The sequence below is a fragment of the Gossypium hirsutum genome, chromosome A03 (genome assembly GCF_007990345.1).
Source record: "Gossypium hirsutum isolate 1008001.06 chromosome A03, Gossypium_hirsutum_v2.1, whole genome shotgun sequence".
Classification (NCBI taxonomy): Eukaryota; Viridiplantae; Streptophyta; class Magnoliopsida; order Malvales; family Malvaceae; genus Gossypium; species Gossypium hirsutum.
Window position 1 is genome coordinate 11,081,694 of NC_053426.1, and position 68,046 is coordinate 11,149,739.

A 68,046-nucleotide genomic window follows, 5' to 3' on the forward strand; every position below is an offset into this window, starting at 1 on the left:
TTTTGAATGTGTTTGGCATATTCGGTTATGATATATATGTGTGTGTGTGTGTGTGTGTGTGTGTGTGTATGTGTATTGTTAGATGTGATTATTGCTTGTAATGGTTGGTGAAAGATGAATGGCTTTTGAATTTGATTATGAGATGTGGTATAAATATTGTTTGTCTTGAGTGATGTTTATATATATATATGATATTTGAGATGTGAATTGGACTTATAAATGTATATGATTTGATATGTTTGGAAAGGTGTATCACTTATTGTGGTTAACACTTGTATATAGATTGGTGATTCGGTTTGCTTATTGAAATGGAATAGATTTTGATAAATATTTAGTTAACTTGTGTCAATGAATTATACATTTAAAATTTAATTTGGTCAAGTTATGTGCAATGTTATAAATATATATATCATGAATGTTGGTATTCGACAATTAGTATGGAAATTTGATTATTATTTATTAGGTGATATTTGCTAATTGAATAATAAAAATTTGTTTAGTAAAGAAATGGTTATTGAATGAAACACACGTATTAGGCATGATTATATTTGGCTAATGCTTATAAAAGTGACCAAATGAATAGTGATTTTAGTATTATAAGATGTTAATGGTTTGCATGCTAATTTGGTTTTTGTGCTCTTTGATATTTCATGCTTATAATAATTTATACAAATTATTTTCTAAGGATTTTGATATGCGCATATGTTTTGTGTCAAAAAAGTTATAGTCGACATTATTTGTTTACGATTTAATTTTAGATACAAGTTTATTAATATGTTATAAATTGTTTCTTAAAAGCTTAAATTGATTATTTAAGTTTATTAATGATTTGAATTTGAATTACATGTTTGAGTATGTTTGTGATTGCCTAAAAGTTATGTCTCTTCTAGTAATATCTTGTAACCCATTCTAGCGACGGATACGGGTTAGGGTGTTACATTTGATTGGTATCAGAGCCAGGTTTAGTCGATTCTAGGACTAACGTAGCGCGTGTGAGTCTAGCTATACATGCCATATTATATACTGCGATAATGTGATGCCTTCTGACATTTGAAAATGTGCTTTCATATAGTAAATGGATCCCGACAGAGCTGTAGCTGATGATAATGAAAGTGTAGTGCCTGCTCTCGTGCAAGGGACAGTGCCGGTTGAGTTTTGACCGACCTCGAGTAACCAAGAGGGAGAGGCTAAGCAAGCCTTTTACCAAATAATGAACGAATGGTTTACTCAATATATCCGGACTAACCCAGCTGCACAACAACCTCCACCCCCGACTAATCCATATTCGATACCTGTTATACCTCAAGTGAGTGATCCGTTGAGATTGCTTAAGCCACCTGTTGATAAAATCAGAAAACATGGGGCCGAAGAATTCAAAGCTACTGATGATAATGATGTTGAGCGAGCTGAATCCTGTCTTGATAATACTATCCGTGTGTTTGATAAGTTGTCTTGTACCCCAGATGAGTGTTTAAAATGTGCCAAATCTTTACTACGAGACACTGCATATCATAGGTGGACTACACTAGTATTAGTGGTTCCGAAAGAACGGGTGACCTGGGACTTCTTTCAGACTGAGTTCCATAAGAGATATATCAGTTAGAGATTCATTGATCAGAAGTGCAAGGAATTTTTTGAATTAAAATAGGGTCGCATGACTGTGACATGAGCGAAAATTTGTAAGACTTATTCGATATGCCCGTGAATGTGTTTCAACCGAAACTATCATGTGTAAAAGATTTGAAGACGATTTGAATGAAGACATTAAACTTTTTGCTGGCATACTTGAGATAAAAGAGTTTGTGTGCTGGTTGAGAGAGCATGCAAAGCTGAAGAGCTTAGGAAAAAGAAAAGAAAAGCTGACTTTGAAGCTAGAGATGCACGAAAGAGATCATCGAGTAAGTCATATCAGTCGGCACCAAAGAAGTTCCGAGATGAATCTAGCCATTCTAAGGTTACTTCAGGTTATTCACGACGAGATCGGATAGACCACCTGTGAGCTTGAGAGCTACCTCAGTAGCTAGTGTGGGTAATGTCAGATCAAATCAACCCAAATGTAAACATTGGGTAAACGACATCCCAGCAGTTGCAGATTGCATGATTGGGTTTGTTTTAAATACGGATCAACGAATCATTTTGTTCGTGAATGCCCTCAATTAGCTGAACAAAATCTAGTACAAAATACGAGATTGGGTAACACTGAGCACGAGGTAGACCACCCCGAAATACAGGTAGGTAATGTGAGTGGTAGTCAGAGAGGGACAAAAGATACATCAGTTAAATCCGAGGCTCGTGCACCTGCCAGAGCCTATGCTATTCGCGCACGTGAGGAGGCCTCATCTTCAGATGTTATTACTAGTACGTCCACTCTCTACGATACTAGTGCAATTGTATTAATTGATCCTAGTTCGGCTCATTCATATGTGTGTAAGACTTTAGTATTCAGTAAGACTTTATCTGTTGAGCCTATTGAGTTTGTGATTAGAGTATTGAACCTCTTGGGTCGGTGCGTTATGGTTGATAAAATGTGTAAGAATTGCCCCCTGATGATTCGAGATTTGTGCTTTTCGGCTGATCTGATGTTGTTGTCATTTGATGAGTTTGACATAATTTTGGGTATAGATTGGTTAACTTTACATGATACTGTTGTAAACTGCAAGAGAAAGACTATTGATTTATGGTGCTAGAATGATGAGATTATTCAAATTGAATCTAATGATCTGAATGGTTTATCGGCAGTGATTTTCTCGATGTTAGCTCAAAAATATGTAAGAAAAGGCTGTGAAGCTTACTTTGCATATGTGCTTGACAGTAAAGTATCTGAAAGAAAGATTGAATCAGTACCTGTTGTGTGTGAGTATTCGGATGTGTTTCCTGAAGAATTATCGGGTTTGCCACCTATTCGAGAGGTTGAGTTCAGTATTGAATTAGTTCAGGGAACTACTCCGATATTAATAGCTCCATACAGAATAGCACCTATTGAATTAAAAGAATTGAAAGCTCAGTTGTAAGAGTTGACAGATAGAGGTTTTGCGCGACTGAGTTTCTCTCCTTGGAGTGCACCAGTTTTATTTGTGAAAAAGAAAGATGGAACTATGAGAATGTGCATCGATTATAGATAGTTCAAAAATGTGACTATAAAGAATAAGTATCCGTTGCCACGGATTGATGATTTGTTTGATAAGCTGAAAAGGGCTAAAGTGTTTTCGAAGATAGATTTGAAATCAGGCTATTATCAATTGCGAGTTTAAGATTCTGATGAGCCAAAGACTGCTTTCCGAATGAGGTACGGACACTGTGAGTTTTTAGTCATGCCTTTTAGACTTACTAATGCACATGCTGTTTTTATGGATTTGATGAATTGGATTTTCAGACAGTATTTGGATCAGTTTGTAGTTGTGTACATAGATGACATTTTGATTTACTCCTATAATGAAACGGAACAAGCCGAACATTTGAGACTTGTGTTACAGACTTTGCGAGATAAGAAATTGTATGCGAAGTTCAGTAAATGTGAGTTCTGGTTGAGCGAAGTCAATTTTCTAGGCGATGTTGTATCAGCATCGGGTATTTGGGTAGATCCGAGCAAAATTTTAGCCATACTTGATTGGAAATCTCCGATAAACGTTTCTAAAGTCTGAAGTTTTCTGGGACTTGATGGTTACTATAGATGGTTCGTGAAAGGTTTCTCTATGATTGCAACCCCAATGACAAAGCTAGTACAGAAAGATGTTAAATTCGAATGGTTAGAAAAGTGCCAGAAAAGTTTTGGTCAGTTGAAAGCCCTTTTGACAGAAGCTACAGTGCTAGTTCAGCCAGAATTGGGTAAAGAATTTGTTATTTATAATGATGCTTCTTTAAATGGTTTGGGCTGTGTTTTGATGCAGGAAGGAAAAATTATAGCTTGTGCCTCGAGACAGTTGAAGCCACATGAAAAGAACTACCTGACACATGACTTAGAATTGACAGCTATCGTGTTTGCATTAAAAATTTGGCGTCACTATCTGTTCGGTGAAAAATGTCATGTTTATTTTGATCACAAAATCCTGAAATACTTGATGACTCAAAAAGACCTGAATTTGAGACAATGTCGTTGGTTAGAATTGCTAAAAGACTACGAGCTTGTGATTGATTATCATCCAAGAAAGGCTAATGTAGTTGCTGATGCTCTAAGTCAAAAATCATTGTTTTCTTTGCGTGTAATGAATGCACATATGGCTATGTTTGATGATGGTTCGATAATAACCGATTTAAAAGCAATACCGTTATTTATTCAGCAGATTTGTGAAGCTCAGAAGGTCGATAATGATTTGATAGTAAAGCGAGCTCAATGTGATTCGAATGTTGATTCAAAATTTCAAGTGGATGCCTAGGGATGTTTGCAATTCAGAAATCGAATATATGTTCTGAGAAATACAGGGTTGATTCAGATAATTTTGAACGAAGCTCATAATAGTCGGTTATCTGTTCACCCGGGTAGTACGAAGATGTATAATGATCTTAAACAGCTTTACTGGTGGCACGGTATGAAACAAGACATTTCTGACTATGTTTCAAAATGTTTAGTTTGTCAGCAAGTAAAAGCCGAGCATCAGGTACCTTCTGGATTGCTTCAGCCGATTATGATACTTGAATGGAAATGGAACAGAGTCACGATAGATTTTATATCCAGTTTACCGTTGACACCGAGTAAGAAAGATGCAATCTGGGTTATTGTAGATAGATTGACTAAATCTGCTCACTTTGTTCCGATTCGTACAGATTACTCACTTGATAAGCTGGCTGAATTGTATGTTTCTCAGATTGTGAGGTTACATGGTGTGCCTATATCTATTGTTTCGGATAGAGATCCGAGGTTTACGTCGCGGTTTTGGAAGAAACTGCAACATGCACTAAATACGAAATTACATTTCAGCACTGTTTTCCATCCGCAAATAGACGGTCAGTCAGAATGAATCATTCAGATACTTAAAGATATGTTAAGATGCTGCATTCTCGAGTTTAAAGGTACGTGGGAATGATACCTATCTCTGATTGAATTTGCATATAATAATAGTTTTCAGTCGAGTATCAAAATGGCACCTTATGAGGCTTTGTATGGTCGTAAATGTCGTACACCATTGTATTAGACTAAGCTCAGTGAAAATAAGATACACGGGGTCGATTTGATCAGAGAAGCTGAACAGAAAGTGAAAGTGATCCGTTAAAGTCTGAAAGCAGCATCAGATCGTCAGAAATCATATGCGGACTTGAAACGTAAAGATATAGAGTTTCAGATAGGAGATAAAGTCTTCTTGAAAGTCTCACTGTGGAAGAAAATACTCAGATTTGGTTGTAAAGGCAAACTAAGTCCGAGATTCATTGGGCCGTATGAGATTATAGAACGTATTGGATCGGTTGCTATCCACAATGTATTTCATGTTTTGATGCTTCGTAGATATCAATTTGATCTCTCACATGTGATTAGTCTTATCTATTTGAACTCAGCCTTTTACTTGCAAAAATGCCTTTATTTGATATAATGTGAGTTACCTTCAATTTCTAATGAGTATATCTTCTTAAACATAATGTAAATATTCATAAATCAGTAAAGGTCCTAAGGAATAAGGGAAGGCAGTAGGATCAAAGAATCATAACCTTTTGTGAGGAAGCTGGACGTAATCTTTTAAGTCATTTCTTTCCCCTTTGGGGAGGTGATGACAACTATGATGCTAAAGGGAATTTCTCGTTAATTCAGCTTATATTCTACCATGGAAGTTGGATTCAAATGAGAATTTTACAGGAAACCCATAAAGCAAAGCCTGAGTTAATTTTGAAGATTTAAATTGACGTATAAGCTTATTATTTTCCTAAGAAATGTGTGTCATAGGAGCATCCTGATTAAATAGGAATTGGCAAGAAGATTCTTAGATGTGACAACTAGATGTCCTCTTTATGATGGCAAAATTGAATCCTTTTAAGCATTTATTTGTTAAATGTGATTTTGCCTAAGTAACCTGATTTGGAGTACCAATGTGGTTGAGAATTCAAGCTTTTAGCTTGTAATGGAGCTTTCAATAGCCGTAAAGAAACGATTTAAAAGGAAAAGCTGCTACTTAAACTTTGTGGGAATTTTTTTTTTTGAATTAACTGTGTGGAATTTGGAAAGTAAGGAATTGCATTCGAGTTGTAAGTAAGTTGGGCTGTTTCTCTAAATTAGAAGATATCCTCGTAGGAAAACAGTAAAGCTTTAAGGAAACCTTTTATCCAGCAATACAACTAAAAATAGAAAGCAAGGTTACATATCCTAAATCATTTATGGGATGTTGATGTTTATTCTTCACCTAAACTGACTTCTTATTACAATTTTGTTTTTCTTACTGACATACATCAAAATTAACTATTCCTGCCACTTCAACCTCAAATAATTGCATGTCAAATTAGACCAGCTTAGAGATCTATATATATGCGTGTGTGATTGTGTGTGTGTGTGTGTGTCTCAAATGTTGCCTTTTACCTAGCACTCAAAGACAGCTTGTGTATCGGACACTATACTGGTTTGTAATAAGTTGAATGCATATCCAACTACTACATTCGATTTATGTTAAATGTAGCTAACAAAGCCTGTGTTTTTTTTCTACCTCTATATGTCTTCGGAACTAAGTCTATGTCGATGCGAAAAAGCTCATGCAGATTGGAGGACGAACCTTAAACAAAGCAAGAATAGATGAAGGAAGAAGCCACAAGCCATCTCCGCAAATCAAGCCGGATGCAACAGCAGGAACCATCAAATCAGCCTTCTTGCCATTCAGCTTGTACCATCCAAACACGACCAAACTCCCCACACACATATCAATAGCAAAATAAGCACCGACGAGGAAAGGCACGGCCATTGCCATTGGAAGTGGAACCCATTTCCCAATGTTTTTAGGGCTAAAATCTCTCAACAAGTTGGCTGCTATGGCAAAGGCAAAAAACCCATAGCAGAGCTGCAAACAGTGGTGGGGTAGTGCCGAGAAGCCTTGCACACCTAGAATTGCCATATTTCGATAAATGAGAGCATATGGTGCTTTATATTCACCATCAGGGTTCCCCACATCGAAAGCTTTATAGAAGAGAAAGAATGTAAGAGGAGCTACAACGCAGCCAATGGCAGTTCCGATTGCCTGACTGACAAGCATGGATCTTGGAGAAGTGAGAGTTAAATGACCAGTCTTAAAATCATGCATCAAATCGGAAGAGATAGAAACAATGGACTTAATCAGTCCACAACCAACAAGTCCAGCAACCACACCATTTTCCTTTCCGGACATGGCAGCTAGCACAAAGAGGGCTACTTTTCCATAATTATAGGCCATGTTCATGTCAGTTAGACCAGCACCATAAGCGTTGCAGAAACTTAGAGAGGGTGCGAGAATGTAAGCAACAACTATATAGTACCATTTCAGCTCAGGGAACATTAGAGGGATTACAACGATGGAAAGGATTGAAAAAATGGTGTACCCTGCACATGCTACCCAAATTGGAATGTTCTCTCTTACAAATAGTTCATTCCGTTGAAGATGGATCTGTTGCTGCTTCTGATCATGGGAAACTGAATAACAAGCAAAGGAAGTTAGTAATATTGTGCAGCGTGTCAAATCATGACGTTAGCCACATTTTATGAAGTTGATGGCTTACATGTTTTAAGGCTTCTAACTTTCACATTGGTATGAATGCCTCTAGCAATCAAAAATAGTATCTTCAGAAAATTGTAGAGCCCGTCGCCTAGGATTAAAGCAATAGAAATGAAAACCTGCATGATATATGGAAACTAGTGTGAAATGAGTACAAATATTGGTGCCAAGATATAATTAAGGGAAAGCTCCATGGACCTTGTAACCATTTAGACTCTTCATGCTGCTTTCTGGTAAAGTTGCAGGGAACCACTCTCCCTTGAGCCCACCTATGAGTGGCCACATTACTCCCCAAGAAAGCACTGCCCCAAGAAGCAAAGATAAATTTACAAGATGTGAACATATCATTCCTGCTCCTATGTAAGTCATGCTGAAATCAAAGTAAAACCTGCAAATTTGAATTGTTCCAATCAATCATTATGGAAACATGATCACATCACATGGAGAAGATAATAAAACTAGAGAACGCACGAATTTTTCCATGCTTTCAAACCAAATGTAGGAAACTGAGCAAATCCGCATTTATCTCCACCTGCATAAAACCACTGGAAGAAGGCCCAGAGGAAACTAAGTGAAAAGAAATTCACAAACCCATGAACCTGTTTCCTGCAAGATGAATCATTACGTAATTGAGTTCTCCCACACTCACAAGCTGCCAAATGGATATGGATTCAGAATTTATTTTCATACTTAGCTATCTTGTCTCCTTTAGGAGTATGAAATCCATTAATGAGAACAGAAGTAGCAGTTCCACTTGGATAAGACAACTTGTAGTCAATTATCATGATCTGAGAGAACAGGAAAAAAAAATGGAAATCATGCTTAACCATTGGGATTATTATATGTTATGATCAAAAGAAAATCAATCAATACACGTGCCTTTCTTAGTGGAACTAATGCCAGAAGACCAACAAAGCAGCTCACAAAGAGAAAACCAACCATCCAACCAATCCCAGGTTCCTTGATGCTCCAAGGATTATTGCCTTCTGTACCAATGCCTGCTTGGTCATATGTCTTCCTGTTTAAACCCAATAGATAAGACCCAAAACCACCTGCATCCAATAATCAATAAAATTTACCAAACAGGAAGAAAAAATGAATTGCATATAACAAATAAAAGAAGGCATATACCTCCAACAGCAATACTATAACAAGCAACCGCACAGGTCTGAATTATGGTATTCTCTTGTCGGGTAAATGGAGTTGAAACAATTCCAGCCTTTTGAAGCAGCTTCGTCCAAGACCTAATAAATACAAAGGCAAGAAGAGCAGCCGAGACGTTGAGGTTGGGTACTAGCCCTGTTGTGAGGTTGAGTTTCATCACTATCACACTGTATATGATCCCAATGAGAAGGCTAGCAACCAGTCCTCGAATGGTTATCTGTTTCATCCAAGGAGCAATCCTCTTCAACTCCTCTTGTTCATTGTTCATCTCTTCTGAATCTTGTCTCTCAACTCTCTCAATCTCCTTCATCTCTTCCATGTTCATGTTCCCAATGGCAGTGGGATAAAATCTGGTCCAATTCATCACAAAAACCTCACTTTCATGTCCTGATCAAAGTTATATATATAAAAAGAAAAGTGCAATGAAACTACATCGACAGCCTTTGCAGACCAGGGATTTAAATTGCGGTCGCGGTCGCGTTTTCGGTCGCGTCGCGTTTGTCGCGGACATAACGGACGCTATTGCGGTCACTGCGGGTATCGCGGTCGTGAATTTTACATTACTTATTGTGTATTGCGGGTATAGCGGGTTTCGGCAGTAACGGTTTCGGACGATGCCGTTACCGCTATATAACGGCCGCTATTTCGGTAACGGACCGCTATTTAAATCCCTGTTGCAGACATGAAAATGCTTACCTCAGCAAAGACCAGACCTTGGAAAAAAATCTTGCACACAGCCTCAAATCTGGTTCTTCAAACTCTTCACCGTTATGTGACAAGTAGAATTCATTAAACAACGTCAAGTTGGGCTTTGCTTTTCTGGTTTTCTTAGCGTAATTTTAGAACATACCATATGAACAACACAATAATGAGCTCATTTCTGACCTTTGATAGTTGACCCGCAAAAAGCTGCAAATACAACAAGATATCCCAAACATCCAAATATAGTGTAAAAAACCCAAAGGACAATGAACAAGCCACGAGCCCCAGAACAAGGGAAAAGCCAAAATTCTCAATTGAATGTAATAAAACAGGGCATTCAATTCAAAATCTGAACCAAGATGACCCCCAAAATCAGCGATTCAAAGAATTCGCAGTTTGGGAAACAATTGCTTAGTTTCTATATAAAGCAAGCAGGGGTTACCAAACCCAACCGAAGGATTTAGTGGCAAGATTTTCATGTACTGTAAATGTAGTACAAATATGGTTTGCAGTACATTGATTAACCATCTAACAGTGGACGTCCCAATACATTTAAACAAATGTTTGGCCATAAATTTCGATCCTTTGCGTTGACTCCCAACAAAAATGCAAGAAATGGTGTGTGGGGCTTTTTATGATGGGACATTCAACAGAACGCCAAAATACAAAGGCTTCAGTCAAATCAATCAGAAAATCCAGAGTTTGAGACAGTGGGGGCTATTGTTGTTGTTCACCCAATAGTGCTCTGATCAAAGCTTGGCCTTAGATGTCGCTGTCCTTTGTGATTCCGATGCTGTGTTGTTTTTCGAGCGTGCTTCTGACGCGCTCTCCAAACAGCTGGGCTTTGCCATTCAACAATTCTAAGTTGTACTGTGTTGTTGTGTACTGCAATGTTGGTTGTTTTTGTGGAATTTTGGTTTTAAATGGTAAAAATAGTAAAATAATAACAATCACATCGTAGATGGGATAGATTATAGTAACCATTCCCTTTTCCTATTTATTACAAACAACTCACCATTTTATGAATTAAATATAAAATTTATAATAAAAATTAGTATACCCACCCACCCACTTCACGTTTAAATAATATTTAATACTCAAATATTCTTACTATATTTAAAATTTAATATTTATATTTTTACTTTTAGGAAATTAGTTCATCTATTTTTAAAATTTAAAAATTTAAATTTAATTGTTAACATCGTTAAAAATTTTCTATTAAATTTCTAAATGTGACATTTTGAAACTAAAAATATTTATTGGGTAACCATGTAATAAGAAAATTATATTATAATGAGCTTGATTTTAACAATAAACTTTAACCATATTAATAATTCTTAAAAATTTACGTTAGCATTTTAATTAGAATAAGATATTTAAACTAAGTAAGATTGAGTTACTAAATTATGTCAAGCATTAAAATACAAAAATTAAATCCTAAATTTGAGCATAATATAGATACCAAAACTCAAATTTAATTATTTTTATATATTTTTTGAAAAAAAAAGTTATGCATTTAGACAAGTGTCAATGCATGAGCAGTTTTATATATATATATATAAAGAGAAAATTCTCATATCTTAAAAAACTAAAATTATATAACAAGTATATTTATAAAAATTTGATATAAATGCAAATAAGATTTTGGTTTAAATGATATTTTATGTTTAAATTTAATTATGCATGTGTTTTTTTATATATAAAAGATATAAAAAATTATATAATTTACTTTGTAAAGAAATGATGTTTTAGTCAATACTCGTTAATGCTCAATTGACTTGTGGCACCAATTCAATCAATGATATACCTAAAGTAATATCACGAGTCAATTGAACACCAGCTTAATTAAAAAATAAATAAAAATATCTTTCTATATACAAAGTAAATTATATTATTACGAGAATATTTCTTATCTTTTCAATTTTTATATAGAATCAACAAAAGTAAATCATTGTAAGTTTTGAACCAACGGCATAATAAAATTTACTAACATTTTTTATTTGATGGAATGGAATAATAATGTAATAACTATTAAATTATTTGGTTGAATAAAATAATATAGATGAATAAGTAAGAAATAGACTAAAATAAAAATTTTACATTTAGATTAAAAATAATATTTTATTTATATTATTGATATCTTAAAAAAAATTTAAATGCATTATATTTATTAATGAAATAAAACATTATTATAAAAATAAATAATTTAAAACATAATAATATTTTTAATGTAAAATAACATTATCATTATTTATAATATATATAAAAATATCCTTTGACCAACATTATTATGTGATAATTATAAAAGTAATATTGATTGATTTTTTTTTTGTTACAGAAAGAGTACTTAAAGTAATAAAATAGTCTAAACCGTCCCCCCTAGCAGGGAGACCTTATACAAGTATAAATCATATGTTCTATGTTGAGCTAGTTTAACCAGCTTATCAACATCCTGGTTGTCCTCTCTAGAGATGTGTCAAATGTGCCTGTAACCAATCCGTGTCAGCAGTTTATGGATTCTCCTGATCAAATCAAAATTATAGCCATTTAAAGGCCTCTCCTGAATAACTTTAACTGCCTCAATATTATCAGTTTGAATGAAAATGTTGTTATAGCCACAATCAATTAAGAGAACCAAGCCATCTAAGATGCCCCAAAACTCATCAAAAAAGCGGAACAGTTCCCCAAATATATATTAAATCCCAAAATCCACTCCCCATCTTGGTTTCTCGCTATTCCCCCCACTGCAGCAAATCCAACTTCACTCCTGATAGACCCATCCCTATTTAAACATGCCCAATTACCGTATAAATGAGGACATGATGACATACCTTGTGACGTAATCAATGTGTTCTTATTAAGAGAGACATATTGCCTTGCCCAACTGTATGACACCTTGATAATTTCAGTAGCGTTCCAAGTAACCCCTTGAAAAATGAAGAGATTATGATTCTTCCTGTAACACCCTAACCTGTATCCGTCGCTAGACTAGGGTTAAAGGCATTTCCAGATAATTCAGAACATTTAACATTTGTTTCATAAACATTATAGCATCGGAGATCAAACATCAATGTAGAGTCCTTTATATGGGTTATTAAGACCTTAAACATGCATTATAAAAAGGTCGGGACTAAACCGATCACATACAAAAAATTTTCAGAACTTAAACATTTTTCAAACAAGTACAGGTCACACGCCCGTGTAAGCAGGCCATGTGCCTCACACGGCATTAGACACGCCCGTGTGTCTAGGTCGTGTCCAAACAGGGCATACATACTGTCTTATTCACACAGCCACAAGACATGCCCATATGTCTTGGCCGTGGTCGACACTGACTTGGGTCACACGGCTAGCCACACGCCCGTGTGCCTTAGCTGTGGTCGGCATTGACTTGGGTCACACGGCTAGCCACACGCCCGTGTGCCTTGACCTTGGTCGAGCCTGACTTACAAATGTAGGGTACCCCAGGGGACACACGGTCATGTTGCATGACCGTGTTTCACACACGACTGAGACACACGCCCGTGTCTTTGCCCATGTGGACAAAAATAGGCCATTTGAATAGCCAATTTGCCACTTTATTTGGGTCAAACCTACAAGCACCAAACCAAGCATATTTCTAACACAATTTCAGCTAATTTCCATTCTCAACTCATCAACCAAATCATACTAAATCTAAACTAAAATCATATCACAACATATGTTCCATAAATTCCAAATATACAAACACATCTCATGCCAAAACCTTGTCAAATTGACCATTTCCTTTGGCCAACCAAATGCACATCATAATGGCATATTTGTATCACATAACATATATCAATATCAACCATAAGTTTTAACTCAAACTAGCCATATCACATGGCATAATATATACACTACAAAACATATCTAAATACTCCTAGCCTATACATGTCATATACCATATATACTACCAAAATACATGTTCGATAGTGTGAGTGAGTAACTGATGATTCCTGAATTCAAGCTAGCTTTATAACACTGTAAGACAGAGAACATTTCACACAGTAAGCTTAGAGCTTAGTAAGTTCGTGGTATAATACATTTAACTCAATATTTGAAAGCTATAAGACATATTAGCTAACACATAGTTCAATTCATATCACTACTCAACCTCATTCATTACCATTTCTCATTTCATACTATTTTCTTAGTTCACATATCCTTGCATATAACTCATACACTATTATCGACCACATAGGTTCATCTATCTCATACACCATATCGTTCACCATAAATATTCATTACATACCTATACAAACTCGTACTTAACTATTACATTATCACTTCAATGCTTGATAAACTATTTCGTTAGATCATCTTTCCATGTACAAGAACATCGCACACTTAGTACCAATAATCTAGCTGAAGCTATAAAATATCGCACACATAGTGCCATCATATTAAACTGAAACTATCTCAATATTGCACACTTAGTGGCACATATAGCCGAAGCTATTCCAATTCACACACTTAGTGCTATTTATAGCCGAAGCTATTTCAAACCGCACACTTAGTGCCGAACATAGTCTATTTATCATCGTACTCACACCATAGTCAAATATATATAATTTGAGCATTATCAAAGCACTAAAATATAAATTGTAACATCATTTATCCCGTACGAACTTACCTTGTACTCAGTATTGTCGATTCAGATTGTTTACTCTATTACATTTGGCTTGGCCTTTTTCTTTCTTTTTCTTTTTTTATTTTCGATTAAGATGATGATAAAATGGCCACCAACTTGTTTGTTTTAATTAATATTAACATTAATTCACAATTTACCATTTTATCATTAATTATAAACCATCAAATTTCATGATATTAAGCCTATTTATGTCCATTCTCAATATTAATAGCATAATAACATCATAAGGACCTTTGGTTTAATAAAGCATAACAAATATGCACATTTAACATATAAAATGACTTTTACATTTTATGCGATTAGGTCCTTTTTGAAAATTAAGCATACAAATGATTAAATTTTAATACGAAACTTTCACACATGCTAATTCGCACATCATCATCAATACGAAAATAATATTTAAATATTTTTTTACTCGGATTTGTGGTCCTGAAACCACTATTCTGACTAGGGTCTAAATCAAACTGTTACAATTCTCCTCCCTTAGGGATTTTCGTCTCCAAAAATCTTACCGTTAAACAGATTCGAATATTTTCGTCTCATAGTATCTTCAGGCTCCCACGTGGCCTCTTTAATACTGTGTTGATGCCACATCACTTTTACTAATGGAATTTTCTTATTTTGCAGCTCTTTAACCTCTCGATCTAAGATACGGATCGACTTTTCTTTATAAGTCATATCAAACTAAATTTCAATCTCAGACGGAGGAATCACATGCAAAGGATCAGATCTGTATCGTCGAAACATCGATACGTGAAACACATTATGAATCTTTTCTAACTCTAGTGGCAACAACAATCTATATGCTAACGCTCGGTAATCTCATACAGCCCAATAAATTTCAGACTCAATTTGCCTTTTCTACCGAACCAAAGTACTTTCTTCCAAGGAGATACTTTTAAAAATACTTTGTCGCCGATTTCAAATTCAATATCTTTCCTTTTTAAATTAGCATAAGACTTCTGACGATCAGAAGTTGTTTTTAAGCTATCTCGGATCACTTTTACTTTCTGTTCAGTTTCTTTTATCAAATTAACCCTGTGAATCTTATTTTCATTAAGCTCAGTCCAATACAAAGGTGTACAACATTTGCGACCATATAAAGCTTCGTACGGTGCCATTTTAATGCTCGACTGGAAACTGTTATTATAAGCAAATTTAATTAAAGTTAGATATTGTTCCCACGTACATTCAAACTCAAGAATGCAACATATCAACATATCCTCGAGTATCTGAATAATCCGCTCGGATTGACCATCCGTTTGTGGATGAAAAGCAGCACTGAAATGCAATTTAGTACCCAGAGCATCTTGCAACTTCTTCCAGAATCGTGATGTGAATCTCAGATCTATGTCTGACACAATAAATAATGGCACAATGTGCAATCTTAGAATATCGGAAATGTATAACTCAGCCAACTTATCTAGAGAGTAATCAGATCGCATCGGAATAAAATGAGCTGATTTCATCAATCAATCAACTACAACCCAGATTGTATTTTTCTTTCTTGGAGACAGAGGTAAACCCGAAGCAAAGTCCATTGTCACTCGATCCCATTTCCATTCCGGAACAATAATCGGTTGTAACAAACCAGATGGCACCTGATGTTCAACTTTAACTTGCTGACAGATCAAACATTTAGAAACAAATTCAGAGATATCTCTTTTTATTCTAGACCACCAGTAATGCTGTTTCAGATCATTATACATTTTCGTAATACCTGGATGCATAGATAACCGACTACTGTGAGCTTCATTCAAAATTCTCTGAATTAACTCTGAATTTCTTGGAACACAAATTCGATCTCAGAATCTCAAACAATTATCTTTATCAACTCTGAATTCTGAATCAGACTCTACATCACACTGAGCTCTTTTAGTTAAAATCTCATTATCAATCTTTTGAGCTTCGATAATCTACTGTAAGAACAAAGTCTTGCTTTCAATTCAGTTAGAACTGAACCATCACCAGACAGAACCAAATGAGCATTCATTACACTCAAAATAAACAACAATTTTCAACTCAAGGCATCCGCAACAACATTTGCTTTTCCTGAATGATAATCAATCACGAGTTTGTAGTCTTTTAGCAACTCTAACCATCTTCTTTGTTGCAGATTCAGATCTTTCTGAGTCATCAAATACTTCAAACTCTTATGATCAGAATACACATGACATGTCTCACCAAATAAATAGTGGCGCCAAATCTTCAAAGCAAACACAATTGTAGCCAACTTAAGATCGTGCGTCGGATAATTCTTTTCGTGCAACTTCAACTGTCTTAAAGCATAAGCAATGACTTTGCCTTATTGTATCAAAACACATCCCAATCTATCAACGAAGCATCACTGTAGATTACAAATTCTTTATTCGAATCGAGTTGTATTAATACCGGAGCTTCAGTCAACAAAGTTTTTAACTGATCAAAGCTATCCTCACACTTTTTGGACTATTCAAACTTTACATCTTTCTGAAGTAGCTTCGTTAACGGATTTGCAATCATAGAAAAGTCTTTTACACACCTTCTATAATAACTGGAAAGTCCCAAAAAACTGCAGACTTCAGATACGTTCCTCGGAGGTTTCCAATCCAAAATAGCTGAAATCTTATTCGGATCAACTCGAATACCAGATGCTAATACAATATGACCCAAAAAATTGACCTCTCGCAACCAGGATTCACATTTACTTACTGAACTTTACATATAACTGCTTATCTCGCAAAGTCTGTAGCACTATTCTCAGATGCTCGGCATGTTCAGTTTCATCTCATGAATAAATCAATATGTCATCAATGAATACGACAACAAATCGATCTAAATACAGTCTGAAAATTTTATTCATCAAATCCATAAAAATACTAGGTGCGTTAGTCAAACTGAAAGGCATAACTAAGAATTTATAGTGGTCGTACCTCTAACTAAAAGCAGTTTTTGGAATATCTGAATCTTTTACTCGCAATTGATAATAGCCCGATCTCAAATCTTTTTTCGAAAACACAGCAGATCCTTTCAACTAATCAAACAAATCATCAATACGGGCAGATGATACTTATTCTTAATAGTCGCTTTGTTCAACTGACGATAATCGATACACATTCTCATCGTACCGTCTTTCTTTTTCACAAATAGAACCGGAGCACCCTAAGGTAAAAAACTCAGTCTAGCGAACCCTCTATTTGTTAAATCTTGCAACTGAGACTTTAATTCTTTTAGTTCAGTCAGAGCCATTCTATACGGAGCTATCAAAATCGAAGTAGTTCTAGGTACTAATTCAATGCCGAATTCAACTTCTCGTATCGGAGGTAAACCCGAAAGTTTTTCAGGAAACACATCAGGAAACTCACATACCACAGGTAATGATACAACTTTCTTTTCTGACACTTTCGAATCGATTACATAAGCAAAGTAGACTTCACAACCCTTTCTTACAATACTCAAAGCTTTCATCAAAGATATCACGGCAGGCAATTCATTCAAATCACTAGATTCAATTCGGACTATTTCATCACTCTTGCATCTCAAATCAATAGTTTTCTGTTTGCAGTTCATAACAGCATCATGCAAAGTTAACCAATCCATACCTAGAATTATATCAAATTCATCAAAAGGTAACAGCATCAGATTAGCTAGAAAACAAATGTCTCGAAACATTAACAGACAATTTTTACAGACTTTATCAACTAAAACACATCTTCCTAAGGGGTTTGAAACTCTAATTACAAATTCAGTAGACTCTACAGGCAAAGTCTTACTGTTCACTAAATTCATGCATATATATGAATGTGTTGATCCAGGAGATAAGTATCATAAAGTGTGAAAATACCCGTAATCACATTTGGAGATGAAGCTTCCTAACGAGCTCGGATGGCATAGGCTCTAGCAGGTGCTCTAGCATTAGATTTTGTTGTAGTGTCTCGTGTCACACCTCTACCACAACTCACATTTACCGTGTTTCTTAGTGGTCTACCTCTAGCTGCAGTATTACTCGACCTCGTATTTTGAACATTATCTTTTTCAGCTAACTTTGGGCAATCTTTTATAAAGTGATCTCGGGAACCACAACTGTAACAAACACGGTTATTACTTTTTCCCCAGTATTCTCCAAAATAACGTCTTCCACATTGATTACACTCAGGCTTTCCATCCTTTACATTACCAACACTCGATACTAAGGTAGTTTGAGCTTTAGGATTGGTATATTGTTTTCCACGATCTCTATTCTAATGTCCCGTTGAAACTATTGATCGATCATTAAAATCTCTAAATTTCTTTGACAAGGAATAATAAGTTTTATTCATTGGTCTCTTCCTCGAATCTCTTGCCTCTGAAATAGATTTTCTTTTTTTTTTTACTGAGATCTTCGGCTTTACAGACCCTCTCAACCAGTACTACGAATTCTTTCAGTTCAAGTATCTCAACTAACAGTTTTATCTCTTCATTCAATCCATCAACAAATCTTTTACACATGATCTCTTCAGCAGAAAAGTATTCTCGGGCATACTTACTCAAACGTACAAATTCTCTTTCATATTCTGTTATAGTCATTCATCCCTGCTTCAATTCTAGAAACTTTTTATGTTTCTGATCAAGGAATCTCTGGCTTATGTACTTTTTTCGAAACTCAGTCTGAAAGAATTCCCAGGTAACCCATTCCTTAGGAACCACCGATATCAATGCCTTCCACCAGTGATATGCACTGTCTCTAAGCAAGGATACCACACATTTGATACATTCATCTGGAGTACAAGATAGTTCATCAAATACTCGGATAGTATTCTTAAGCCAAAACTCAGCCCTCTCGGCATAATCATCAACCGTAGCTCGAAATTCTTCAACACCATGTTTACGAATCTTATCGACAGGTGGCTTGTTCAATTGAATCGAATTTATTACTTGTGGCATAATCGGAACTTGTTGAGGAACAGGTGGGGGTGGAAGTTGTTGAGTAGCCAGATTCATTCGTACGAATTTTGTAAACCACTCAGTCATCATTTGGAAGAAGGCTTGCTTAGCCTCTCCTCCTTGAGTGCTAAACATCAGCCTAGACTCAGCCAGTGCTGTCCCTTGAGCAGGAGCAGGCGTATTACTTTCTACATCATCAGCTATTGCTCGTTCAGGATCTATTTGCTAAATGAAAAACATATTTTTACTGTCAAGAATCATCACACTATCGAAATTCATATATATAGCATGTATAGCTAGACTCACATACGCTATGGAAGTCCTAGAACCGACTAAACCATAACTTTGATACCAATAAAATGTAACAACCCTAACCCGTATCCGTCACCGGACTAGGGTTAAAGGAATTTCTAGACAATTCAGAACATTTAACATTCGTTTCATAAACATTATAGCATCGAAGATCAAACATCAATGTAGAGTCCCTTATATGGGTCATCGAGACCTTAAACATGTATTATAATAGGGTCGAGACTCAACTGAACACATACAAAATTTTTCCAAAACTTAAACACTTTTCAAACAAGTACAGGTCACACGCCCGTGTGAGCAGGCCGTGTGTCTAAATAGGGCATACATATTGTCTTATTCACACGGCCACAATACATGCCCGTGTGTCTTGGCCGTGGTCGACACTGACTTGGGTCACACAACTAGCCACACGCCCGTGTGCCTTGGCCGTGGTCGGCAATGAATTGGGTCACACAGCTAGCCACATGTCCGTGTGCCTTGGCCATGATCGAGCCTGACTTGGGTCACACAGCTAGCCACACGCCCATGTGCCTTGGCCGTGGTCAAGCCTGACTTACAAATGTAAGGTACACCAGAGGACACACGGTCGTGCAACATGACTGTGTGTCGTACACGACTGAGACACACGCCCGTGTCTCTGCCCGTGTGGACAAAAATAGGTCATTTGCATAGCCAATTTGCCACTTCATTTGGGTCAAACCTACAAGCACCAAGCCAAGCATATTTCCAACACAATTTCAGCCAATTTTCATTCTCAACTCATCAACCAAATCATACTAAATCTAAACTAAAATCATACCACAACATATGTTCCATAAATTCCAAATATACAAACACATCTCATGCCAAAACCTTGTCAAATTGACAATTTCCTTTGGCCAACCAAATGCACATCATAATGGCATATTTGTATCACATAACATATATCAATATCAACCATAAGTTTTAACTCAAACTAGCCATATCATATGGCATAATATATACACTACAAAATATATCTAAATACTCCTAGCCTATACATGCCATATACCATATATACAACTCTCAAAATAGTACCAAAATAGATGTCCAATAGTGCGAGTGAGTCACTGATGATTCCCGAATCCGAGCTAGCTTTATAACACTATAAGACAAAGGACATTTCACACAGTAAGCTTAGAGCTTAGTAAGTTCGTGGTATAATACATTTAACTCAACATTTAGAAGCTATAAGACATATTAGCTAACATATAGTTCAATTCATATCACTATTCAACCTCATTCATTACCATTTCTCATTTCATACTATTTGCTTAGTTCACATATCCTTGCACATAACTCATACACAATATTATCGACCACATAGGTTCATCTATCTCATACACCATATCGTTAACTATAAATATTCATTACATACCTGCACAAACTCGTACTTAACTATTACATTATCACTTAACTATTATATTATCACTTCAATGCTCGATACACTATTTCATTAGATCATTTTTCCACGTACAAGAACATCGTATACTTAGTACTAATAATCTAGCCGAAGTTATAAAATATTGCACACTTAGTGCCATCATAACTGAAGCTATTCTAATTCGCACACTTAGTGCTATTTATAGCCGAAGCTATTTCAAATCGCACACTTAGTGCCGAAAATAGTCTATATCATCATACTCACACCATAGTTAAATATATACAATTTAAACATTATCAAAGCATTAAAATATAAATTGTAACATTATTTATCCCGTACGAACTTACCTTGTACTCAGCATTGTCGATTCAGATTGTCTACTCTATAACTTTTGACTTTCCTCGTTCTAAGTCCAACTTCCTCTTTTCTTGACCTTAATTGAGCAAAATGAGTGTTGAACCCTAGCTTGGGCTTTTTCTTTCTTTTTCTTTTGTATTTTCGATTAAGATGATGATAAAATGGCCACCAATTTGTTTGTTTTAATTAATATTAACATTAATTCACAATTTACCATTTTATCCTTAATTATAAACCATTAAATTTCTTGATATTAAGCTCATTTATGTCCATTCTTAATATTAATAGCATAATAACATTATAAAGACCTTTGGTTTAATAAACCATAATAAATAGGCACATTTAACATATAGAATGCCACTTTTACATTTTATGCGATTAGGTCCTTTTTGCAAATTAAGCACACAAACGATTAAATTTTAATACGAAACTTTCACACATGCTAATTCGCACATCATCATCAGCACGAAAAATAATATTTAAATATTTTTATAACTTGGATTTGTGGTCCCGAAACTACTGTTCCAACTAGGGTCTAAACCGGAGTGTTACACTCCCAAATATGCCACGGAATAATCCCAAAGAGACATTTCTAGTCCACATTTTCCAAGCACCAATCCTATTGAATCTGCAAGTTTAAAACAAGTTATTCTTGCAAACTACTTGAATAGAACCTATTATACCATTCAACTGGAATTAAAAGATCCCAAATATTCATTGATGTAGTATAATCCCTAAGAACATGGAGAACATCTTCAGAAACATAACCTCCAACCCCACAAGTCAAATTATGACTTAAGCCCCTGCGAACCATTTCCTCCTTAGTAAGCAATTGGTATTTAAAAATAAGCTATATGAAGAACTAAACCATTAGGGCCTTTGAAATTTCTAAGGAATATGCCACCTTAGATCTTTTGAGTTACACGATCTTTCCCGTAATCTCCCTTGGGCACTCTTGAGTGAAAAACAACTAGTCGAGTTACCCCCCCAAAATGATCCTATCAACCCCTACTATCAAATGAGAAGGTGGAATCCCTACAATCTTTCAGATTATATCTTTTGGCAACCAAAATCAGAAGACATCAATGTTCCACTCACCATTACCTATAACCATATCACTCAGCAGGCAATCCATATCAAAAGTATAGTGACAGAGAATTAAGTTAGCTAAATGCCTCACATTTGGAATCCATGGGACGTACTAACATTTGATTTTATTCCCATCTCCTACTAACCAAAGTAAGTTTTCTCTAATAAGTTTCCAGGTCCTTGTTAGGGCTTCCAACAAAAATGCACATCTTCCCCGCGAAAGCATTTCTGATAATTCATTTGGAATTCCATACTTGCTCTGTAAGGCCTAAACCCAAAAAGCTTACGAATCGACTATAATACTGAAACCCAAATTCATCATAAAGGATGTGTTGTGATCTTACAACTTTTGAAATCCTAGTCCATCATGGTTTCACAGTTGACAAGCATTATCCCAGTCAACCAAAGCCAACTTTTTTCCACCACTAAAAGCCTCTCAAATGAACTGTCTCACCATTCGTTCGATTTCCTCACAAAGTCCTTTAAGAATCATCATTGACTGCATGAAGTATCTAGGAATCAACATCAATACTGACTAAGCCAGAGTGGCCCTCCTTGCTAACAACAACTTCTTAACATCCCAGCTTTGCAATCTATTCTGAGCCTTATCTACAACAAAACGTAAAGTGTTGAGAGTTACTCTATTATGAAAGAGAAGTATTCTCAAATATTTTCTCAGATTCTGAACTTTTTGAAACCCAAGGATATTACATAGGCTCTCCGGAAAACCGCCGTCAACTCCATTTGAGAAGTAAATATTAGTCTTATGAGCGTTGATCCTATGACCAAGTAATTATAGAAATTGTTTAACACTTCTTTCAATATTCTAGCTTGAATTTCCTTAGCTTGAAAGAAAATAATAAGATCGTCTAAAAATAATAGATGAGAAAGTGAGGGACCTGAGTGAGACATTCAAATAGGAGCCCATTGTCCGGAATTAATTTTCGAGAGGATACTATGTCTGGGCCAATTCATGCACAAAACTGTAACAGCCTAAATTTCAATAGAGTCAGGAATAGTGATTCGAGATCACTAAATTCGACAAGTAAGATTGAATATTTAGTAAATTGAAATTAATGAGTCAAGTGTGAATTTAGAAACATTTTTTTTAGAGAATTATGTGAATTAAAAGAATTTGTTAGGTCAAATAGGTCAAACACGAGGTATCGAGACCTTGAATCTATAAACCGAGTCATAAATATTTTTAAAAATATTTATAGAGTGTTATTGAGTTAGTATCAAAGTTTTGTTAGAAAATTTTAATGTTTTGGTAGTTAATTAATTAAAAAGGACTAAATTGAAAAGGTGCAAAATTTGTTATATAGTGATTAAATATCTTAAGTGATTAATAAGGAGGGATTTAAAGGCAATTAGACCCAAATTATATGGGTTGGACAGTTTGGGCAAGAAAATCATCAAGAAAATAAGGTGAAATAAGGGCAAAATTGGAAACTTTACAAATTAACTAAATAAAAAAAGACTAAATTGAAAAATCTAGAGAAATCACCATTTATCTTTAGCAAAAACACCATAGGAGGTCTGGAATAAGCTATTTTTTTTATATTTTTTCACCATGTGAGTTCAATTCTTGCTTTTTCTTTGAAATTTTTTATGCTTTTGTGACTTTTATAATTAGATCCAACTATAGAATTCATTAGTTTTTTATTCTATAAGTGAAATTAAAAGTTTCCATAGATAAGTGTTGTATGTTTAAGATAAATTATCATGGATTTGAAGATTTTAATTCATTATATGATGAATTTATTAAGAGATTTTAGTAGAAATTGATTTTTAGGACTTAATTGTGAAAATGTTGAGAATTAGGGGTTGATGTTGAAATTATGAATTTCAAAGGCTATTTAGTATCTTAAAATAGTTAGATAAAGTGTAAATTAAGAAGAATTAGCTCAATTGATGGGTTAATTAAGCAGGGACTAATTTGTAAAAATTATAAAATTTAGGGTAAAAATATAAATTTGAAAATTTAAGGCCAGAAATTGTGAAGTGAGTTAGAATTGAATTATATGCTAATGAATGAAAAATTCTACATTATAGATCGAGAGCCCAAAGACAAACGTGGAAAAGAGAAAATTACCGATTAGTCTTTAAATTTCCATAATTTTACAAATTGGTCCAGGTAAGTTCATATGGCTGAAATTTTTATGTTCAAATGTAAATTTTGCGAATAATACAACCTTTATAATTTGTATTTTTGCTATTGAATTATAATAATTGTAATGATGTGAAAATCGAATTGAAAGTTTGAATTAAGGGAAATGCAAGACTGAGTACGTTCATTCAGTGATCAGTGTTGAATTGATAGATAAGACCATGGTTAAACCATTGCAAAGTGTGAAATGTGAGATCATAGCGGAGCTATGGCACTGTGAATTTGAACGTAAGACCATGATTGAATCATGGCAGTTATATATGTATGCAAGTGTAAGACTATAGCTAGGTTATGGCAATGTGATAAAGTGTGTGATCATGGCAAAGCCATGGTAAAATGTGTGCAAAACCAAAGTGGAATGTGGCATTATGCTAATGACGTACTCAATTCTATAATACATTCTCTAATTTGAAAAGTAATGGTAAGTGTTACTCAAAATTAAGTGTTGAGATTTAATTAGTTATTAATATTGAGCTTAATCCAGTGAATTCATCATTTAAAATTGTGTATGACAGGAAAATTTAGTGAAAAACTTGTTATTGAATTGTTATTGTAATTTGGTAAGTTTTATGTTTTGAGCCGATGAGCTTACTAAGCTTTCATAAGCTTACTTTTGTATGTTAGTGTTCTTTGTAAATTAATAAGAGTTCAGAGGATCAGATCATCACATCGAGTCACACTATCCAGATTTCATCGGTAGATTTTGTATTGCAACTTAAGGTTTATATGGCATGTAAGGATGGAATTAAATAAAGTAAACTTGAAATATGGTTATGAATGACTTTAATACATATAAATTAGTTTAAGTGTTTGTATTTATTAGTATATAATGATGGTTAATGAATGAAATAACATAGTAAGTTTACATAAATAAGTAGTGTAGTTATAAATTTGGCTTACTATATGAGTTATTGACTTGAATTGGTTGTTGATTTGGAGTATATTGGTATATGAAAGCATTGAATCCAGGTTGAATGTGTAAAGGGTGAGAAAAGTGGCCATAAAATGGCCTATTTTCGTCCACACGGGTAGATACACGGGCGTGTGCCTTGACCGTGTGTGACACACAGCCTGGCATATGAGCATGTGTTTGGGCTGTGTGTCCCCTGCACCTTAAAAATGAGAAATAGAATGCTTAGAATTGAGCACACGGGCAGAGAGACGGGTGTGTGTCTCAACCGTGTGGGTGACACGGCCAGACACTGGCGTGTTACATGGCCATGTGAAAACTGCACCTACTTTATGAAAATTAAATTAACCACACGGCCTAGCACATGGGCATGTGACTTGGCCGTGTGACCTAAATTTTTTCATGCCTTATAAGTCAGAGAGTTACACGGGTTAAATACAAGGACGTGTATAGCCACACAGCCTAATACATGGGCATGTTTCATGGTCGTGTAAGCCACACTGTAACAGCCCAATTTAGACCCTAATGGGAATGGTGGTTTCGAGACCACGAATTCGAGTTATAAAAATATTTAAAAAATTATTTTCTGTGTTTATTTTGTGTGATTTTATATTCGTGAAATTTTCGTGATTTAATTTTATCATTTAGGTGCTCAATTAAATAAAAAGACTTAATCGCGTAAAGTGAAAATTTAATGGTTTAATGTGTAAAGGCTGAAATGTGTTTGTCTTTGTAAATGGAGGTATTTATGTGGTAATTAGCCCATGATAACATGCAATGGACGGTAATGGCCTTATTATAATATGATTTTATATTTTAAATCGAAGGTTAATTAGGTAAATTAGTTAATAAGTTATTATATTATAAACATATCATAAAAAAAGCCATATATTAGTGTTTATATTTGTTCTTGCTGAAAATAAAAGAGAAGAAAGACAAGTTAGGTATTCGGCCATTGTTGATTCAAATTCAATGTTAGTTTGGTTTCGGTTTTTGATAATTTTTATGTTTTTGAGATCGTTGTTTCGAATACTATCCGACCCATGCTAGAATTTCTGATTTTGATGAATATTTTGAGTTATGCCATTGATGAATATTTGTGTTTTGTGATGTTTGATGATGAATTTTGGAAGATATGTTTTGGATTAATATGTTTTGTATTGGATTTTTTAATGAATTTAAGTAATTAAGGTTAAATTGCAAAAATAATAATTTGAGGGAATAAAATGTGAAATAAATGAAACATAAGGACTTGTATGTATATAAGGAAGGTTCGGCCTAACTATGTTGTGAGATTTTGCATATTTTGTGTTTTTTGTAATAGAGACTAAATTGTGAAAATGTGAAATATCAGGGGTAAAAGTGTAATTTTCCCATTTGTGTGTTTTTGGATGAATTTGATTGAATAATTGATTTAATAAGTTTAATTTATATTAATTTAGATAAAGAAAAGAGAAAATCGGATTTAGATCGAGGGAAAACTAAAGTTGTCGACTAGCCGATCCGTACTGATTTTTTATTGTTCGAGGTAAGTTTATAAGAAAATAGATGTACTTAATTTTAATTAAATGCAAATTATATATGTGAAATGAAATGTGAGAATATTTAATTGCAAATTTTGAATGTATATAAGCTTGGTAACCATGTTCACGTGTTCGTTTCGATCGAGTTACGATGTCTGAAAGCCCCGTATGAACCTTAGGAATAGTTAGGATACATATGTTATGACATAGGATTCCGACTTATGTGTGCGAGTAAGACCATGGCATCGATATGTGATTCCAATATATGTGTGCGGTAAGACCCTGTCTGGGACAGTGGCATCGATATGTGATTACATGTAAGACTATGTCTGGGACGTTGGCATTGTACGATATGTGTGATTATCCGAGTGTCCTATCCAATTCCGAATGGTTCATCGGGCAACTATAATTATGATCGAATGTGTAAAACGAGCTAATTGGCCAGGTATGAGCTAGCTTGTTACTTATTTGATTTAAGGTAAGTGAATAACTTGATTATTTCTTATAAATTACATTTGATGCAAATGAAAGACATATGTGATTATAGTATATATATTCAGCCAAATAAGTAATATATGTATAAGATGTTATATATTGATCCTTGAGTTTGTGTATTTGAGCATATGTATATTTGGTCATTTAATGACATTTTGACTATGAAAATTGAATAACATTTGGTAAATTTGATTACTTGAGCAGCCGGTCAAGGTGGAAAATTGAGTATGAAACATATTATATATGAAATTTGTAGTTTGAATTTAATGAATGATAATGTTATTATAATTTGGTTAGTTTAAAATAAATTGATTATATATTTTGGATTGTTTATTTGCTTATGACTTACTAAGCTATAAAAGCTTACTCTGTGTATATGTGTGTTTCCGTTTTATAGATTTTGGATCAAGTTACGAGCTCGAGGATCGTCAGCAAAGTTCATCACACTATCCACCGTTTCGGTAATTATATAGTTAAACCTGAACTATGGCATGTATAGGCTAAAACATATTTTTGAAATGTTGATTTTGATTTTGTATAAAGGCCATGCGAAAATGGCTTAATTTCTATGTTTGATTTCAGTTATGTTTGGATGTGCTTGAAACCGTTTTGGTTAAGTGATGTTGTTCATGATAGGTATTTTTATGTTTTGGAAATGGTTAATGATTTTGAATGAATGTATGGGTGACTCGGCTAAGGTATTCATAGAATAGGTTATATGTGATTGAGGTGGTTGTATTAAGTCAATGAATTATATTTGTTTCGGCAAATACAGGTTGACTATTATGTTCGAACATGAAATAATCTTGTCATGATATGGTAACTATTTGATATGACAATATTTACACTATTAATATAAGTATATATGTTAGTCAAATTAATGTAAATGAATTAAGGCCATTTGGTTATGAGATAGGAGATATGAATATTTATTTTTGAGCTATTTATGGTTCGGCATTTGTGATTAGGCATGTATTGAAGTTGTTTAATGTATCATTTGAATTATAATGCTTATAAGATAAAATAATTTAAAATATGGTTATTGGAAATTCGGTTAAGATTAATGTTCTTTGATAAGTATGAAGTTTATATATATAGTTGTGAATATTCGATCACTAAGATAAAACATTCATTAAGTTTTAAAGATTAGTTTCATAAATGATCTATTTCATGGTATTAACATGCTGAAATGTTTAGCAGAACTATGTGACTTATGTGATTGTTTTCTTTGTAATTAAATATTCAATACAAATTGGATTAGTCATGCTGCAATTATTTATTAGGATATTTATTTCTATAATGTGTTGTCATTGATATTAAGTATAAATTCATTTGATATTACATATTTGAATGATATTTGAGTTTGGGTTGAGTAATGATATCATTAGCAGTTAATTTGGAAAGTCAGTGTATACTCATGTATTTATAATAGTTGGATAATCATTTAGGTTATACCATACTCGCTTGTTGAAGTCTATAAATATTTTTAGTATTTGAATGTTATAATACATTTTATTGCATGTGAATGATATGACTGTATGAATAAGTATGATATGAAATGTTTCAAATATATAAGTGTTATGTCAGTTTATGAAATAAATTTTAACTGATTTTAGGAACTTGTTCATGTGTATATGTCAATGTTTGGAATTCTGTTTTTGATCGGTAATGCCTCATAACCCTAATCTAGCGACGAATACGGGTAGGGGTGTTACACACACGGCATGATCACACGGGTGTGCTCGTAGACCACATGGGCGTGTGGGCACTGTACATAAGGAAAATTTTGTAAATTCGTGAAAAATTCTTAGGGTTTTCGATTTAGTCCCAAATCGTTTCTACTGTTCATATTGGGCCTCGAGGGTCCATTAAAGGGACTATATAGTTATTGTCGAATGTGAATAGTATTTTTGGCTTGATTTATCTATAAACTCTAGTAATACTCTAAAACCCTATTCCAGCATCAAATACGGGTTATGGGTGTTACAAAAACAAATAGGTAAGGAGAAAATGGGCATATCTGTTAAACGCCTCTAATCGGGTGAAACTTCTGGTTGGAGTTCTATTCCACAAAATCTGTATGGAAAAAGTTGTATTGGAGGACATAATAACATTACGAAGTAAGTTAGGAATACCAGCAGCCTTGAGGAAGGTATCAATGAATTCCTATCACACTTGATCATAGATTTTCTCAAGATCAATTTTAACAGCCAACCATTTTCTATTTTTCTGTTTAATTTTCATAGAGTGAATTACTTCCTGTGTAACGATAATATTGTTTATGGTAGTTCTGCTTGCAATAAACCCTATCTGCTCTTGGCCAATAATTCTTAGGAAGATAACTTTAAACATATTAGCTATAACTTTTTTAATTAACTTGTAAAGAATCGAAAACAAACTTATAGGCCAAAATTTTTAAGCTGTTATTCAGATCCAAATCAACACTCCCCTTCAAAAATCTTCTTAACCCATGAGTAAACTAAAGCACCAACTCAATCTCATTGACTTTGAAAGAAAAGAGCATAAAAGTCATCACTACCCAGAGTCTTTAAAGGGCCATGTCAAACAAAGTAGTCTTTATTTTCTCATCAGAGACTGGTTTACTTAAGAACTGAATCTCCCCACCTTCAAGTTTCAGAAACGAACTAGAAGGTAGGTTCCTCATCAGCCCCATTTTCTCTCCATACAAGTTCTGAAAAAAACTTAACTGCTTCATTCTATAATTCATCTTCATCAAGAATCCATTCCTTTGCATTATTCTTCAATGTCGTAATTGGATTCTGTTTTCTCATTTGAATCGTTTAGCAATGGAAAAATCTAGTATTCCTGTCTCCCAACAAAAGCCAATCACATCTCGTATTTTGTTTCCAAAGTAATTCCTCATGATGAAGAACATTTTCCAACTCTGTACGCATCGCCATTTCTAACTCATATAGATAATCAGTGGATAATCTAGAACCTTCTGAATCTTAGTGAGTTCCTGAATCAACCTTTTCTTACGATGCCCGATGTGCACATAAACATTCTTATATCAACTTTTGATTTGATTCGTAAAATAAGAAAGTGAATTTACCATACAACTATTAAAACTCCACTTTTACTTAACAAACTAAGAGAAATCCGGGTGCTTAACCCATCCTGCTAAAAAATAAAACAACAACCCATTCATCATTTCCAATAGCTCTATCAAGACATTCAAAAACTCCACCTCGATTCCATGTAAAAGGAGAACCCTTAAATCCCAAATCATTCAACTCAGCATACTCCAAAATATCCCAAAAAATGGAGCATTTACTACCACTAACTTGGCCACCTTTTTTTTCATAAGAAGATAAAAGAGCATTAAAATCCCCTATTGCCATCTATGGAGACCCATTACCTGGAATGGCCATCTTCAATTTTCCTCAAAGATATCTTCGTTTCTGACTATCAGGAGTACCATAAACAAACGCAACAAAAAAATTTCGTTGAAAGGAGCTGTCAGAAACCTGAAAAAAATAAATTGGGGATGGCTCTGGAGTATCTGAACACAAATTGACTCTTTCCATTCAATCCATATACCCCTAGAAAATCCAATTGCCTCCGTACAATGAGAGAAATAGAACCCGAGCCTAGCAATAATCGAACCAGCTTTCCCATCACTAACTCTCGTTTTTAAAAGACCCACAATATCTGGTTTAAATTCCCTATTTTACTTACAAAAGATACAATGAAACCTGCTACTAGCACACCCCTAGCAATTCCATGAAAAATATAGTTAAATTCATAATATAAAAGAAAAAAAATATCTGACCTTTAATGCTCAGATAAGTTGGGTTTCTATTGACGGTTTTCAACATTATGCAATGCCTCTTTCTCGGTTTTGTTCTCGACTTAGGAGCGTATAAGCTTGACCATGGAATTCATTGAGTTTGACAAAAGGGCTCTCGTATTGCTAGAATTTTCAAGCTGACCTCCGCAATCTTGAATAATTTTACTAAAAGGCTTGCCATTACAGACAGCAACACCTTTCCCCTCCCCCTAAGCCCCGTCTTTTAGAAATCGGATGACCTCAACCCCATTTGTAACATTTTCCAAATCCTTACGAGAATTGGGAAGAACATTTTTTTTAAAGGAGATAACTGAATGTCTTCTGGGATCAAGAATACTTGGATTAATTTTCATCGTCGATTCAATCGGGCCTTCAAAGGTCAGATTAAAATGTGAGCTAAAGACCATCGACTTCACTATCTCCTTACCATTTACCGATATTATTGGTGTATTTAATTCAATAAAAATTGGAGAAGTCACTAAATTTCCATTTTCCACATTTAATTCTATAAAGTTAATCGGTGATGTGAGATCCACCATCGCACAATCTTTCAACAGACTAGAAGGACCTCCTACATTAGATTTTGAAGATGACCCAAGTTTCAGCCTAGAATTATTGCCAGAGGCCCTAAGGCCCATATGACAACCTTCCAATCCTGGCCTAATACTAGCCGTCAACTTTGCCCCATGAACTTTCCTAGGTCTAATATCAACTACCTAGCCCACTTTGCTTGGAAATGATAGACCCTGCATTGCCAACCCAATATTGTGAGGGTTATCCCTAATTGTTTTTACCTGTTCCTTCCTCTTCAAAAACTCACCCTTTTGAAAATTGATCCCCGAAAAATTTGTATATATTACACCATTTTCGGCTCTATCTGAATCTAAAGAAGATAAGGCATTCAATCAGGAACATCATCCTCTTTGGCCTGATTTTTTGCAGTTTTATTGTCGTTTGATATTGAATTACGTCGAGATTTCCTTTCGACGAGCATCTATGGTCTGAAAGATTCTGACGCCTCCACGGATTTCTCCTTCTCAGGTAAAGCCACCGTTATTTCCTCCTTGTCCCCGTCGCAACCCATCACAGATCCATCAAAATGGAAAAGATCTCACACATGCCCATACTAGCCATATGAAAAGCACACTACCGGCAAGGATTCATATTCAATCCTCTTCTATCGTGTCATTCACAAGAATTTGAGAGACTAGCGGTTTTTCCAAGTTGATGAATACTATCATTTGGGCAAACCGCCCCTCGACCCACTATCTGTTTTGAAATCAAGCTTCACAACTTTGCATACTAATCCTCCTATATCTTCCAAGATTTAGCGTTTGTAAAGGACCCCTAGTAGTCCAGGTAGTCAAATCTAAGCCATAACAGTACTAGGGAACAGTTGAAGGGGATTAAAGTCCGAAGTCCATGGCTGAACCTTGAGGTACTGGCCGAAAACAATTCATGGACCCTGAGTGAGAACCTTCTCGTCGCCTTCTCTGGAATTTGACCAGAAATTGGTTATTTTCAACATCCATAAGTTGAAACGAACGTGATGATTTCTATAGACTAAAGATCCTGTTATGAATAGTAGAACACACTAAATTCCTTCCCAATAATTTCACCACCACCGTGGTCGCCATATCCCTTACCAGAATTTGCTTTATCCTTTCAGAAAAGTTTATTACTAATATCCCATTAACCATAGTTCTCGTGATATCACCCTCCTAAAATTCAATCTCCTCTTTACATATAGAACCAGATGATCCTTTCTGTAACACTTTATCCCTCCAAAACATCATCGGCGCAGGGGATAAGTCTACGGCCATCTCACTACTCATATTCGTATCCACATCCTTGAACCTAACCATTTTGGTGGTTTTATCCTCATTCGAAGTATTGCTACTATCACCATCAGTCAAAGTTTTCCAACATCCTTAGAATACCATTAATATTGATTGAATATTAATAAATATGATAGTATATTAATATAAAATTAATTAATTTGGTCATATCTTTTAAAAATTCTAGTTAAAAATAACAAAATATATTATTAATTAATAAATTTATAAATCTATAAAATCATTAAATATAATTGGATAAATTAAAAATAATAAATATCCAAGTTTTTTTAATTAAATAAATATAATTTTTATATGTGATAATAATTAATAATGTTAAAATTAATTTTTAATAATTAATAAAAATTAGGCTAAAGGGTATATAAGCCCAAAAATTTCGTGAAAAAAATCAATTAAGTCCTTCTATGAAAACGCATTCAATTAAGCCCTCAAACTTTCAAACTGCATCAATTAAGCTCTTTGACCACCATTTTTCGTCTTTGATCGTTATAGCGGTGACGTGGCCGCTAACGATGCTAACATGGTTCTCCATGTCAACAATAGTTACTGATGAAACAATGTCACTTCAGCTACCACATCAGCAAAAAATGTAAAAATTAAAAAAATTAAAAAAATTAAGAAACATATATATTTTTATTTTTTTATAGGAACGAACTTGGACAAATTGGTGTCTAGGTTCATTCATTTCAAAACGTAAATCTTTTAAAATTTAAAAAAAAAGTAATTTTTTTTAAATTTTATATATTTGTAAAAACATTATTAAAATTAATCAAAACTTGGACAACAATATGTTCAGATTCATTGAAGATAATTTTTCTAAATTATATAAAATTTAAAAGATGTTAAAAATTTGTTTTCTTAAAAATATATTATATGTGTGTCAATGTTTTAATTCTAATGGTTACTTTTAGACTTTTTACGTACATAGTATAAAATATATATATATATAAATATTTAAAATAGTACACCACCCTGATTAATTTAAAGAATGGTGTAATGGAGGGTGATGTATAGGTAGCACCACCTCTAAATTCTGACACAACCAACTGACAATTTAAAAAAATAATTTTTTAATGGTATAACTTTTTTGATAGGCCGGACCAAAATATTTTTCCATACAAGTTTGGATGGTAGTGCCCAGGGGAAAGAAGGCACTAATTGTCCTATTGGATCCATGTTTCTTGAATGCACTGCTAAAACAAGAGTAAACGTGGAGCAACGCTTTGAGGAGCTTGCATTGAAGGTAATTTGTTTCTATATGTACATAAACAACAATTTTGTTCTTCAAATTTCCAGTAATATGTACAACAGTATTGTATGCTATTTGCGTATGGGTCAGTTAAAAAACTTTAAATATGCAGTGGGGTTATGTTATATATAATTAGTTTCTTAACTTTTAAACAAACACAATGGTTCTTCATGAATCATTATGATATCAATAAGGTAATTATATAAATTTGGATGATTGATTACTATGTGACTTTATTCAATTCTTTCTAAACAATAGGATAATAATTGGTGCCGCCTTTCTCATGGGCATCATCACCCAAACTCATTTAATTTATGTATTAGAATCGTATGAGAAAAACATTTTGGTGTCGCTTATCAATAAGGGTGCACCAATAAAAAAAATATTTTTTTAAACTGTCAGTTGTTTGTGTCAAAACTTAAAATGGTGTCGCTTATGCACCATCTTCTCTAACCCCAAACACCCCATTTGCATAATTAATTAGGGTAGTGTATCATTTTAAATATTTTTATATTTTTTATATTATATACATAAAAAAACCTTATTTTTAGATATATAAAAAATAAAAAAATTATTTTAGCAAATAAATTTAAAATTTATTAATATACATTAAAGTTTTTTTTTTTTTTGAAAATGTGAATATATTAATGACAATATTAGTGTGTTGGATTCTGTCACTTTTCAGACTATGATCGCACCTTTCAAGTGATACTGATATGTGTATTAGTTCAAAATTTTGCCTATTTTTGTCATAGTATTACCTTCGAGATGTTCATGTATAATACATTCTTCCAATGAATTATGTGATTCTCATGCTATTTAGTGAATAACTCCAGACATTATGGATGTCAGACTTCGGCTAATATTAAAATTTATTTTTATTTTTTTATTTATTAAAATAAATTTTTTTTATATTTTTTAAACATCATATACTTTAGAAAATCGTCTTGAATGAATCTATACATGTCCAATTTCACATTAAATTTAGATAATCATATGTTCATATTCATTCTGAATTTCTAGACTTTAAATTTTAAATAGTTTTTTATTAATTTTAATTTTTTATAATAATATTTTTACAAATTTATAATCTTTTAAAAATATTTAACTTTTTAAAAAATTAAAATTTGAAACAAATGAAACTGGTTAAAATAAAAAAAATATATATTTCTTTTGAATTTTTTTTATTTTTTATAATTTGGTGGTTGACGTGACTCTCAACCATTGCTAATATGAAGTGCTATGTCAACATTATAACGATATTATTGATCAAAGAACTTAAGTAATACAATTTAAAAGTTTAAAAATTTAATTAAGTATGTTTTTTATAAAAGGATTTAATTAATTTTTTCACAAAAAAAAAATTAAAACTTATGACCCATTGAGCCTAAAAATTAATTTACGAAATTAACATTATGAATATAAAAGAAGAATACTAATATATCAATAATCTAATTTATTATATATCAAATCCAATATCATTATTCACAGATTATAATGCGGTGATGGTCAAAAAAACATGTATATATATAAAAGATCAGTATTAAAACATATTCGGTTACTAATTGAGTGTAAGGCCATGATAAATAAATATTCAAATATATATGCCCCCTGTTTTGAGTGTAAGGGCTATTAAAACATCAACATTCAAAATATATATGTCACCATGAAGAGAGTGTAAAATTCATCAAAAATATAAATTTGTCGATTGATGTAAATATTATTATTCATGTATAAATATGTGAGTTTGAGTACGCTGAAACGCATTATTCTTCTATTTATGAGTTGAGAAAAAGAATTATAGTAAGTTATAAATTTCTTTTTCTAAAATCACGAAACCAACATCCAAATTTATTGACCACCACACCTCCATATTTCTTTTATTCTCTCGCTACCCTCGCCACCTCCAAACAGTGCAACCATTTTCGACCACCATCGTTCAACATCGAACTCTCACTACAAGAAAAGGAAAATTTAAATTGCTAAAAAAGGAAAAAAAATATAGAAATTAACTGTGCAATTTGACTTAAATATATATTTGTTACTTTCGGAAATGGAAAGCGCATGATAGATAAATTTGAGTACTGATGGATTGTATAGAGTATGGTTAGTGGAATTTGTAAATGGAAATCAATTTATCTGAATTTTGAACATTCAAGTCATTAAAGCTTTGCTAAGGCGTATTAGGGTATCTTTAATTTTGCTTGCATTCCACAGTTGCTAAATCGGATTCATAGTTGACCAAATATCAATAGTCAGCGGATCGTGGTTATATATAAATGTAAAATAATGCGTCTTCAGTAGGAAAAATTAAAAACCATATGACATCAACTACCCAGCGACACACAAAACAACTACTACAACTATTCTGGATACAAATAAAACATGATTTCCTTACCTACTTCAAAATTACCATAAAGGTTGCAATTAACAAATAATTCATTGAAGAATAGTTAACCAGCCAGTCACGGTTCCCTGCTTAGATATGCAGACACTGGAATGTTAGCTCATGAGCATGTGCTCTTAATGCCTTTGTTGCAGACTTTAGTGTATTTCATTTCCATGTCTGTAATTTGCTATAGGTTTCGTCGTTTTTATTATTTTTATCAATATCATAATGCATGCCTACCGATATATACTTTAGAATCCATGCATGGTGTATTCAGTAATCCAAAATATAGAATGATGAATGAGGTATAGCTTTGAAATAGAATCCTAATTGTTAACTTCTATGGTTTCTACATGACTATATATATCTCATTTTAACAGGATGTAATAGAATGTGATGTGATAAATCCTGATCTTATTGATGCTGAATTTGAGTCTATTGGAGGATTGGAAGCCATCAAGCAGGCTCTCTATGAACTAGTGATCCTTTCCTTACGAAGACCAGAGCTGTTTTCACATGGAAGGCTTCTTGGTCCTCAGAAAGGGGTTTTGTTATATGGACGCCCAGGGACGGGAAAGACCATGCTTGCTAAAGCCATTGCAAAGGAGTCTGAGCTATTTTTATCAATGTGAGGATATCAAATCTGATGAGCAAGTGGTTTGGTGATGCACAGAAACTGGGTAAGTGTCATTCTGATAATACCTGAATTCATATGGTTATACAGTATGGAATTGGATTGTAATCTTTTTTGGGTTTGTTCTATTGAGTCAAACTCTTGTAGAAATGTGAGAAGGTGCGTGACAAGGTAAAATGAAATATTTTAATAGAAGTTTAACTGATTCGACCATCCTAAGGCGGCACTGAGATAGTTTCATTTTTACATTTTGTTAGTTGAGGCCCCAAATATGGTTTTGTCATCTAAATATTACTTGTAACTCCAATATCCAATCACTGTCCAAAAAAGATGATGAAAATTTTCATTGCATAGGTAAGTAGTAGTTTGCTGGTCTTTTTCTATTCAATTAAATATCCTTTCATATGCCTTTCTAATGGATATATGGACCATAAATTTTAGTTTGTTTGTTATGTCTCAGTTTGTAATATTTATTTCCTTTTCTACTTTTGCAGTGGCTGCCGTATTTAGCCTGGCCTATAAACTCCAGCCTGCTATTATATTTATTGATGAGGTTGATAGTTTTTTGAGACAGCGCCGCAATACAGATCATGAAGCAATGGCAAACATAGCCCTTCAGAACTGGATGAAGCAATACTCAGCCTTTTGAGATTGGAATCCCTGATCACAGGAGATACTCTCGCGGATTATTTTTGTGATAGGTAAGTGTAGACAATTGCTTTAGAATTATTGTCTCCACCAAGATTGATTTTAAAACATAAATTGTAAAATTAACAAATGACAATTTAGAAATTAAATAAAAATTTGATTGAATTCAAATAAATATGTAGCAATTTAAAAACAGTAACACAAGTTAATGGCAATGAATTGAAGAGTCAGAATAATTATTTCCTCCTAACATGCAATTACTAGTAGTGATGTTGCGGCAATGCTGCAGCAATACGACAATTTATAGGCTTCTCTCGAAGTCACTATGTTTAATCCTATTACTAATTTAACATATGTTTATGCCAAATTAATGTCAAGAATATAATTGCAAGCACCATTCCTACGGGATTATACACGGTAACAATATATGTTTATATCATTACACATTTAAAATCAAAGAAATTAAACATGCACCATTCAAGTTTTACGTCCATTAATCACAACTTTTTAGAATTAGAAATTAACTCAATTTACCCACTAATGTAAACAGAAACATGAAATCCAATAATTGGATGATTACGAGTTGAGGAATAGAAAACAAAGACGAAATATTAAAATCTCATCGTGGGTCTAAAATTAGTAGCAAAATAAAAGATAAACAAAGGTTCTACAATATCCATACAAAATTAAAAGCGACGGCAGAACAACACCCAAAACAACGCCAAAAATAACCTACAAAATGTAATTAACCAACCAAAATATCTATATATGTATTAAGCAATCAACATATTTGTATAACAAGTTATAAATTATAAGGTAAATTATATACCTAGAAAAGAATCAAAGAATCATTGTCATCATCAATCTCATCATTCTTGCAATCAATTTCTAATGTGAAATAAGAATAAATAGTTTGATAATCAAATTGATAAAATGTTATAAATTTATAAAAATAAAACGAGAATAATAATTACCCATTGAAAAGGTGTGAACCATTTTTGGTTTATGTGAATTCCTCAAAGGTGTGATAATTTTCTTCCTCATGCTAAAAGTCGACTCAAAAGCTATAATCAATATTGGAATTGCCAAAAGATCACGAGTCAATAATGAAAGCTCACGATTTTGAATTGAACTTTTGTTTCAATAATCCAATACATCTATTTGGCTATTCAACTCAAACTCTGGTTCTTCCAAATAAATGTCCAACTGTGACTTTTCACTTTTAGTACTTAAGTCACTTAAGTATCATTTATAATCATCACTCTCATCAAAATCTCCTCCCAAATTAGCCCTATTAACATTGAGTTGATGTAAATTAGAATCAACAAGATCATTATCAGAAACATTGGAACTTCTGGCTAAAAATGAAGACGAGGATTTGGAGTTCTTAATATACTCAACAAACAAGAGTTTAAAATTGCTAAGAATGGTTTACACAAATTTTGAAGCATGAGTACCATATATTGTAGTAAAGCAATACTCCACATAATTTAGCTTGTAACGAGGATCTAAAATTTCAACACATGACAATATCCAAGAATACTTAATCCAATATTTATTAAATTTCTATTGCGTTTGCTTAACCATTGGAGTTAAAAAAGAATGAGGACCTTTAATTATATCAAGCAATACCTTATTAACCTTCCAAATGTTGGATCCGGTGCCCTAAGTGTAGTATTTTCATCTAAGTACACTTATAATTTTTCCAACTGATTGATTAATAAAATTATTCATAAATTACATTAATACTTTGTATATTTTCCTCACATGGTTTTTGCACGCTAAGGAAAATAGAAGCAAATGTTGCTCACTGGTTTTCTAATGTTTAACAAATACTAAACGGTATTACATGGTCTAATCGTAATACAGAAAGGCAACTTATATTACTAGACGAACCTAAACATGTCATTAGTATAATCAGAAATGAACAAACCAATTGAAAGACTAATATGTCGTCTATCAAGTCTAATGGGGGAGATGCTTTGTCTTGAGCATCGGAGCGGATGATTTCCAGAAGATAGAGACATAAATGTGACTGACTGGATTAACAATACATCAGACTGGACCCAAGAAAAATAGATCTTGAATTTGATTATGAATTTATTCACTTGTGACGTTTATAGTGTGGCATACCTAAATCCTGAGTGGATGAAAGATTGCGTATGCATAACTCGTACACTTTGATGTAAGTAAAAGCCTAAGTTTGAATAGATAAGGAACTGAAAGTTGGTGTGTTGATTGTACGACTTATGCAGTATGTGGCTTCATTCACAATAGTAGAATCCATAACCCGAGATATAAGTAAATGATATACTCTCATTGGCATTACATGGTTGACAAAAAGTAAAAGTGGCCATGAGTCGTTCGTCTTTATGATGAATGACTTGATTACTATTTGACAGTAACTGACTTTTCATGAATGAAGATGTAATGGTTACCATGAGATAATATAGGATCATGTTGGGAGAATGGATATTATCCCAAAAAGATTAAGGATATCCTATGAGGGTAACATACTTATGACAAGGTCATTGGATGAACACTAATCAAGTTGCTTTCATAATAGTATGTCGTCGGGGAAAAGCTTATATTAACAGGCGAAAAGCTTAAACTTAATTATAAATCATTTGAGCCTCAATTGCATATGTCCAAGTGGTCCTTCCGCTAGTTCGTTAAAACCAGAAATGAACTGTGTGTTTGAATCAAAATGAACAAAATGAATAGAAATGGAGAAATGAAAAACATTCAAAAATGCTTTTTAGTTTTCTCCAGAATGGAGAAATGAAATAATTTAGAAATGAATGTGGTTTTCTCAAAATAGAAATGGAAATGAGAAACGATTCATTTGCAAATTAACATGGATTTCTAAATAATGATTAGAAGAATTAGTTTATGTTTTTGAGCTATTTTAAAGCCCGAAATTGAAAATAAATCATTTTTTTACCTATTTAATATAAAAACTAAAAAAGATCTAAAATAGGTTTCCCCCAAATTATTTACGGCAATAGTATGCCCATGCTGGAGGAGGGTGGTGGATAGGTGGCACCACCACACTTTTTCTGACAGTGTAAGGTTTCTGTTATTAAAAAATAATAACATTTTTTAAGGGAAGGAAGGTAGCTGGTAGGCAATACTAAAAATAAAAATACAACCCGTATAACCCATTGTTAACCCATATAACCCGTACACACCACACAACCCAAGAAAGTTGGTCAAGCCTACTTGACAGGCGACATCGTTCTGTTGCGATGGGATGGGACGTGCCCCCTGCTCTGCTGCATCTGTGAAATGGGACGAGACCTATAAGGGTTATGGGTCTCGTGAAAATGAGTTTTGGGGGACCTTATAATGGTCCCCCAATGTGAGAAAAAATAGAATAAAGAAGAAGAAGAAGAAGAGAACGAACGAGAAAAAAGAGAAGGAGAGAAGAGTAGCAAAATAGAGAAGAGAATTGGAAGGGAAAAAAAAGAATAGTAGAGAAGATAAAAGAAGAGAAGGAAAGGAAAAACAAAGGAGAAAATGAAAAACAATTAGGTTCTTAGTTTAGGGTTAATTTGGGGTTTTAAAAAAAAGGATTGGTTGAATATGTTTAGGATTTGAAAAAAAATGGAATTAAGGGATTTTTGTAGAGGGTTTAAAAAAATTAAGAGAGATATTTTTTTAGTATTTATACATTATTTGTTTAGTTTAGGGTTTTTTATAGGTTATAAATGTTATTTTTCTATTATTTTTTTATTTATTTTAGAAATGTTATACTTCATATTTTGATTTTTTTTTTGTAAGGTATTATTTCGATAAGAAAAAAGGTTGTTTGATTTATTTTAGAAATTGTGCAGGTATGTTTATGTTTGATTTTTTAATTCTTTTTTTTATGTTTTTTATTTGATTCAAATAACAACATTAGTCCCATTAGGTTTATTATATTGAGATAATTTATGTTATCTTAACATTTTTTTTATGTAGGTAAAAGACGAGACTATTGAGTTAGAATTGATGAGATGTTTCTATTATATTTTTTGATAGGCATTATTTTTTTTGGGGGGGTTATTATTAGATGCACATAACAGCATATAGTCCAATTAGTTTTATTTTTTTTATATAGTTTCTATTATTTTAATATAAATTTTTTTATTTTTTTATGTAGGTAAAATATAGGACCTTTTGAGTTAGAATTTATGAGATATTTTTATTTTGTTAATTATTAAACCAGTATAAATAAATTTATTATATCCTGTAATAATATAGCAAAAAATGTGATGTGGACGAAACTATTTAGTATTTTTGTAATGAAATTGTTGTACTGTATTTATTGTAATATTTATTGTATTAAATTTAGGTATTTTGATAATTTAGGTTTTCCTCTAGTTGTTTCTTCTCTCTTTCTTCCTTCATCGGATCTTCTTCTTCTCCAACGTGTTCCTTCTGAAAATTGATGTTCTGTTCTTTTTGCACCCAGCAACCCCCCAATCTATGTTTTGAAAATGTGGTATTTATATCCCTCATATATTGTAAGCTAGGTTAACTCCCTTTCCTATTCTATTTTTGTCCTTTTGGGAGTTTTTGGGCTTTTACATTTTCTTATAATCTATTCTTTCTAATTCTTGATCATTATCAATACTTGATTAAGAGATAAGTTAAGCTCAAAAGCTAATGTGGCCTTCTTTAAGTATGAGTTTCCCAATCTATTTCCATTAGGCTCGATATTGCGACATTATTGCAACATTGAGATTTCAAATGTCGAAGTTCGGCATATTCTTATTTCCAACTTTCTAATGTTGTATGAACAAGAATAAAATTTCACATTTTTAATGTTTAATTTGATAAATATATATTATTAAAATAAAAACTTTACAAGTTAACTGCTTAAAATAAGAACTTTGACTTCATAGCAGAAGGGTACACAGGTTCAGACCTTCTTGAACCCTGCAAGAAAGCAGGAGACTTAGTAGTTGAGGAGAAGAAAGGAAAACCATCTGGAGTAAGTACAGTTTTAATAGTTTTTTGAATAATCTTACTCAGGAATATTAAACCTTAATAATCTGGAGTAAGGCTTATCACATACTGATTTGGAGAAAGCCCCTACTTCAAGGAAGACTGGGGTTGCTTCAAATGAATATAGTCGGTTAAGTTCACGGTGATCTGGACAGTCAAGGCAGAGGGATTCAGATGAGTATCAGGTCCAAGCTGCAAGTAATGAACTCTCCAAGCTTGTAGTTTCTTTTAGCCTTCAATCAGATTCCCAGGATGCCTGAAATTCTCATCTATATACTCAAATTCTGCTACACCAACACAATCTTGTGTTCTGTAATACCCTGCCCACAAAATTAGAATTTTTTTTCTTGGCATGTCTACTTGTTAACATTTGAAGTGACAGTGAGGGGAAAAAACATTTGAGGTGACAGCTTATATAAAGCATGTGATGGCAGATTTGGAAAGGATTTATCACAAGATTTATAGTAAAAGTTACGACCACCTCAAATGTGGTCCACCATATAGCATCCCAAATATCAAAAGTATCTTTCCATTTACCTTTTTGGTGCCTGGCCCCCATTCCTCACCCTATAATTTCAGATGCTGCGATTACAATGAAGCTTTTGCCAAAGTTAGCAGAGAAATCTTGTAAGTGTAACTTGTAGTATGTTAAATTCTAGTTGATATTTGGGATGTTATAGGGTGGACCACATTTAACATGGGTTTGGTTTTTTTGCATTCTACTTTTTGTTGCTTGATCTGAAAGAAGAAGATGGGTGTAATCATTCTGGGGTTAGGTAGTGGGGATTCAAGCTCCCATGTTTTAATGTGAAAGCAATAATGTAAGTTTGAATGCATGTTTAACTCATCATTATTAGGTTCTTTTCAGATTCTTACTTTGTTGATATGATGTTTGCGGGTTGCAATGCATGTTTCACTCATCTCTGTTAGGTTCCAACAGCCAGGAATGATTGCCATGTAAGCTTTATATAAATGCAGGTTTGTGAAGCACAATAATTTGTTGTTTCTTTGAACCACCATAAATACCTAAGTAATTGGTAAATCATTTGGCATTGATTAAGATGAGTTTTGGGGCAAATGCAATTTGGTATCTAGGGGATAGCTCCTTTGAGAAATATTCAATATAAATATTACTGAAATTTGTTTATTATTATTATTATTCACCTGTTTGTATTGGATATGGATAACTTAAATAAACAAAGAATGAACATTTGACAATTTTGGGCTTTTTACTATAAGTGATAAAAGAAAAGAAAGGTGGTTACTTGTTCAAAACTACTGAGAGGAAAAGCCAATTGACTTTCTGGCTTGGCTTTGAACCCGCACATTCCCCGTACTTCCCGCCTCTCTTTTTTAATTCCCTCTTTGAAAACTTCAAAATCTTTATTTTATTATTATTATTTTATTTCTTAAGGTATATATTAAAACGAGTCCAGTAATTAATTTTGTGTATCCTGCAGGTTTATTAAGAGGTAGATGCTGATCACGAGTTTTAAAGCTGCTCCATATTTAGAACAGATCAAACCTTGACCACTGATTAAGGTAAAAGAGACCATTACCATCTCACCTAACTTCAGTGATTCTTTTATTATTTATTTGAACATATTATAAAGATATCTATCATTTTATCAATTCCATTTATTAAATTTAAAAACTTTCCATGCCAAAATGTTGCCATTAAGCAACAGGCAGAAAAAAAATTCTTAAATGTTTAAATTGAGGAAAAATTTATTAAAAATAAGAAGGATTATTAAATGTTTAAATCGTGGTTAATTAAATTTTTTTAGGGATTACTTGGATAAATTTTTATTTTTTGAAATGGTCAAATAAATGTTATTTTTTTTTTGGATGCTCCCAAATAAAGGTAAACTCTTTTCAAATAATTGATTAAACCTTTTTTAATGTGTTTAAATAAGAGTTTTTTTAAAAGGCATAATGATAATTATTTAAAAAGTGTATAAAAATTTAAAAAAAATTAATAGATCTTCTAAAAAATTTTAAAATATTAATTAATTACTAATGGAGCGGTCTAGGCATATGTGATGTTAGTAAAGTAAAAAAAAGGTTAAATTTTTTTTTTAAATGAATATCTTAAGTTTCAAATTATATTGTTTTAAATGAAAATAGGGAGAAAAAACCCGTAATGCGTTTGAAAGTAATACAATGTGGTTGAAATATGTTATTAAGAGGTGTGGTTTGATTTTTATTTAATTAGTTTGGAAATTTAGAGGCTTGCATGAATAACTTGTAAACTAGTTGACCCAAAATGGAAACAGTCCATTTAAGAAGTCGGATATTCTGTCTCCTTAAACAACAAAACAAACAATGCAGAAATTAGGGGAATTAGTGAATATAAAATAAAATTGCAACCAAACTTCACGGAAAAATCAAAGCCCATTTCTAGTAGTCAATAACATTGAAATTGAATGCCAAATTTCATTTATATTATTCCCCCTTATAGAGTCATCAGTCCAAAACTCTGTGCTCCTCGTGTCTTTGACCCCTAACATTCAAGTTTCTCTTTGCCGGCTCAAGCCGACTTACCAAGCAGCCCCCAATAAATGACATCTCCATTTCTCCCCTTTTAAATCATCTCCATGTTAGCTTCTTCTCCTTCCAATACCATCTTTCATCCCAGATGGTAAACATGATGATCCTCATACCCTTTCTACTTGTGGGTTTGTTTCTGATTCTCCGGTTTTTGTTCAAAACATCCTTGTTACTCATCCTCCTCAAAAAATTCCAGTGTTTGGAAGATTGGCTTCATGTTCACCAATTGTATAGAGTCCCGCAGTTCAACCATCTTTTCCAGGAAAACGAGCTATATGTCAAGGTTTCAACCTATCTCATTTCTCTCCCTTCCTTAGAAGACTCTGATTTCACCAATCTTTTCACTGGTTCCAAGTCCAACGATATCCTTCTTCACCTCGACACCGACCAGACCATTCGGGACGTGTTCCTCGGCGCCATAGTCTCCTGGACCCTCGAGAAATCTGAAAATGGTGGAGCAAAGGTGTTGGTATTGAGGCTCAGGAAGAATGATAAGCGTAGAATTCTACGTCCTTATCTGCAGCACATATTGTCTGTTGCTAGTGATATTTGTCAAAGGAAGAAAGAGATTAAGTTGCGGATGAACGTTGACATCCCATCATCAGGTAAGAATGGGCGGTGGAGATCGGTTCCGTTTAACCATCCGGCGTCGTTTGATACTCTTGTAATGGACGTTGATTTGAAGAACAAGGTCAAAGCTGATCTCGAAATGTTCCTCAAGTCCAAGCAGTTTTATCAGAGGCTAGGCCGTGTTTGGAAACGGAGTTATCTTCTATATGGCCCATCCGGAACCGGAAAATCCAGCTTTGTAGCGGCCATGGCTAGATTCCTCAACTTCGATGTGTACGACATCGATTTGTCAAAAGTTTCAGACGATTCTGATTTGAAGATGCTGTTACTACAAAGTACGAGTAAGTCCATGATCGTGGTTGAAGATCTTGATCGTTTCTTAATGGAGAAATCCAAGAATGTGAGCTTGAGAGGGATATTGAACTTCATGGATGGAATCATATCTTGCTGTGGGGAAGAAAGGGTGATGGTATTTACAATGAACAGCAAAGATGAGGTTGATGAAGCGTTGTTGAGGCCTGGGAGGATTGATGTTCATATACAGTTTCCATTATGTGATTTCCCTTGTTTCAAGCATTTGGCAAACAATTACTTGGGTGTGAAGGAACACAAACTATTCCCTCAGCTTGAAGAGATATTCCAGGGAGGGGCTAGTTTAAGCCCTGCTGAGATTGGGGAGATCATGATTTCTAACAGGAGCTCGCCAACTCGAGCGTTGAAATCAGTGATTAGCGCAATGCAAACAAATGCGGGTGCTAAAAGCAGAAGAGTGAGCGGCGACGGGGCAGAGGATATCGGGGGTGGTGAACAAGGGGGATTGTTTAGCAGGGAACATTCAGTTAGAGATTTTCGAAAACTATATGGATTGTTAAAGATGGGAAGTAGAAGAAAAGATGAGCCCTTGGATCTTGGTTCAGCTGATAAAGATGGCTCAAATTAAGAGCTTGTATTGTAACCAAATGACAAAATTTCTTGAATCAATCAAACATTTTTTTTTTATTTTTTCATTTTGGTTTTTGTAAAATACCCTTTCCAGGGATAACTAAATTAAGCTTCTTTTTCTTTTTTGTTTTCTTTTTTCCTTGGTAAGCGCACTTCTCTGTTTCTTTCTTTCCCTCCTTTGCTGAATTCATTTATTAGGCAGAGCACAGCTCATCTTTCTCCGTTTCAACCATTTTGTATGCATTTTTCTAGAAGCCAAAGAATTTCATCAGTTTGAATAGGTTGAATTACACTTTTTTTTTTTTTAGTTATGAAAATCATTCAACTATTCGATTGTAAGTCTTTAAGTAACGATTCGACAATTGATATAGTAGATCAATACTCATAAATGAATAAAAAAATATACTTTAGATTCAAATCAATTTTCATATAATGTCGAAGATTAGAGAAAAAATAAATTTTAATTTACAAATTTATGATGTCTAAAAATATTTTATGAAAACAGATTTCCGTAGGTAGATATTTATTTATTATAATAATTGTACAAGTCGAATTTTGTTATTGATTAATGTGATTGAGGAGTTGAAGGTGCTGGAATATGGATTATTGTTAAGTAGTTAAGGTCGGAATGGGCAAAGTGAAGAAAATATTGGCGGTGGGAAGGTATTTATCATATTATTTGACTTCATTATAGTTATAGATTTGAAGGTTGTGCAATGGAGTTAAAAAGTTTGAACAAGTTTCTATTCTCTGTCACCTCTAGATTTCCATTGAACCCCACTTCAAGGGAAGAAAATTGAAGACTTGGTCAAATAGGTTGTTGTTGAATGTGTGAGCCACAGTTAATCTCATTCTGATTTGGTGGACGAATTTAATGATTAGGGTTCAACATTTAAGAGGTCCCTAAAAAATTAAAATGTATTCCTTATGTATTATTACGATTTTTATTTTTTATTTTTTTATATAATACCTAAAATTATTTTTAATTTTTAAATAAAATAATAATGTGTTTCAATGTATTTAAATCCACCCTTCTTATATTGATAACAATATTAATATTCACTTAATTAAAATTTAATCAGCAAATTGTATTAATTTTTAATTCCTACCATTAATAATTAAAATAAAAAAAAAAAAACAGACTCGAGTAGCGAGAAAAAAAAAAAGAGAGGCTAATTTTGAGTTGGGGCAGAGAACTCGGGACGGGTGATTTTTACTTGTTTTGTATGGGCTAATCCTGGACTGCACAATGGTATTGGTAAAAAAATGGATAACTTCTCTGGGTGGTCCCCAGCTTTCGGGTAAGTTCTATTTTGGTCACTCAATTTAAAAAAAAATTCAATTTCATCACTAATATTTTTATGACTTTAAATTTTAGTCTACACTGTTAAATACTGGATGGGAAGCTGGTGTGAGTTTTTTTATTAGCCTCATAATAAATTTAATCCTCTAATATTTATAAATTTTATCAATTTAATTCTAAATCTAAAAATTTAACAAATTTAACCCTCAATGTTTACAAAATTTATCATATTGTTCTAAATTTAAAAAAATAATAATGAATTTGACCTCAAATATTTACAAAATTAATCAATCTAATCGTAATTCTAAAAATTAAAAAGAGGAAAAATATTTAAAAATATCTTTTTTGGATAAAAATGAATTAGAAAATCTAAAAAGCATTTTTAAACTTTATAATTAGAATTAAATTCACTTTTAAATAATTTTTATCAGAAAATGAATTTATATTAAGAAACTTTATACAATTTGGAAAAGAAAGTAATAAAGGAAAGAAAAGGGACTCGGAATTGGGTTGTGATATAACAAAACGCCAAAATTAAACAAATTTCAAAGCAGGGGAGATGGGTGTAGGATATATAATGAGAACATAAACCCTAGAAGAAGAGCACATATCAATATCATAGATTTTCAAAAGAAAAGGGACAAAATTAAAGGGATTTCAAAGCAGAGGAATGAAGATGGGATATAAGATGAGAACATAAACCTTAGAAGAAGAGAAATTTCAAAGCATTTTTAAAAATATTTTGGATTTTTTAAAATCATATTTATCATTTTTTATCCAAAAACATTTTTTCCCTTTTTTTTTTAACTTTTAGAATTATAATTAAATTGATAAATTTTATAAATGTTCAAGACTAAAATTATTGAATGTTTTGGAATTAAAATTAAATAACAAATTTTGTAAATATTGGAGGTTAAATTTATTGAATTTTTAAATTTAAAATTAAATTGATAAAATGTATAAACATTAAAAGATTAAAGTTGTTATTAACCCAATAAAATACCCTTGTCCACTTTCCATTAAATATTTAACTATGGCCACTAAAAGTTGAACATTGATAATAAAATTAAAAATTTTAAAAATTGAATGATTAAAATAGAACCAATTCAAAAGTTGGGTGATGATCCTAATAGCTTACCTCAAAATTTTAAGTAACACTTGAGAGTTAAAATTTAGATTTAGATTTGGGTTGCAAAATTTTAAATTTGAAAATCATCATTTACAAATTTATGATTTTTAAATATTAAAAATTAAATTATTTAAAATTCAAAATTTTGAATAATTAGAATTATTTTTAAGTTTAAAAAACATATTTTTTAGAAATATTATAATACATATAAAATTATTTGAGTTAAATCACTTAAAAATATTTCTATAGAAATTTCATTAAAGAATTAAAAAAATAAACTAATTATAATTAAAAAACAATATTACAACTTTTGTAACAAATATTAAATCATATTCTAATATAAAATGAAAGGAGTTATAAAAACCGGATAACCCTTATGTCTTCTTATTACAAGACATTAATTTATTATTAGTTATTTTTTTTTTACAAAGCCACCAAATAATAATCGTTCTTTAATAATTAATACTAATTCCAGGTGGTTTGGTTACATTGAGATAGTGGTTAGATAAGTTCCGCGATGACAGCGGAGGGCAGTAGGGACAAATGCAGTGGAGAGATGGTGTTGGATGAAGCAAATGAGAATTGTTTGGTAGGTGGTACGTATTGCCCCAGTATTAATTAGTATCACATTTTAATTAAGATTTCAGTATGTTTCGACCATTCTAATGTAGATTTTATGGTATATAGGTAAGTGAGTGTTGAAGGTATTTCATTTGGCTTAACCAAAAAAATTATAGACATTCATAATCTGGATTTTCAGGTAAAGAGAATTTTCGGTTTTAGCAATTCAACTTGCTCTTATTTCATATTAAATGTTAAAACAAAAAAAAAAAACTTACCGGTTATGCCTCCATAATTCTATCCCTTTATTTGGAAAAACAAGATTATTATAAATGTATTTGCACTGCTTTTTTGCATTAGGCTAAGCCACTTTGTCATCCCTATTGTGTTCTGGAATAAGGCCTCCACACCTTGCCTGCCCTTAAATCTCTCACAGATGCAAACATTTTGAAAAACCAATACACTCGCTTGCTAACACCAATTTCTTACCTATATTTTCTGTTATCATCAAATCAAGAGACAATACCTTAAAAAGGTTTTCGACAATATCATAGTACTACCATAAGTACCCATTTAAGAAAATGTGTCAAATTTAGAGATCTAATGTGTATCCAAATCAAAGAAAAAAAATGATTAGACTGCTCAAAAAGAAAGAAAAAAAAAAGAAATTGTGAAAATTTCCCTAATTTTTTTATATCTGAAATAATGATATAATTTGCCACATTGTTACTTAGTTAATAGCAGCTAACAACTCAGCGATTATATTAAGTTTCCACAATGTTAGTAATTATATCATAATTTACTTTGGTGACTAAGACATAGCTTGAAACAATCCATAAGTGATTAAATTTGCAATTTAACCTAAAATTTTATGGTTATTGCACTGTGGTTTTCATGATTCGTATGAGCATTCAACATTGTACTGTTCATTTTTCCAGTAATGATCTCATCAATAATATTTAATTTACACCAGAAATCCCATCTGCACATTGAGTTTGAATACAGTAACAGCAAATAAGTTGAATATGTATGGATCCTATGTAAACCTGGCGTCATAGGTTGGTTCAGGTTTAGGATTGAAGTGCTCTAGTTTAAACTAATTTAAGATAGCTAAATTTGAGTTTAAACATCAATAGATTAACTAAAAGAAAAGAGTAATAATAACATTACGTACATAGAGGAGAAAAACTAGTACAAGTGTGGATGAGGTTGGGAGAGAGTCAGAGCAGCCTACCACGTTTGGCATCAGCAGAAGCAGCTTCAAGGTCGCCCAAGAAGAAGAGTATTTTATCCAGAATCCCTCGACAGGGTTCCTCCACATGATTCGATGTTGTGCTGGACTCACACTCTTTCACCCCTTTCCTTTTAATCCTTGAACCCAGGTAGCGTTGGATTTTACCTTGATGTACAAGAAAGTAATCTCCCCCTTCTTTGATTATCTTCAGCCCCCTACCCCCAACACACATACATATCATCATTTATTTTTAATTGCGAATGCCCATAAATGGATTAGATTAAAGGTTATACTATAACTTACAATCCAACCCGATCACATCGGTCTTGTGTCTCGTAAACATGTTTCCAAGATGTGGATTCTAAGGGTTCAGGGGCAAAAAATGCAGCTTCATCCACTCCCCATCTTTCTCTGAATAGGTTACACCATAGCTTGTTATCCGAACCCAACAATTTCCATTTCCTGCAAACTTTACAACCCCAATTCCCAATGCTTTAATTTGAATTTCATAACCCAGAAAAATAGAAAACCACAAATTTAGGCGCTTGATACACAATTCAGGAAATCAAGCAAACCTCTCATCTTGAATTTGAGATAAAATCAATCTAAACCCCAAAAAGAAAAATAAAATCGTGGGTTGATTTAGTAGGCTAACCTTGTAGGGCAGAAGCAAGGTTCTGATGATCCAAGAAACAGAAAATCTTAAGACAAATATCAGAAGGCAATCTCTCCATTTTTTTTCTTCTTTGGTTTTGTCAAATACAACTCTAATTTTGAAGGATCCAAAGACAGGCAATCCTCTTTGGTAGATTGAAGGGACAAGAGAAGAGAAAGAGAGAGAGAAAAGGAGCCTTTTTTATTATGTGGAAATTATGAAGCTACTATTCTCAACTCTCTGGACCTTAAAAAGTAAAAGGTACTCGCTCCAAAGGACAGGCCACGTAAGGGACAACGTACAGTGTAAGATAGCGAGTGTGATATATTAGGGTGGGTGAGGAGAGTGTTAAAAGTGGATATTGAGTTGGACAAGTTGCAATTAGAAGTAAGCCGAATGTTGTTGTTTTACCGCGAAAAGTGAAACCGAGTAATTGTTTTATCCTAGGTGTCAAACGTGAATTTATTTTCGCCACCACTTGGGTAAAAGTACTGGGAATCATCTATAGGGGTGGGATGTATTTCCATCTCCTTATTTAAAAAAATAATAATAAATTTTATATATTTTAAAATATGTAAATTAATTTTTTATTAATTTTATTTATTAAATAATTAATTATTAATTTAATTTTAGATTATAATTAAAATAATATTTTATTTTTTTTAAAATGTACTAAAAAAAATGGCATGATTAAAATTTATTTGTTAATCAATGATGTGGAGCAATCAACAACTAATTATTTTTTGCCAAATCTTTTATTTATTTCTTATAAAACTATAGGTTAATGGCATGTTGACACAGAGATTGAATGGTTGTTTTTGTGTAAGAATTTCGTTTTTTTAATGTTTGAAGTGTTTTGGACAAATCAAAGACATTGGCCTTTGATTTCAAGTTTATTGCTGAATGGGAAAGAAAACCAAATATATAGAAATAAGTATGGATGCTTTCTGATTTGCAGTTGTTAGTGTCAAAAAGTTATTACCAACTAAGCTGTAAAACAAAATATATGGGATTGAGGGGATTACGAAAATTATTAATTAAAATAAATGAAATGATTTATGTTGTTTTCAACAAAAATGAGGCCCCAATCTAAAAGACCCAGTAAATATTTTCAAATTTGATTTAAGTTTAAAGACTTAAAACTGCGTATTTGGATTTCCAAGAGAATTTCGTGAAGTAAAAAAACCTAAAGAAGAGAAGGTTTCAACTTTTTTCTGTGGTAGATTATAAAGACTAGCTATAGGAGAAGGTGAAAGAATATGAAATGATTAAAAAACCCTAATAGCAGTTCCACAATGAAAAAGATGAAGCAATACGATGGTTTTTTTTTTTGTTAATATTTCCAGATTTGTAATTTTTTCAAGATTTCATGATTTTAAAAATGCAAGTTTTATTTTTAATTTTTTTTGCCCAGATTTGTAAAAGGATAAATTTTAATTTTTTTAGAATTATTGTTAAGAATTTTTTTAAAAAATTAAAATTATATTTTAACTAGAAGTCAAACTAATGATTAACCATTTAAATTAACGTGCTATGTTATCGTTTAACAGATAAAATTTATTAAAAAGATTAATTTGTAGATTTCAAAATATATAAGAATTAATTTATCAATTTTTTAATAGATGAGTTCAATTACAATCTCACCCCTTATTATAATTTTTAAAAAAGAATTTATAGTATTATCTATTTTAAGGAGATGAAAAAAAAAACCTCTGAATAAGGTAAATGATCATAAACTTGTTGTAATTATAGGTTAAGTTAGAGTGTAGTGGGTGCCAGGATTTATGGAGTCCTAAAGGAATCCTGTCATGTGGGAGTTGAGGTGGAGCAGATCTGATCTTATTCTAATTGTAGTGTTAGAAAGAGTGATACTCAAGACCAGCCTGGACGGATCTCATAAACCAACCATGTTACAATGTTGTATTATACCCCCCATCAAAGTTCCATTCTTAAGATTTTATGATGAATTTATTTTAATTAATCCACTATTTAATTTTATTTTTAAAATAGAATATATTTTACAATAATTGCATGCTAAAGAAGTTGTAACATTTGTAACATTCCATTCAAACTCGTTTCTCTAAAATTAAAACAACAAAGAAGCTTAAAACAACAAAGGTCTGCTCTCTTTATATGTTATTAACCAACAATATTTAAAACTTTTTTTTATTTCTATATGATTATTGGATGAAAAATGTCTCTGCAAATTTTAAAATATTTTGTTCAAAAAATAGATGTGGGAATTCGATTTTTTTTTAAAAAAAATGAATTCTTTTGCTGTTAAGAATTTTTTTAAAAAAAATTTTAGTAGATTAAAAGAGTTCTAATCCCATATATTTGTGTTTAGTAAATAAATATTTGTAATTAATAAAACAATGACATGTGTAAAAATAAAAGTAAAATTAAAAGATCAAAATAATTTACCTAAATTAAAATTAAGAGATTTAATTGGGGTATGAGAACAAGTATTCATTAAATACATCTGAAACAACTAATAAAAAATGATAATTAAGAAAGAAAATAATCCTCAAAAGGAACTAAAAGGAAAACTAAAACTCTTCGAGAAAACCCTTTCAAGCTAGGAAAGAGACCAAACGGTCAAACCCATCTTGAAAATTAAAATCCATCAATGGAAAGCGAGTCAGGAAGGGAGATTGAGATTATCTTTTGATAAATAAATGAAATCCTCAATCCAAAGAATAGAACCCAGATACCCAGAACTGGTCCTTTGTGCTTCTCAAACCCTCTGCCGCCATTGCTGTTAGAAAATTTGGACATCACATATATAATAAGGATAATTACATGTTATTATTTACTATCATGATAGGTTAGCCCAAATTAAAAGTGATCTAATTTGGTCAGAATTTTATTGGGCTTTTAATTATTAAATAAAGTATAGGTCAAATATGTGTAGATACTCTTCTAATCAAATTCTAATTATCAAATTCTAATTAATGATGGGCTAATTAGAATTTGATTAGAACTAATATGTTAAGGTTATAAATATTAGGGTTATGGTCCCCAAATTATACACAAGATATCTTTTCTAATATCCCATCATTAGGAAAGAGAGAGCAGATATTCTCTGAATTTCTTATGTGCTAATTTGGAAGATCAAATTCCCAAATCCCAGAAAGTTTCAATGAATCCATGGATTCAGGTACGCTTTCGCATCTGGTTTTGTTCTTGATTTGTTCTTAATAATTTGACATGACAGATCCTGGTTTATTAAGTTATATTGTAGATTTATTTTATAAATTCTAACAAGTGGTATCAGAGCCTTGTCATATCGAATCATTGAGAATTTATTTAGGTTCTTCATTTGAATAATTGATTCATGAAATTTTATGGATTTATATTTTAATTATATATTATGTTGAATCTTTGAGATTCCTGATAAATTTTTGGGTTTTGATTCTTTAAATAAAGTTTTATGATTTTATAAATATAATCTAGTTTAATATTTGCATATGCTATTCGAAAGATGAATGTTCATTTATTTATTTGATAAAAATTGATTTGTGAGATTTCTTTATCTTCTTTTCACACAATTATTTTATAATTTTTGATTAAAGTCATTATTAATTTAAAATTACAATCTTACAACTTTTTTACAATTGAAGAGTTTCAATTGAGTTATATAATTGGTTTTGAAAGTTAATTCACTTGATAATCGAATAAATGAATGTTGGTAATATATATTTTTTCGCACTATTTATTTTAAATTTTCTGTTTGTAGTTGAACATATATGGAATCATCATCCTTTATCTTTATTTATGATGAATTATATTCACCATTGAATTCAATTCATATATACGAATGATTACTTTTGGTTTCTTTTATAATTATTTTAGGTAAGTTTTAGTCTTTATGGAATCTGACTAAAATTAAAATATTTGGGATTATTTTAAATATGGTGGCTATGAATTTTCATATGTAGTTGCCCATATAAAGGCTTTTATATAATTTGAGATTTTTCTTATAATTTGTGGTTATGGATTTTTTTTAAGTATTTTTGCATATAAAGAAGTTTTATGATATAAATTTGAGTTTAGATAAAATATGTAAGGCAAGCCAGTATTATTTTTATATTTGTGTGTGTATATATATTATATGCATATCAATGATTTTGAGGATTAATGCATGATTATAGTTTGTGTAAACAGACGTTTAACCATTATTCAATAAGATATCTTTTATAATTTAATTGGTGAAATTAAGTTTTGATGGATATCATTGAAGTTAATTTTTTTTATTCTTATTTTGTTATGGTTATATATTCAATTTTATGGGTGCTTTAGTGCAAATTCATGTCAACTATATACATATTTAAATATTTTGGTTTTAAATTTGGATATATAATCTTAAGATCTAGCATCTTATGATTCCAAATATTTGGTTAAATTATGATGATATGGTTTATTGTATGAATTGTGGGATATGCCAACTATTATGATTTTGTTTTTTTTGAGATTTATTGGCTTGAAAATATTTTTAAGTATTTATGTGAATATCTGTTTAATTATAAATACAACTTTGGATTTACATGGTAAATTCAGGGTAAGTTTTTCTATTTGATTATGAATACATGTATATGCGTGAATTGTTTTGGTGTTTTCATCCATGCCAAAATTATGAATACATGTGTTTGTTAATTATTTGGCTTTGAACCACTACATTATTTCTGTTTGATTTTGATATATGATTTTGGAACAAAAAAAAAAGAGGAAGTAGTCAAAAAAATTAAGGTTTTCGGTTTTTTTTATTGCATTATTAAGACAAACTTATTTTGGGTTATTTTAGAGTCTATAAAGCAATAAAAAAAAATTAGTTTTGACATTTGACTATTGGGAAAATTTAAATTTGAATATTGGTATGTTTATATATATTTTAAAATAACTTAATTGAAGCAAAAAGTCACCAAAGTGATGATTTTTTTTGTATAAATTATTTTGTTTTAAAATATAAAAGTTTGTGTGCATGTAACTTAAGTTATGTTAATTGGCCCAAGTGAAGGTTAATAATATTACATGTGCAACTATGGTGATAAACATGTGACGGTTATTCGGTTTTACATGTGAGTAATAAATTGGCCCAAAGGAAGATTTATTATTCGACATGCTCTTATTGTCAATGTTTGATTACTACACCAAGATATCACTTGCAAATTAATATTTTGTCCAAAGATGAAATATTAATGGAATGTCCGATATCTTAAGATGATGTTTACCTTTATTCAAATTATTTTGGTTTAAATTTGAAGTCTTATGTGAAGTTGTTTATGGTTTATGATTTATTCAACTATTATTATATTTGCCAACATCATTGTATGTTGTTTTGGGATAAATATATATATATTTATTGTTATCTTTTAATTTGATTGAAAGATGAAATTAAGGTAAATATTTTGAAACAAATAAATTCAGATTTTGGCTTTTAATTAAGGATGTCTAATATTTTAAATAAATTAGTTGAAACAAAATGCCGCCAAAGTGACCTCTTTTGTGTAGATTAGTTTATTTGAAATATTAAGATGATTATATGTTTTTGTGATTCATGCGTTTATTAATTTACCCAAAGGTAAGTTAATATTTGGCAGAATTACAATGACATCTGTGGTGATAAATGTGTGACAATTATAAAGTATTTTATGTGAGCAATAAGTTAGTCCAAAGATTAATTCATTGTTTGACATAGTTTATTGTCAATGTTTGATTGCTACAACAAGAGTACCGCTTATTGTTAATATTACTGTCCAAAGACTTGATATTAATGTTGTGTTTGGTATCTTGAGATGGGATTAGCCATTATCTGAATTTATTGTTTACTATGAATATTGATGTGAGCTTATTTTTATTTATTTTTTGTTCTATATTCAGCTAATTCATATTCTATTACCACAATATCTGCTAATATAAATTCTACCCATACTTAATGGGGCTAATTTCAATGAATGGAAAAGGCACTTACTTATAGTGCTTGGCTATATGAACATAGACCTTGCACTAAAGGAAGAACTACCCGCACCTCTCACTGCGGAAAGCACCCCCTATGTTAAAAGGGATTTTGAGAGATGGAATCGTTCAAATTGCATGAGTTTAATGATCATGAAGCACAACATTTTAGAAGCCTTTAAGGGCATAGAATCTGAAAAGATTACTCAGGCCAAGGTTTCCTTGATGAAATTGAGAAACGTTTTGCTAAAAACGATAAGGTTGAAATGACATCACTTATGACTTTTTTGATGTCTGTAAAGTTAAGGGTTAAAGGAAATTCTGAGCAATCTAAGGGCTATGAATTTTATGATCCCACAATTAGGAATATTTTTGAGACAAGAATTGCAACATTCTTTGAGGATGTTGAGTTTGGGGGGAGAAATAATGTTAGAAACATTGCTTTTGAGGAGGAATTGGATTCTAACTCAGTTCCTACTATCACTTTTGATGATGTTTAGACTCTCATACCTATCATTGATTAAGAAGTGAATCTAGAACCTCAATAAGACAATGTTAAACAACTCTCTATTCAAGATGAGGTAATTGTTCTAGAAGAACAAACTCAACAACCTCAAGAATGAATGTCATTAAAAAGTCCACTAGAGAAAGGGTTATAATAGCTTTAGTGGAATATTTTGACCTTAAGCTACATCAGATGAATATTAAGTTAATGGTTTCTCAATGGTACATTGATCATACATTTATATGGTGCAATTAGAAAACTTTGTTTCTGATGATACAAAAGTAATGATTTGCAAATTAAAGAATTTCATCTATGGGCTTAAGTAGACTTTTCATCAATAATATTACAAAATTTACCAAATGATTATCTGATTCGGTTAAAACGCGTATCTTCAACCCAGAACCAATCCTTTGTGTTTTTCAAACCCTCTGCTACCATTGCATGTGCGATAATGTTTCCTCCTCTAGGGATGAAGTTAAAACGACATGTTGAGAAGCTTCGAGATAATGCTTTCACATTTTAGGTAACCGACCAAATTTAAGAATAGTCCTCCTCTTTTGACTGTAATTTTAGTATAACAGCCCTTGAATTGATTTCCAAAAAAACATGCAAAAAGCCTATTTCTTGAGCAAATTGGAGACCATGAAAAATCGTTACTATTTCAACCATAAACATCAAGCTAAATAGGTTAAGAATTCTAAAAGAATAACCTATTATTTGACTCATTTCAACTCGGATAATGATATCTGATACTACTTTTCGGTTTGGAATCGAGTAACCTATACCAACATTCACCTTAACCCAAGATAGAGATGGAAGGGCCCATCAAACCATTGCTGAGGGGTTTGGGTGCTTTAAAATTGAGGCCAGATCCTCTTGCCTGTATCCACGAATGAAGGTAACAACCTCATCAACACTTTGCAATTCCTTTTCCTAAATGAGTTTATTTTGCATAAATCAAAAGGCCCAAATTGTAATAGTTATGTCTTCTTTTCTTTTCCTGTTTGCATGTTCAAAAAGCCACTATAACCACTCGAAAAAATTTGCATCCGCAACATCATCAAGCAATTGAACCTCTAATTTTAACCAAACCTTTTTCGCAAAATAATAGTTACGACTAACATGCAAATTAGATTCGCTATAATTTTGACAACGAGGGCATCGATTCTCAAATGAAATTTGTCTAAAATGTAAATTATGTAGTGTATGAATAAAATTGCAAGCAAATTTCCGTAGTAAAATACGAACTTTTGGTGAGAAATTTAAATTCCAAATCTGTTTGTAAGTGTTGAACTCAATTATATCCAAATTTAATGGCTCAACCAAAGCTTTATAGCCAGTTCTCACATAATAAACTCCAAAATGCTATCCAGACCAAATTAACTTATCAATTTGAGGGGTCAAAGGTAAAGGAATACTCACAATCATTTTCGCCTTCTCCTCTGAGAAAGTCGTGAAAACTAAGTCATGATCCCAGTAGTTCAATTCAAGAATAATGAAGTCACTTGCACGTTCCAATTATGCCCATTGCCCCTGTAACGACTGTCTCATCCACTGATAAACTGAGTTGTAAAGTTAAGTTCTCAAGTGCAATTGTACACTCAATGCATGAAAGATGGAACGTGTGTATCTTGAATCTCCATCTTTCCAAAACAAAGTATTGATAACTGCAGGATCCAATTTAGTCCCTCCGATCACATAAGACACGTGCAAGAATCCCACCTCTTATAAGTGTTGTTCAATAACTTGCGGTTCCCTCGTAGTTAAATTGTGTATGTACGCCTATAAAATCCAATCTTTGGCTTGATTATATAAAAGTAAAAAATTATAAAATTAATAATGTTAAGAACTTAATAATGAACTTAATTAAGATTAAAAATTTTAATAATATTTTCTTACCATTTGCAATTGGATGCCGGAAATGTGTTTGTCATCCAAACGAATAAATGGAATTGCCATTAGAAAAATTAATTAAAAACAAAGAAATTACAAAATAAAAAAAATTAAAATAACAATATTTTGAGAGAAATTGAATGAAAAATTGAGAACTAAAAAGTTGAGAGAATTGAGAGAATAAATGAATTGAGAGAACAAGGAGAATGGGATTGGAATACAAAAGGAAGAAAATGGTTTGGGTTTATATAGAAAAAAAAACTAGATGCTCTTAATCATTGGAAAAAATTTTGCCATTGGACTTTTTTACCATTGGGAAAAAGTTTTTAATTGAGATGGTAGCAGGGATGCTGAAAGCACACCCTGTAGAACGCACTTTCTAGAACGCACTTTCTACCACTTTAGCTGAAAAGTCATTTTGCTAGACATATTTTCTGATTCTCTCTCTAAAATTGGTTTATTTCCCTAAATATAAAAAAATCGACCTAAAAGTCTAATTATTTTCTAAAAATGGCATATATTGCTAATTTACCTTGAATAATTAGGTACCACTTGAGACAAAAAAATTTAGGTAACAACTTGAGAAAATGAGTATCGTTTAAGTGCTAATTTGTGGGCAAAACCTTCTTTTTAATAAACTTGATGGTTAGACTAATGGAGGTACCAATTTCGTGAAAAAAAATAGTTTAGGTACTAAAGTGGGAAAAATGACAATTTAGATATCAATTTTTGGGTTAAGCCTATTTTTTAAGTTGTTTATATCTTCTAAATAGTCATCAATAATTTTAATTAATATATTGTTATTTAAATAATAATGGTTTTATAAAACACATGAACAACCCGTGTATTGTACTAAACACAAAACTAATAATCTAACAAAACTTTAAAAAAACCCATAGTAATGTCAATACAATTGTCGAAACCCCTTTTTTTATAGTTCAACTTTTATTTTAAAATGAAAATTGAGTCACCAATCCTTTTTATTAGGTGTGATTGGATCACCTTGAAACTTAATCATTTCAATAAAAGGTTAGATTTACTAAAATGATAATTTTCGGCCTACAAAATCCAAGAAATGAGTTCGGGAGTCGATTACGTATGAAGAAATATTAGCACCCTTATAACGCCCAAAATTGGTATCTAGTTAATTACTTGATGTCTTAGCATCGGAAATTGAGAATTGGAAGAGAATTTAAAACACGATCCCTTTTTACATGATGTGATTTGATGGCATTGAAAGTGTCATATCTATATTGAACTTTATGGAGAAAGTTTTCTTATTTCAAATCATCGAAAAGAAGAATACTCATTGCTTAAATTTAAACCCTATTTTTTACGTTAGATAAGAACGTTTGATTATTTTTGTAACACTCCTTAGCCGAGACTGTTTCCAGAATCGAGCACGAGGCATTACTAAACTTAATCTATCACTTAAATAGTTTTAAATTGTTTATTTAAGCTTTTCGGAATGTGCTGCCATTCTGCGTCGTAGTCGCCTAAAAATTAATATCTTGAGTTCCAAAACTCAAAATTAAGATCCGTAAATTTTTCCTGAAACTAGACTCATATATCTATCCATAATTTTTTTCATAGATTTTTGACTTGGCCAATTAGTACAGTTTATTAGTTAAAGTTTCCCTTGTTTCAAAACTCGACTACACTAACCTCTTCTTGCTACGAATCATGTTTCTTCCTGTACAAAATTCATATCACTAAGCCGTTTGTTTCTCTTAAAACTAGACTCAACAAGGATTATAACCATATAAAGTAAACCTTCTAATCAGTTTTTTACAATTTATGGTGAATTTCCAAAGTTGAAACAGGGGATCTAGAAATCGCTCTGACCCTGTTTCACTAAAACTCAGATATATCATATAATATAATACCTTTACCTGTTTTTCTTATTCCATAAGAAAATAGACATAATAAGCTTTAATTTAATATATTATTCATATTCAAACTATGTTTCTACAATTTTTAGTGATTTTTCAAAGTTACGTCATTTCTGTTACTTGAATCTGTTTTTAGGTTACTTTCACATTTTTCATAATTTTCATGTGATAATCACCATTCAATCATACATATTAATAAACATGCATATCATCGGCCATTTTTATTAGCTAATCACTAGCAAGTATTTACACATCATTCATTGTTCATATTATACCAAAAGTAGCTAAGTTTCTACACATGCCATACACAAAACAAAACGTCTAATTATACCGAGTTATTTCTTTGATAGTGTGATCGGCCTCCGACGTTTCCTTCGATCCCCGAGTGGCTAGATAAGTACTATAAGAAGAAGAAAATAAAGAGATTAAGCACTAGGTTTAGTAAGCTTACAAGCAAATAAATCACAACATTCAACATAATGGATAATTATGCATAATATCATCTAACATCATAAATTTCTTTACTTCTCAATTTCTATCTTCTTCTTTATTCCCTTACCTTCTTTCTTACCTGACCTTTCCTTTTTCATAAATATAATCTAATTTTCCTTTGCTGTTAATTCACTGTAATTTAACTCGTATTCTGACCCGTTGAACCACTCGGAATACTAAGGATACTAGGGTCATTCCTGTCTATCAATACCCTGCCAATGCCATGTCTTTGACATGGACTTACATGAATTATTCCTGTCTCCAATGCCATATATAATATGGACTTACATGGCTCAATCCTGTCTCCAAAGCCATATTTCTAATATGGACTTACATGGCTCATTTCTGTTCTGTCCTGTCAACCCTAATATCCTAACATTCCTAGGGTTCAACCGGGGCTTTCTAACACTTTTCCTCTATCACTTCACCTTAAATTCAACTTTAAATATTTTCATAAAATAAATATATAAATGCTGGAAATTGACAATAATAATGTAAAATAAAAGAATATTGCATTTATTTACTGTAAACTTACCTCGATACAAAATGTGACTAAAGTTTACAATTTAGTCCTTTACTTTTTCTTTTCCCCGATCTACTCCCGAATTTCGCTCTTCTTGATCTATAATAGCAAATTTAGCTTATTTAATATCAACATTTATCAAAACAACCCTTTACTCAAACTTTGGAAAAATCACATTTTTGCCCCTAAACTTTCACATATTTGCACTTTTGCCCCAAGGCTCGTAAATTAAACTTCATCCTATTTTCTTATGTTTTATGACATACTGATCATTTTTCCCTTCTATGACAACATCAAATTCACACACTAACATGTACTTATGACTATTAGGTATTTTTACCGATTAAGCTTTTTTACTCGTTTTCACTTAAAACCAAGTAGCACAAGTTGTCTAACATAATTTAAAGCCTCATATTCCATCATAAAACATCAAAATACACAAATTTCACCTATGGGTATTTTTCCAAATTTGATTCCTAACTTAAATTATTGCTAGCATAAGCTTTATCGAGCTACCGGGACTTAAAAAACGTAAAGATCATTAAAAACGGGGCTTGGAATCACTTACTATAAACCTTGAAAGTTGAAGAAACCCCAGCTATGGAGAGAGGTAAGGTTCGGCTGGTAACTTGAAGAAGATGATACAATTTTATCATCTTTTTACCTTTTTATTAATGTTAATAACCAAATGACCAAAATACCCCTCCTTACTAAACTTTCAAAAATTCCTTCCATGTCCTAATTTTGTCCATGAACTTAAAATTGGTCAAATTACCATTTAAGATCTCCTAATTAATATTCCAAAATAATTTCATACTAAAAACTTCTAGAATGCAAGTTTTGCAAATTATTCGATTTAGTCCCTAACCTCAACTTAAGCACTTTATGCATAGAATTTTATCACGAAATTTTCGCACAATCATGTAATCATACCATGAACCTCAAAATAATAATAAAATAAATTTTTTTCTACCTCGGATTTGTGGTTTCGCAACCACTGTTCCGTTTAGGCCCTATTTTGGAATGTTACATTTCTCCCCCCTTTAGGGATTTTCGTCCCGAAAATCATACCTGTGAAGAGATATGGGTACTGTTTTCGCATAGCCTCTTCGGGTTCCCATGTAGCCTCGTCTACCCCATGTCTATTCCATAGTACTTTCACAAGTACAATACTTTTGTTCCTTAATTGCTTTACCTCTCGAGCTAGAATCTTTACCGGTTCTCCACCGTAAGTCATGTCTAGCTGAATCTCAACCTCTGTCTGAGAAATCACATGTGACGGATCTGAACGATAACGACGTAGCGTAGACACATGAAATACATTATGAATCTTCTCTAACTCAATCGGCAAAGCTAACTGATATGCTAATGGTTCGACTCTCTCAATCACTACAAACGGTCCAATAAAACGTGGACTTAGTTTGCCTTTCTTGCCAAATCTGAGAACTTTCTTCCACGGGGATACTTTCAAAAAAACTTTGTCACCAACTTGATATTCGATCTCTTTTCTTTTTAAATCTGCATACGACTTCTGCCTGTCTGAAGCTGCTTTTAAACAATTTCTGATAACTTTCACTTTTTCTTCTGTTTCTTTAACTAGATCAACCCCGTGAATCTGGCTTTCTTTAAGCTCTGTCCAATATAAAGGTGTGCGGCATTTACGTCCATACAAAGCTTCATAAGGTGCCATCTTCAAACTTGACTGATAACTATTATTGTAGGCAAACTCTACCAATGGTAAGTATTTTTCCCAACTACCTTGAAATTCTAATACACAATATCTAAGCATATCTTCAAGTACCTGAATAACTCTCTCTGACTGACCATCGGTCTGAGGGTGAAAAGCCGTACTAAAACTCAACTTCGTACCTAAAGCCTCTTGTAACTTCTTCCAGAACCGTGAAGTAAATCTTGGATCTCTTCTGAAATGATCGATAATGGCACTCCATGTAGTCTAACTATCTCTGAAATGTATAACTCGGCCAACTTGTCAAGTGAATAATCCATACGGATTGGGATAAAATGAGCCGACTTAGTTAGCTTATCAATCACAACCCATACTGCATCTTTCTTTTTCAGTGTTAACGGCAATCCTGTCACAAAATCTATAGTAACTCTGTCACATTTCCATTCCGGAACTAGCACAGGTTGCAATAATCCTGAGGGTACCTGATGTTCGGCCTTTACCTGTTGACAAATCAAGCATCTAGAAACAAACTCTGAAATATCTTTTTTCATTCCTACCCACCAATACAATTTCTTCAAATCATTATACATTTTTGTACTGTCTGGATGAATAGATAAAGAACTGCTATGTGCTTCCTGTAAAATCTTTCGAATAAGCTCATCATTCTTTGGTACACAAATTCTATCTCTAAACATCAAACAACCATCAGAACCAATCCAGAAATCTGATTCTATGCCTGACTCACATTGAACTCTTTTAGCTTGTAACTCATTATCATCTTTCTGAGCTTCACAAATCTCTTCAAGAAATACCGGTTTAGCTCTAAATTCAGCTAAAATAGAACCATCATCTGACATGGCTAAATGGGTATTCAAAGCTCGCAATGTAAATAAAAGTTTCCTGCTTAAAGCGTCAGCAACTACATTTGCCTTACCTGGGTGATAATCAATCACTAACTCATAATCTTTAAGCAATTCCAACCATCTTCTTTGCCTCAAATTCAAGTCTTTTTGAGTCATCAAGTATTTCAAGCTTTTATGATCGGTAAATATCCGACACCTTTCACCATACAAATAATGTCTCCAAATCTTCAATGCAAATACAATAGCAGCTAGCTCTAAATCATGTGTCAGATAATTTTTCTCATGTGGCTTCAATTGTCTAGAGGCATAAGCAATTACCTTTCCTTCCTGCATGAGTACACAACCAAGCCCATTCAAGGATGCATCACTGTAAATCATAAATTCTTTACCCGGTTCCGGCTGTACTAAGATAGGAGCTTCCGTCAACAATGCCTTTAACTTGTCAAAACTTTGTTGGCACTTCTCAGTCCATTCAAACTTAACATCCTTCCGTAGCAGTCTCGTCAACGGGGTAGCTATCATGGAAAATCCCTCCACAAATCGTCTATAATATCCGGCAAGACCAAGAAAACTTCTAACTTCTGATACATTTCTAGGAGGCTTCCAATCAACAATGGATGAAATCTTACTCGTATCAACCTTAATACCTTCACCTGAGATAATATGTCCAAGAAATCCAACTTCTCGTAACCAGAACTCACTTTTGCTGAACTTGGCATACAACTGATTATCTCTCAGAATTTGTAAAACTGTTCTCAAATGCTCTGCATGCTCAGTATCATCATGAGAATAAATCAAAATATCATCAATGAACACAACTACAAACTTATCTAAGTATGGTCTAAAAATTCGGTTCATTAAGTCCATGAAAATGGCAGGAGCATTAGTCAAGCCAAATGGCATCACAAGGAACTCATAATGACCATACCTAGTTCGGAAAGCAGTCTTCAGGACATCTGACTCTTTAACTCGCAACTGATAGTATCCGGATCTCAAATCTATCTTGGAAAACACAGTAGCTCCCTTCAATTGATCAAACAAATCATCAATTCTAGGCAATGGATACTTGTTCTTTACTGTTACCTTGTTAAGTTGCCGATAATCTATGCACAATCTCATCGATCCGTCTTTTTTTTTCACAAATAGCACTGGTGCACCCTATGGTGAACTACTGGGTCTTACAAAGCCTTTATCTGTTAATTCCTGCAACTGAGCTTTCAATTCTTTCAATTCCAATAGAGCCATTCTATAAGGAGCAATAGAAATGGGCGTGGTACCTGGAATCAACTCAATACCAAACCCAACTTCTCTAACAGGAGGCAAACCTGGTAGTTCTTCCGGAAACACATCGGGAAACTTACATACCACAGGCACTGATTCAATTTTCAATTCTGGATCTTTAGTGTTCAACACAAAAGCAAGATAAGCTTCATACCCTTTTCTCAAGTATTTCTGAGCAGACATAACAGAAATTATGGGAAATGAACTATCTGACTCTTCTGAATTAACCCGAAGAATTTCACCATTTTCACACTTCAACTCAATGAATTTCTTTCCACAATTCACTATCACATCATGAGTAGTCAACCAATCCATACCAAGAATCACATCAAACTCATCAAATGACAATAGCATGAGATCGGCCGGAAAACAGTAGCCTCTAATCATTAAAGGACAATTTCTACATACTTTATCTACTAATACATGCTTGCCTAATGGATTCGATACTTTAATCACAAATTTTGTAGATTCTATAGGCATACTTATACGAAGCATCAATTCATACAACCATAAGAATGAGTCGAACCCGGATCAATCAGAGCAATGACATTAATATCATGTAGAGAAATGTACCCGTAATCACATCGGGGAGGATGCCTCTTCGCGTGCACGAATAGCATAAGTCCTTGCAGGGCTCTAACATCTGGTCTCACAGCCGAATCTCTAGAGGTACCTCTGTTACTTGCTCCTACTCCTAGTTGCCTCGGTGATCTGCCTCTAGTAGGAGCATTTCCGGATCTAGCACTTTGTGTTACCTCTCGGCTAGCCACTTCTGGACATTCTCGTACAAAATGATCTGGAGCACCACATTTATAGCAAACATTTTCGCCTGCTCGACAAGGACCATAATGAAGTCTACCACACCGTGGACACCCTGATCTACCCTGTCTGACATTACCTACACTCGTAGTCGAGGTGGTCTGAGCCTTCGGATCCTTAAATCTGCTACCTCTATTCTGACTAGATTGCCCTGCCGAAAAGCTAGATCTGGTAGAAAACTCTTTGGCCTCTTGGATGTAGCCTGAAATGATCTGCTCATCTGTCTCTTCTTTGTATCTTGTGTCTCTGTCTCACGCCCT

At 32.7% G+C, this 68,046-nt stretch overlaps 3 protein-coding genes and 1 pseudogene across 6 annotated transcripts; 2 read left to right on the forward strand and 2 right to left on the reverse strand.

Moving 5' to 3' along the window:
* Positions 1-6,228: 6,228 nt before the first annotated feature.
* Positions 6,229-10,043, reverse strand: LOC107950354 (metal-nicotianamine transporter YSL3). Of its 4 annotated transcripts, none has more exons than XM_041108485.1 (9): positions 9,705-10,009; positions 9,533-9,579; positions 8,787-9,169; positions 8,535-8,707; positions 8,346-8,443; positions 8,127-8,261; positions 7,854-8,043; positions 7,660-7,774; positions 6,229-7,573 (listed from the first exon to the last, which is right to left on the reverse strand). In XM_041108485.1, exons 3-9 carry the CDS (start codon positions 9,142-9,144, stop codon positions 6,645-6,647), a joined length of 1,998 nt encoding a protein of 665 aa, XP_040964419.1. In that variant the 5' UTR covers positions 9,145-9,169; positions 9,533-9,579; positions 9,705-10,009; the 3' UTR covers positions 6,229-6,644. The 4 variants fall into 4 exon arrangements, with proteins under 4 accessions (XP_040964419.1, XP_040964422.1, XP_040964421.1 ...); XM_041108488.1 differs by having other exon boundaries at positions 9,516-9,579; XM_041108487.1 differs by having other exon boundaries at positions 9,516-10,043.
* Positions 10,044-37,035: 26,992 nt separating this feature from the next.
* Positions 37,036-43,801, forward strand: LOC107949975 (outer mitochondrial transmembrane helix translocase-like; annotated as a pseudogene).
* Positions 43,802-45,189: 1,388 nt separating this feature from the next.
* Positions 45,190-47,126, forward strand: LOC121224685 (AAA-ATPase At2g46620). Its single transcript, XM_041108492.1, has one exon. The coding sequence runs from the start codon at positions 45,571-45,573 to the stop codon at positions 46,990-46,992; it is 1,422 nt and encodes a 473-aa protein (XP_040964426.1). The 5' UTR covers positions 45,190-45,570; the 3' UTR covers positions 46,993-47,126.
* A 3,824-nt stretch (positions 47,127-50,950) lies between these two features.
* Positions 50,951-52,171, reverse strand: LOC107950352 (uncharacterized). Its single transcript, XM_041108496.1, has 3 exons — positions 51,877-52,171; positions 51,525-51,690; positions 50,951-51,436 (listed from the first exon to the last, which is right to left on the reverse strand). Exons 1-3 carry the CDS (start codon positions 51,953-51,955, stop codon positions 51,208-51,210), a joined length of 474 nt encoding a protein of 157 aa, XP_040964430.1. The 5' UTR covers positions 51,956-52,171; the 3' UTR covers positions 50,951-51,207.
* Positions 52,172-68,046: the final 15,875 nt, after the last annotated feature.

Coding starts and splice junctions, on each gene's coding strand:
- LOC107950354 (XM_041108487.1), bottom strand. CDS start 9,144: ATGAACATGGAAGAGATGAAGGAGATTGAGAGAGTTGAGAGACAAGAT. Junction 8,262..8,345: donor AAAGGAGACAAGATAGCTAA/GTATGAAAATAA, acceptor TTCATCTTGCAG/GAAACAGGTTCATGGGTTTG. Junction 7,574..7,659: donor AGTTAGAAGCCTTAAAACAT/GTAAGCCATCAA, acceptor CTTGTTATTCAG/TTTCCCATGATCAGAAGCAG.
- LOC121224685 (XM_041108492.1), top strand. CDS start 45,571: ATGGTAAACATGATGATCCTCATACCCTTTCTACTTGTGGGTTTGTTT.
- LOC107950352 (XM_041108496.1), bottom strand. CDS start 51,955: ATGGAGAGATTGCCTTCTGATATTTGTCTTAAGATTTTCTGTTTCTTG. Junction 51,691..51,876: donor CCTTGCTTCTGCCCTACAAG/GTTAGCCTACTA, acceptor GGGGTTGTAAAG/TTTGCAGGAAATGGAAATTG. Junction 51,437..51,524: donor CGATGTGATCGGGTTGGATT/GTAAGTTATAGT, acceptor TGTTGGGGGTAG/GGGGCTGAAGATAATCAAAG.